At 39.6% G+C, this 72,089-nt stretch overlaps 1 protein-coding gene and 2 long non-coding RNA genes across 4 annotated transcripts; 2 read left to right on the forward strand and 1 right to left on the reverse strand.

The window, feature by feature from the left end:
- The first annotated feature begins 35,318 nt into the window (after nt 1–35,318).
- LOC130469215 (uncharacterized) lies at nt 35,319–37,270 on the forward strand. Its single transcript, XR_008929615.1, has 3 exons — nt 35,319–35,441; nt 36,754–36,884; nt 36,960–37,270. It is a non-coding gene; the product is annotated as an uncharacterized lncRNA (long non-coding RNA).
- A 1,092-nt stretch (nt 37,271–38,362) lies between these two features.
- On the reverse strand, nt 38,363–41,825 carry LOC130469216 (uncharacterized). Of its 2 annotated transcripts, none has more exons than XR_008929617.1 (4): nt 41,674–41,825; nt 41,461–41,510; nt 40,963–41,056; nt 38,363–38,837 (listed from the first exon to the last, which is right to left on the reverse strand). It is a non-coding gene; the product is annotated as an uncharacterized lncRNA (long non-coding RNA). The 2 variants fall into 2 exon arrangements; XR_008929616.1 differs by having other exon boundaries at nt 41,461–41,507; nt 41,674–41,804.
- Nucleotides 41,826–53,511: 11,686 nt separating this feature from the next.
- LOC130469934 (uncharacterized) lies at nt 53,512–54,045 on the forward strand. The gene has a single exon (XM_056839467.1). The coding sequence runs from the start codon at nt 53,512–53,514 to the stop codon at nt 54,043–54,045; it is 534 nt and encodes a 177-aa protein (XP_056695445.1).
- The last annotated feature ends 18,044 nt before the right edge of the window (nt 54,046–72,089 follow it).

Genomic DNA, 72,089 nt, shown 5'->3' on the forward strand with positions numbered 1-72,089 from the left:
ACAATCCAACGGCGTCATAATGCCGGATTTTCTATTTTCAAAACCTCAAATCTCCAAGTCAATTCCAACGGCGTCATAGTGCCGGATTTTCTAGTCCAAATTCCAAGTTTCAAAGTGCAATCCAAATTTTCTAGTCCAAAATCTCAATTTTCAAGTCCAAATCCCACGGTGTCATAATGCCGGATTTCCTAGTCCTTAAGCTTCAAGTTCAAATTCAAACTTTCTAGTCCAAAACTTCAATTTTCAAACACAACCCAACGGCTCCATAATGCCGGATCTTCTAGTCCAAATTTAGAGTTTCAAGTTCCAAGTCAAGACCTAATCCAACGGCGCCTTAATGCCGGATTTTCTAGTCCAAATTTCAAGCTTCAAACTTCAAAGTCAAAAACCACAAATCCAACGGCGTCATGCCGGATTTTCTATTTCAAACATTCAAGTTTTCAAGCATCAAAGTCAAGTTGCCAATTCCAAGTCTCAAAACCTCAAAGTTCAAATGCCAAAGTTCATGACCGGCGTAACGCCAACTTTTCAACTCCAATTTTCAAACCTCAAATTCCATGTCAATCTTTCGAATTTCAAGTCCTATGCTCAAAACTTAAAATTCCAAATACATGCCGTCGTAATACCGATTTTCCATTCCGCATTTCAAACCTCAAGCTCGAAGTTCAAAAATTCCAAACCTTCAAATCTCGAATCCTACACTCCAAGTCCACGGCGGCATAATGCCGGACTTTCAAGTTCCCAAATTCAAATATCTCAAATCCACGGTGACATAATGCCGGATTTTCCAAATACGAAGCTTCATGTTCTACATACAAAATGCGTCTTTTTCCATTTCAAAATTCAAACTTCGAGTCAAACTCAAAATTCAATCGGGTTGAAAATCCCCTGAAATAATACAAGTTCAAATCCACGGGTTGAAAATCCCCTGAAATAATACAAGTTCAAATCCACGGGTTGAAAATCCCCTGAAATAATACAAGTTCAAATGCGATGGGTTGAAACTCCCCAAAAATAATACAAGTTAAAGATTCCATCTACGGGTTGAAAATCCCCTGAAAGAATACAAATTTCAATTGGGTTGAAATTCCCTTCAAATACTCCAATTCCACTGGTTTGAAATTCCCCTAAAATATTGACGGGTTGAAAATCCCCTAAAATAATACAAACCCCATTCCAAACATTTCCAATGGGTTGAAACTCCCCTAAAATATTGACGGGTTGAAATTCCCTTTAAATAATACAAAATCAATCTCTTTCAATCGGGTTGAAATTCCCTTCAAATATTCCAAGTCCAATGGGTTGAAACTCCCCTAAAATATTGACGGGTTGAAATTCCCTTTAATAAATGCAACATCAATCTCTTTCAATCGGGTTGAAATTCCCTTCAAATATTCCAAGTCCAATGGGTCAAAATTCCCTTGAAAATTCAATTTCCTAGTACAAGTCCAATTTCCAAATCCTAGAGCGGGTTGAAATCCCCTTCAAATGAGTCCAATTCCAAGAGCCGACTTTCACAAAAGAATGAAGCCTCCTCTCAAACATTTCCAACGGGTTGCAAATCCCGAATACAAGTACAAAATCCCAAATCTTCGGAGTGACACTTAGAGTCAAGTCTATGTCTCATTCATTGCATGCATATCATATCATGTGTAGGGAAGTCCAAGTTCTAAAATCGTCTGGTATGTTCTAACGAGGATTCCAAGGATCCTGTGGGTTCGCCGAAGAGGAGAGAGGTTGAAAAGAACTCCATCAGCCCTAGCCTCACTCATAGCCGGCATCGAACGAGCAGTCAACTCACCTTCTACAAATCAAGCTTTAAATCCCTTTCAAGAATCAATTCAAATGGCAAAATGTTCAAGATTACTGTGGGCGAAGGATCTATGATGAGCGAGTCCGACTCGGAGGATGAGTTTGGATCTGAGTCTAGCAATGAGTCTAAGTGTCTAGAACTAGAGTCTTGCATCAATCAAGAGCCTCTAAAGGCCGAGCTACAAGTCAAAACAGTCGATGTAATGATTGCTGATTTCAATAACACTTCAATTTCCACTTACTCTTTGAGTCCTAATTCAAAATCAAATCCTAATCCACACAACTTTGCTTCACAAGAAACTGACTTTGAATTTCTAAAAGCTATCGAAAATCATGAAAACAGGACGCCCATAAGTGAGGAAACAGAAAAAATCAACCTTTCTAACAGCAGTGATTCAAAACTAGTTCATATTGGTTTAACTCTTTCCCCATCAGAGCGGGACGACCTTATCAAGCTACTTTCAGAGTATGTAGACATCTTCGCATGATCCTATCATGATATGCCAGGGGTTGATCCAAGCATCGGTCAGCATACAATTCCCCCTATTCCAGGTTCAAAGCCCATCAAGCAGAAACTCCGTCGCATGAAACTGGATGTTTCCCTCAAAATTCAAGAAGAAGTCTCTAAGCAGCTAGAGGCCGGGTTTATTCAAGAGTCCAAGTATCCAGACCTTTCAAGGTATTGGGTTCCAAGCAAGTGTCCCAATTCATTAAAGAAAACATTATATGCATATATGGTGTTCCTCACAAGTCTATCAGTACGTGATCAAGGAACCCATTTCCAAGGAGAATGTGAAGACCCATTCGACAAGTACAAAATTCAAAATTCAAGTTCTATAATCTCTAACCGAGCAAGGTTGTGCCAAGCAAGGCATCTACAATTCCAAGATTTAAAATTCAAGTTCTATAATCTCTAACCGAGCAAGGTTGTTCCAAGCAAGGCAGCTACAATTCCAAGATTCAAAATTCAAGTTCTATAATCTCTGACCGAGCAAGGTTGTGCCAAGCAAGGCATCTACAATTCCAAGATTCAAAATTCAAGTTCTATAGTCTCTAACCGAGCAAGGTTGTTCCAAGCAAGGCAGCTACAATTTCAAAGTACAAAATTCAAGTGACAAACTTCAAAGGTTCAAGTTCTAAAAACATCTTCAAGCTTCAACAGTACAATCTTCAATACAACAATCCCAACGGACCCATGCTCCGGGAAATTCAACATCATCATTCTTCGCCTTATCGCCCACAAACCAATGGGGCAGTCGAAGCAGCCAACAAGAATGTCAAGACCATCATCATGAAAATGACTACCAATTACAAGGACTGGCCCCAAAAGTTGCATTTCGCATTGTGGGGATATCGAACTTAAATTCGCACAACAACTGGTGCAACTTCGTTCTCATTGGTCTATGGAATGGAAGCAGTACAACCTATCGAAATGGAGATACCTTCTCTAAGGATAGTCCTCGAAAGAAAAATCCCAGAAGTTGCATGGGTACAAGCAAGATATGATGAGCTAGTCATGCTCGATGAGCGTCGGCTTAAAGCTGCTCACCATGTACAAGTCTATCAGCGCCGAGTGGCCAGACATTTCAACAAAAGGGTCAGAACCCGAAACAACAAGGAAGGCGAGCTTGTCCTGAAAGCCCTTCGCAAAGGCACCATGGACCCAAGGGGAAAATTCAAACCCAACTGGGCAGGCCCATACATCGTCAAGAAGATCCTCTCCGGGGGAGCAGTTGAACTAACAGACATCGACGGAACAGAATTCAGATCTCTTACCAACCTCGATCAACTCAAGAAGTTCTATGTCTAAGTTCTATGTTCAAGTTCAAGAATCCAAATTTAGGTCTTGTAAGGTAGTCAGAATTACGTCCGGCCTGATTCCCTAACGGGACACGTAGGCAACCTCATTTCGAGGCCCGGCTACTTTAATACAAAAAAATTCAAAATTTCCTCAATTAAGGGCATCCTAAAAATCAAATCAAATCAAATTTCAAAACTCAAATTGTTGTTGTTGTTATTCCAAATGTGCCAATTCAAAGCAAAGCATGTTCAAGCGGAATTTAACACAATATCTCTTTATTTGGCCCTAAAGCCTTCAAAGCTAATTCAAATACAAAGTCAGGATCAAGTGAAGCAAAGTTCAAAATCCTTTTCACTTCCTAAACACATTTTCCAAAAATATTCTAAACACAATTCCTTCAAAGACAATTTCAAACACATTTAGCCTACAAAGATCTAGGGTCGGGCGACTATGCTCTTGAGTCTTGGCACCTTGAGTACTATCCCCTGGCTCCCCCCGCAATCAATCATCAATCTTCCCCTTGCCCAAGCGGAGGGAGAAGGAACTTGCAAGCCTTCCAAGACGGGAGGACGACGAACCTCCTTTGGATTCTGAACGGTCAAGCACCGGATGGGTCACACTCCCGTCACCTTCCTCATAGTCAGTTGATGCCGGACGTCTAGCTCTAGAACCTCGGACTCTAGCTGGTCCGGAGAGAGAAATGTCCCTCTGGCTTTGGCCTCTCATCCATACAATATACCCCGCAGACAGAGCAACTGGCTCAGGTGGGAAATGGATACTCAAGAATGGTTTGGCGATCCAATACCGCCTCCAAACTTTAAGTCGATTTGCATTCAGCGCAACAGGTTTCGGGTTCTCTTCAGTACAGTCTGGGATCTCCTGTTTCAAGCCATATTGTCTCATCACTCGAGCAGGCGAGTAGAAGACTAGCATTGTGAGGCTTGGCACCCTCAAAGTAGTAGAACCAGGGGCATGTTTCATAGCAGCAATTCCCCACCAAGGAACTACCCACCCTATACAAGATTCGATCCCAGAGAGTGCGCATCTCCACTCATCCAATGAAAGCCGGTCATACACCATGGGCCGCACAGTGAATCCTTTTCTATTATAGCTCGCCATGTTCTCCGGTGGTGCCACCAACATGAGCCTCTCCATAAGCCAAACCTTGGGGAGTATACAAGAAGCACATTTTAAAATTCAACATTCAAAATTCAAATACAAGTACTAGTTCAACAATACAAAGAAGGCTCCAGATCCTTACCTGGAGTAATACCGGACTTCCCGACGGCAATGAAGAGGGGTCCGACTTCAACATGTCAAGGCCCATCAATGTTTCGCCAATGACGAGCGGCAATGGGTCCCGACCATTAGCAAACTGCTCTATAATCTCAATTAGGGAGGCATCACCATTGCCAAACCCCTGCTTCGAAAAGAGAAAGCGAGCAAATATATAAAAACTCAAGGCTCTCAAGCGGAAAACTTTGGGAACATCAAGCCCAGCAAAGTAGGTGACAAAGAGGGACAAATCCACCCCTCTGCCATATACAACAACACTCAAAAGTGGGGGCTTCAGGCCCAAATACCTTTCAAAGTTCAAGAAAAAGTGTTCTTCAACACTAGGCATGCATGGCTCCAGCATCAAGGGCCATCCCAATGTGGCACTAAATTCCTCAGGGAGGGGACATACCTCATTATTTCCAAAGCGGAAGACGTGATGATTCGGTTCCCAAGCCTCCAGAGCAGCAAGAATGAAGTGCAAATCCAATTTTACAAACCGGAAAGAGACGGGCACGCCAAAATGCATGCCATCGAGCTCCCTTTTCTCCAACTTGCCTAGCGAACCAAGCCACGAGTTCAAGGCACTTTCAAAAGACAGCCATATTTTCTTTTCTTTTCGAGAGGAAGCAGTATACAATGATAGCAGCGAAGGATTGATGCAAGAAATGATTCAACAAGCTCCCTATTTATACAAAAGTCGGCTTGCACGACAGCTCACAGGCGCCAGGCGCCAAGCCTGCGCCAGGCGCAGGGGCCTGCATCTAAGGACGAGGCCACCGTCCCCTCTTATGACTCCGAGTACACACTCTATAGTGTTTCGGACAGCAGAGTACAACCTCCATTATTCAAGATTCTAAAGCCGCAAGCCGCGCAATTTCAAGCAGTCGGGATCAACACTTCGGGTAGATTTCGGATCAATTTTTTCTTTTTTTCAAAATTCAAGCATTCTAGTCCTAGATCGGCGTCCTAAGTCGAGTGTGCATATGCATAAGCAAGAGTTGAATATACTTTGACTTGCGCTTTTCCTAATCAAAAAACCTCAGTCAAAGTGGGGGCTTATAGTGGGTACATACACCCGAAAAAATGGGCAAATTTTTTCAAAATTTTTCGCAAAATTGTCATGCATGCATATAGCTACAAAATTTCAAGGCACACACTACGCATACAATTTCAAGCATTCAAATATGCAAATCCCAACCTTCAAAAATTTACAAACCAATTCAAGTTCAAAACCATAGAAATTCAAGTTTCGAGCCATACAAACACAATACAACTAGCCTATACAAAATCAACCCAGGCAAGCTAGAACTCGCTACCATGTAGGGTCAGTCTGAGTCATCATCAGCAGTGATATCAACCACAGGCCCATTGTCCCTGTTACGCCTCCTAAAGCGCTCTAGCTCCTGATCCAGCTCCGTCCCAGTGGTACTAGGATCCTGCTCCGAGATACGAAGTGTTCCAGTGGAGATAAACTCCCTGTTGAGGGGAGGAATACTGATACGGCGGCAACATCGGCATATACGGATACGACCCATACATCTGAGCATGGCGCATCCTATCCATCTCCGCGTAGCAAGCCCATGGACCTGCACCCCAAGGCTGAGGACCACTTCCTCCGAAGTAATAGCCGGAAGGAGGAACAAAGGGCCGTGAACCGCTAGCACCTCCGAATGAATGCCTGGTGGGGTCAACATGTACAAAAGGGGAAGCTACCCACTCAGCATCAGAATGCCTCTGATGAGCACCAGCACCGGACCCCTTTCCCAGCTCAAAGCTTGGCCTCTCCTGTCTCGAGGACGTCTCCGCCTGAGGCGCCCTATCAACAGAGTCCCTACGGTCCCGACGGCGCTCCTATACAAGATACAATTTCAAGAATCAATTTCCATTTGGAATATCCGGTATACAAGTTTCAAAATCAAGTGAGGTACCTCTCTGTTCCGGCCAGAAAGCTTCCGGGTCAGCTTGGCGCACTGCCTCTTCCAAGAATCAAGCAAGAGCATCCAGCGACGCACTCTCACCCGAGGCGCCTGCATACAATATTCAAGATCAATTTCCAAATACAAGTTACAAATAGTTTCAAAAATGAAACAGTACTTACAGGGGCGTAATGCTCGGGTACAGCATCATATGATTTCCGGTGCGGAGGAGAACCCCAAGGAATGGTTTCCACCACCTCTTCCCCGTCCGAGTTCTCATAGCGGAGGATCCTATCAGCATGAGGAATGTCCTCAGGATCAACCTCCTCCTCCTACATACAATCATACAATCACTCAATCAATATAAGAATACAAGAATACAAGAATACAAGGTTCAAAAGCTCACCGGAAGTACGAAGCGTATTGGTGGAGCCAGCCTCCTCAAGAAGTCGTCATAGCTGCCCTTCCTGTGTACAAACTCCCTCCAAGAGTGGCAAACAGCCTCGCCCCTAGCCTCCGCATATAGCCGGGCCAACTCTTCATCCAACGCCAGCATAGACTCCGGCGGATCCTTGGGGACAAGTCTATCCCCCGAACTGTGCTGAAGGGACACTCGCTCCCCCAGATACCACATATGGCGGTACAGCCCTGGAAGCAAAACCCGCCGCCCAGACAGGAATTGGGCACGAGCAGCTGAGGCAGGTACAACCGCGTTGGCAAAAGGACGCCATACCACCTACAAAGCAGACAACTCAGGCAACAGTAAAAATACAAATACAAGAAAGCAAAACAGTACAAAAGATTACCCTATCAGCAGGCAAAACTCTCCAAGCTCTGCGAGAAGCCGCCAGGGACGCACCGACGCGCACCGCTCCTATCCAAGAGGCAGCATGCGGGTAAGCCGCATCTCTAGTACGCTCCAGCGCCAAAGTCGAAAAGTGCTCGTAGATCCAAATCTTTCAAAGAACAAACAAAACATTAGTCAAGTTCAAGATACAAGCATACAAATACAAAGTACAAAATACAAGGAGTCTCGAATACCTCCAGCACGCTCCACAGAGCAGCCATGCTCGGGTCACTCCCCAATGCAGTCCGGGAGGCCCGCCCCATTTCATACAAGAGGTGGCTATAGGCCAAACCACCCCAGTTATAACTCGGAACAGCTCTCAAGTCCCTCAGAGTGGACAAGAAGCTAATATGCACCCGACGTACTGTTCCTACTCGGGGCAATCACTCAGCTAACCAAGACAAGGAGGAAGAGCCTAACCCTCTGCTCCGCGGATACACCCTCACCGCAGATAGCATCCACAAGCACCGTCACAGAAGCGTGAGAGTCGTCCTCTAACAAATCGACAACAGGGCCGAGCAAGTCCCTAGCAGCGGCTGAGCGCCACGTCAGCTTAGAGTCAAAGGTCACATTCCTCTCAGAAAAAGGAAGACCTGTAATCATAGCAAACTCAAAAGGGGTAACAGTGATCTCCCCCCATGCCATGTGGAAAGTGTTGGTGGTATCCCACCACAGCTCTAACAAAGCTCACAAACGGTTCTTAATCCCCGTTCTCCTCGAGGAACCTCCCATGGTGCGCCAGAAATCAGCCAGGCCCATTTGCGACCAAATCCCCATAGCCTCTTCATCAGCATGGAGAGCTTTAAAGGCACTTTGAACTTCCACCAAGTACCAGTAAGTACGGAACGACTTCCCGTCGGCCTACAGGTGAACGAGTTAGCTCAAGACCTATACAAGTACAAAGTACAAATTCGAAACACAGTACAAGACTCACCATGCCAGCGCGAGGCCGCTGAGACAAGTGCCAATCCGGCCGAAACACCAGGTCGGAAGGGGTCCAACCAGCACCAGGGAAAGCGGGCGCATCCTGGGGAACCATACCCCCACCTGGTCCGGAGAGAGAAATGTCCCTCTGGCTTTGGCCTCTCATCCATACAATATACCCCGCAGACAGAGCAACTGGCTCAGGTGGGAAATGGATACTCAAGAATGGTTTGGCGATCCAATACCGCCTCCAAACTTTAAGTCGATTTGCATTCAGCGCAACAGGTTTCGGGTTCTCTTCACTACAGTCTGGGATCTCCTGTTTCAAGCCATATTGTCTCATCACTCGAGCAGGCGAGTAGAAGACTAGCATTGTGAGGCTTGGCACCCTCAAAGTAGTAGAACCAGGGGCATGTTTCATAGCAGCAATTCCCCACCAAGGAACTACCCACCCTATACAAGATTCGATCCCAGAGAGTGCGCATCTCCACTCATCCAATGAAAGCCGGTCATACACCATGGGCCGCACAGTGAATCCTTTTCTATTATAGCTCGCCATGTTCTCCGGTGGTGCCACCAACATGAGCCTCTCCATAAGCCAAACCTTGGGGAGTATACAAGAAGCACATTTTAAAATTCAACATTCAAAATTCAAATACAAGTACTAGTTCAACAATACAAAGAAGGCTCCAGATCCTTACCTGGAGTAATACCGGACTTCCCGACGGCAATGAAGAGGGGTCCGACTTCAACATGTCAAGGCCCATCAATGTTTCGCCAATGACGAGCGGCAATGGGTCCCGACCATTAGCAAACTGCTCTATAATCTCAATTAGGGAGGCATCACCATTGCCAAACCCCTGCTTCGAAAAGAGAAAGCGAGCAAATATATAAAAACTCAAGGCTCTCAAGCGGAAAACTTTGGGAACATCAAGCCCAGCAAAGTAGGTGACAAAGAGGGACAAATCCACCCCTCTGCCATATACAACAACACTCAAAAGTGGGGGCTTCAGGCCCAAATACCTTTCAAAGTTCAAGAAAAAGTGTTCTTCAACACTAGGCATGCATGGCTCCAGCATCAAGGGCCATCCCAATGTGGCACTAAATTCCTCAGGGAGGGGACATACCTCATTATTTCCAAAGCGGAAGACGTGATGATTCGGGTCCCAAGCCTCCAGAGCAGCAAGAATGAAGTGCAAATCCAATTTTACAAACCGGAAAGAGACGGGCACGCCAAAATGCATGCCATCGAGCTCCCTTTTCTCCAACTTGCCTAGCGAACCAAGCCACGAGTTCAAGGCACTTTCAAAAGACAGCCATATTTTCTTTTCTTTTCGAGAGGAAGCAGTATACAATGATAGCAGCGAAGGATTGATGCAAGAAATGATTCAACAAGCTCCCTATTTATACAAAAGTCGGCTTGCACGACAGCTCACAGGCGCCAGGCGCCAAGCCTGCGCCAGGCGCAGGGGCCTGCATCTAAGGACGAGGCCACCGTCCCCTCTTATGACTCCGAGTACACACTCTATAGTGTTTCGGACAGCAGAGTACAACCTCCATTATTCAAGATTCTAAAGCCGCAAGCCGCGCAATTTCAAGCAGTCGGGATCAACACTTCGGGTAGATTTCGGATCAATTTTTTCTTTTTTTCAAAATTCAAGCATTCTAGTCCTAGATCGGCGTCCTAAGTCGAGTGTGCATATGCATAAGCAAGAGTTGAATATACTTTGACTTGCGCTTTTCCTAATCAAAAAACCTCAGTCAAAGTGGGGGCTTATAGTGGGTACATACACCCGAAAAAATGGGCAAATTTTTTCAAAATTTTTCGCAAAATTGTCATGCATGCATATAGCTACAAAATTTCAAGGCACACACTACGCATACAATTTCAAGCATTCAAATATGCAAATCCCAACCTTCAAAAATTTACAAACCAATTCAAGTTCAAAACCATAGAAATTCAAGTTTCGAGCCATACAAACACAATACAACTAGCCTATACAAAATCAACCCAGGCAAGCTAGAACTCGCTACCATGTAGGGTCAGTCTGAGTCATCTTCAGCAGTGATATCAACCACAGGCCCATTGTCCCTGTTACGCCTCCTAAAGCGCTCTAGCTCCTGATCCAGCTCCGTCCCAGTGGTACTAGGATCCTGCTCCGAGATACGAAGTGTTCCAGTGGAGATAAACTCCCTGTTGAGGGGAGGAATACTGATACGGCGGCAGCATCGGCATATACGGATACGACCCATACATCTGAGCATGGCGCATCCTATCCATCTCCGCGTAGCAAGCCCATGGACCTGCACCCCAAGGCTGAGGACCACTTCCTCCGAAGTAATAGCCGGAAGGAGGAACAAAGGGCCGTGAACCGCTAGCACCTCCGAATGAATGCCTGGTGGGGTCAACATGTACAAAAGGGGAAGCTACCCACTCAGCATCAGAATGCCTCTGAAGAGCACCAGCACCGGACCCCTGTCCCAGCTCAAAGCTTGGCCTCTCCTGTCTCGAGGACGTCTCCGCCTGAGGCTCCCTATCAACAGAGTCCCTACGGTCCCGACGGCGCTCCTATACAAGATACAATTTCAAGAATCAATTTCCATTTGGAATATCCAGTATACAAGTTTCAAAATCAAGTGAGGTACCTCTCTGTTCCGGCCAGAAAGCTTCCGGGTCAGCTTGGCGCACTGCCTCTTCCAAGAATCAAGCAAGAGCATCCAGCGACGCACTCTCACCCGAGGCGTCTGCATACAAAATTCAAGATCAATTTCCAAATACAAGTTACAAATAGTTTCAAAAATGAAACAGTACTTACAGGGGCGTAATGCTCGGGTACAGCATCATATGATTTCCGGTGCGGAGGAGAACCCCAAGGAATGGTTTCCACCACCTCTTCCCCGTCCGAGTTCTCATAGCGGAGGATCCTATCAGCATGAGGAATGTCCTCAGGATCAACCTCCTCCTCCTACATACAATCATACAATCATACAATCACTCAATCAATATAAGAATACAAGAATACAAGAATACAAGGTTCAAAAGCTCACCGGAAGTACGAAGCGTATTGGTGGAGCCAGCCTCCTCAAGAAGTCGTCATAGCTGCCCTTCCTGTGTACAAACTCCCTCCAAGAGTGGCAAACAGCCTCGCCCCTAGCCTCCGCATATAGCCGGGCCAACTCTTCATCCAACGCCAGCATAGACTCCGGCGGATCCTTGGGGACAAGTCTATCCCCCGAACTGTGCTGAAGGGACACTCGCTCCCCCAGATACCACATATGGCGGTACAGCCCTGGAAGCAAAACCCGCCGCCCAGACAGGAATTGGGCACGAGCAGCTGAGGCAGGTACAACCGCGTTGGCAAAAGGACGCCATACCACCTACAAAGCAGACAACTCAGGCAACAGTAAAAATACAAATACAAGAAAGCAAAACAGTACAAAAGATTACCCTATCAGCAGGCAAAACTCTCCAAGCTCTGCGAGAAGCCGCCAGGGACGCACCGACGCGCACCGCTCCTATCCAAGAGGCAGCATGCGGGTAAGCCGCATCTCTAGTACGCTCCAGCGCCAAAGTCGAAAAGTGCTCGTAGATCCAAATCTTTCAAAGAACAAACAAAACATTAGTCAAGTTCAAGATACAAGCATACAAATACAAAGTACAAAATACAAGGAGTCTCGAATACCTCCAGCACGCTCCACAGAGCAGCCATGCTCGGGTCACTCCCCAGTGCAGTCTGGGAGGCCCGCCCCATTTCATACAAGAGGTGGCTATAGGCCAAACCACCCCAGTTATAACTCGGAACAGCTCTCAAGTCCCTCAGAGTGGACAAGAAGCTAATATGCACCCGACTGTTCCTACTCGGGGCAATCACTCAGCTAACCAAGACAAGGAGGAAGAGCCTAACCCTCTGCTCCGCGGATACACCCTCACCGCAGATAGCATCCACAAGCACCGTCACAGAAGCGTGAGAGTCGTCCTCTAACAAATCGACAACAGGGCCGAGCAAGTCCCTAGCAGTGGCTGAGCGCCACGTCAGCTTAGAGTCAAAGGTCACATTCCTCTCAGAAAAAGGAAGACCTGTAATCATAGCAAACTCAAAAGGGGTAACAGTGATCTCCCCCCATGCCGTGTGGAAAGTGTTGGTGGTATCCCACCACAGCTCTAACAAAGCTCACAAACGGTTCTTAATCCCCGTTCTCCTCGAGGAACCTCCCATGGTGCGCCAGAAATCAGCCAGGCCCATTTGCGACCAAATCCCCATAGCCTCTTCATCAGCACGGAGATCTTTAAAGGCACTTTGAACTTCCACCAAGGACCAGTAAGTACGGAACGACTTCCCGTCGGCCTACAGGTGAACGAGTTAGCTCAAGACCTATACAAGTACAAAGTACAAATTCGAAACACAGTACAAGACTCACCATGCCAGCGCGAGGCCGCTGAGACAAGTGCCAATCCGGCCGAAACACCAGGTCGGAAGGGGTTCAACCAGCACCAGGGAAAGCGGGCGCATCCTGGGGAACCATACCCCCACCTGGTCCGGAGAGAGAAATGTCCCTCTGGCTTTGGCCTCTCATCCATACAATATACCCCGCAGACAGAGCAACTGGCTCAGGTGGGAAATGGATAATCAAGAATGGTTTGGCGATCCAATACCGCCTCCAAACTTTAATTCGATTTGCATTCAGCGCAACAGGTTTCGGGTTCTCTTCAGTACAGTCTGGGATCTCCTGTTTCAAGCCATATTGTCTCATCACTCGAGCAGGCGAGTAGAAGACTAGCATTGTGAGGCTTGGCACCCTCAAAGTAGTAGAACCAGGGGCATGTTTCATAGCAGCAATTCCCCACCAAGGAACTACCCACCCTATACAAGATTCGATCCCAGAGAGTGCGCATCTCCACTCATCCAATGAAAGCCGGTCATACACCATGGGCCGCACAGTGAATCCTTTTCTATTATAGCTCGCCATGTTCTCCGGTGGTGCCACCAACATGAGCCTCTCCATAAGCCAACCCTTGGGGAGTATACAAGAAGCACATTTTAAAATTCAACATTCAAAATTCAAATACAAGTACTAGTTCAACAATACAAAGAAGGCTCCAGATCCTTACCTGGAGTAATACCGGACTTCCCGACGGCAATGAAGAGGGGTCCGACTTCAGCATGTCAAGGCCCATCAATGTTTCGCCAATGACGAGCGGCAATGGGTCCCGACCATTAGCAAACTGCTCTATAATCTCAATTAGGGAGGCATCACCATTGCCAAACCCCTGCTTCGAAAAGAGAAAGCGAGCAAATATATAAAAACTCAAGGCTCTCAAGCGGAAAACTTTGGGAACATCAAGCCCAGCAAAGTAGGTGACAAAGAGGGACAAATCCACCCCTCTGCCATATACAACAACACTCAAAAGTGGGGGCTTCAGGCCCAAATACCTTTCAAAGTTCAAGAAAAAGTGTTCTTCAACACTAGGCATGCATGGCTCCAGCATCAAGGGCCATCCCAATGTGGCACTAAATTCCTCAGGGAGGGGACATACCTCATTATTTCCAAAGCGGAAGACGTGATGATTCGGGTCCCAAGCCTCCAGAGCAGCAAGAATGAAGTGCAAATCCAATTTTACAAACCGGAAAGAGACGGGCACGCCAAGATGCATGCCATCGAGCTCCCTTTTCTCCAACTTGCCTAGCGAACCAAGCCACGAGTTCAAGGCACTTTCAAAAGACACAGCCATATTTTCTTTTCTTTTCGAGAGGAAGCAGTATACAATGATAGCAGCGAAGGATTGATGCAAGAAATGATTCAACAAGCTCCCTATTTATACAAAAGTCGGCTTGCACGACAGCTCACAGGCGCCAGGCGCCAAGCCTGCGCCAGGCGCAGGGGCCTGCATCTAAGGACGAGGCCACCGTCCCCTCTTATGACTCCGAGTACACACTCTTTAGTGTTTCGGACAGCAGAGTACAACCTCCATTATTCAAGATTCTAAAGCCGCAAGCCGCGCAATTTCAAGCAGTCCGGATCAACACTTCGGGTAGATTTCGGATCAATTTTTTCTTTTTTTCAAAATTCAAGCATTCTAGTCCTAGATCGGCGTCCTAAGTCGAGTGTGCATATGCATAAGCAAGAGTTGAATATACTTTGACTTGCGCTTTTCCTAATCAAAAAACCTCAGTCAAAGTGGGGGCTTATAGTGGGTACATACACCCGAAAAAATGGGCAAATTTTTTCAAAATTTTTCGCAAAATTGTCATGCATGCATATAGCTACAAAATTTCAAGGCACACACTACGCATACAATTTCAAGCATTCAAATATGCAAATCCCAACCTTCAAAAATTTACAAACCAATTCAAGTTCAAAACCATAGAAATTCAAGTTTCGAGCCATACAAACACAATACAACTAGCCTATACAAAATCAACCCAGGCAAGCTAGAACTCGCTACCATGTAGGGTCAGTCTGAGTCATCATCAGCAGTGATATCAACCACAGGCCCATTGTCCCTGTTACGCCTCCTAAAGCGCTCTAGCTCCTGATCTAGCTCCGTCCCAGTGGTACTAGGATCCTGCTCCTAGATACGAAGTGTTCCAGTGGAGATAAACTCCCTGTTGAGGGGAGGAATACTGATACGGCGGCAGCATCGGCATATACGGATACGGCCCATACATCTGAGCATGGCGCATCCTATCCATCTCCGCGTAGCAAGCCCATGGACCTGCACCCCAAGGCTGAGGACCACTTCCTCCGAAGTAATAGCCGGAAGGAGGAACAAAGGGCCGTGAACCGCTAGCACCTCCGAATGAATGCCTGGTGGGGTCAACATGTACAAAAGGGGAAGCTACCCACTCAGCATCAGAATGCCTCTGATGAGCACCAGCACCGGACCCCTGTCCCAGCTCAAAGCTTGGCCTCTCCTGTCTCGAGGACGTCTCCGCCTGAGGCTCCCTATCAACAGAGTCCCTACGGTCCCGACGGCGCTCCTATACAAGATACAATTTCAAGAATCAATTTCCATTTGGAATATCCAGTATACAAGTTTCAAAATCAAGTGAGGTACCTCTTTGTTCCGGCCAGAAAGCTTCCGGGTCAGCTTGGCGCACTGCCTCTTCCAAGAATCAAGCAAGAGCATCTAGCGACGCACTCTCACCCGAGGCGCCTGCATACAAAATTCAAGATCAATTTCCAAATACAAGTTACAAATAGTTTCAAAAATGAAACAGTACTTACAGGGGCGTAATGCTCGGGTACAGCATCATATGATTTCCGGTGCGGAGGAGAACCCCAAGGAATGGTTTCCACCACCTCTTCCCCGTCCGAGTTCTCATAGCGAAGGATCCTATCAGCATGAGGAATGTCCTCAGGATCAACCTCCTCCTCCTACATACAATCATACAATCATACAATCACTCAATCAATATAAGAATACAAGAATACAAGGTTCAAAAGCTCACCGGAAGTACGAAGCGTATTGGTGGAGCCAGCCTCCTCAAGAAGTCGTCATAGCTGCCCTTCCTGTGTACAAACTCCCTCCAAGAGTGGCAAACAGCCTCGCCCCTAGCCTCCGCATATAGCCGGGCCAACTCTTCATCCAACGCCAGCATAGACTCCGGCGGATCCTTGGGGACAAGTCTATCCCCCGAACTGTGCTGAAGGGACACTCGCTCCCCCAGATACCACATATGGCGGTACAGCCCTGGAAGCAAAACCCGCCGCCCAGACAGGAATTGGGCACGAGCAGCTGAGGCAGGTACAACCGCGTTGGCAAAAGGACGCCATACCACCTACAAAGCAGACAACTCAGGCAACAGTAAAAATACAAATACAAGAAAGCAAAACAGTACAAAAGATTACCCTATCAGCAGGCAAAACTCTCCAAGCTCTGCGAGAAGCCGCCAGGGACGCACCGACGCGCACCGCTCCTATCCAAGAGGCAGCATGCGGGTAAGCCGCATCTCTAGTACGCTCCAGCGCCAAAGTCGAAAAGTGCTCGTAGATCCAAATCTTTCAAAGAACAAACAAAACATCAGTCAAGTTCAAGATACAAGCATACAAATACAAAGTACAAAATACAAGGAGTCTCGAATACCTCCAGCACGCTCCATAGAGCAGCCATGCTCGGGTCACTCCCCAGTGCAGTCCGGGAGGCCCGCCCCATTTCATACAAGAGGTGGCTATAGGCCAAACCACCCCAGTTATAACTCGGAACAGCTCTCAAGTCCCTCAGAGTGGACAAGAAGCTAATATGCACCCGACGTACTGTTCCTACTCGGGGCAATCACTCAGCTAACCAAGACAAGGAGGAAGAGCCTAACCCTCTGCTCCGCGGATACACCCTCACCGCAGATAGCATCCACAAGCACCGTCACAGAAGCGTGAGAGTCGTCCTCTAACAAATCGACAACAGGGCCGAGCAAGTCCCTAGCAGCGGCTGAGCGCCACGTCAGCTTAGAGTCAAAGGTCACATTCCTCTCAGAAAAAGGAAGACCTGTAATCATAGCAAACTCAAAAGGGGTAACAGTGATCTCCCCCCATGCCATGTGGAAAGTGTTGGTGGTATCCCACCACAGCTCTAACAAAGCTCACAAACGGTTCTTAATCCCCGTTCTCCTCGAGGAACCTCCCATGGTGCGCCAGAAATCAGCCAGGCCCATTTGCGACCAAATCCCCATAGCCTCTTCATCAGCATGGAGAGCTTTAAAGGCACTTTGAACTTCCACCAAGGACCAGTAAGTACGGAACGACTTCCCGTCGGCCTACAGGTGAACGAGTTAGCTCAAGACCTATACAAGTACAAAGTACAAATTCGAAACACAGTACAAGACTCACCATGCCAGCGCGAGGCCGCTGAGACAAGTGCCAATCCGACCGAAACACCAGGTCGGAAGGGGTCCAACCAGCACCAGGGAAAGCGGGCGCATCCTGGGGAACCATACCCCCACCTGGTGCATTTATTGCAGCCGCTTCATCATCCGAAGCGTCTTCCTCAGCAGCTCGAACCGCGGATGATTCAGCGAGCTTTCTTCGAGTGTGACGAGGCATACTAAATCAAGCAGCATACAAAGTGTCAAAATTCTAAACTGGAGGCTATCCTACACTAGCCTAGGCTACCAGTGGACCCTAAACAAAGTCGAAAAAAATTGCAAAACAAAATCCTCAGTGGACCTCTAGTTCAAGATACAAGTTCTACACCAACGCCTAGGCTACCCACGCCGAAGCAGGTATTCAAATTCTACACCAACGCCTAGGCTCCCCACGCCGAAGCAGGTATACAATTCCTACACCAACGCCTAGGCTATTCACGCCGAAGCAGGTATTCAAGTTTTACATCAATGCCTAGGCTATCCATGCCGAAGCAGATACGACTTCGAAAATTCAAAAGTACAAGTTCCAACAGTTCAAGTTCAAGTGGCTATCAAACAGTTTTCTACAAGATTCAAGAAGCCTAAGCATACAAGCATCATTTCAAGGTACAAGAAAATCAAAACTACATGCAATCCTAGAGTTATTTCATAAGCAAAAATATGAAAAACTTACATGGACAAGGCAAGAACAAGACCAAAGGGAGAAGCTAATCGACCTTTGAGAGAAAAAAAGCAAGAATTTCAAGTGAATGTGCCTCAAAATGGCACGGCAAGGAGCACTTATATAGTGCTGCCCAGCGCCAGGCACCGCCCCAGCGCAGTGCGCTGACCTGCTGCATGCGCAGGTCTGCAGCGCGCGCGGTCTCCCGTGCTGATTGCACGTCCTTTGCTGCTACGGTCTTCCGCACCAAGCATCAAACGTCGCATCGAACCATCCATAGAAAATACGGGTATACACCTGTATCTCCAAGTACAAATAGATGATATTTCAAGAATACAAAGTCCAAAAAATACAACGACTCAGGCGCCCAACTCCCAACGGACCCAAGCTCCGGGAAAGTCAGTCAAAATTCAAAAATTTTAAGGGCCAGTAAAAATCTCTTATCCCCAGCAAAGCACATCCCAACGGATTAACTCCGGGTGTCAAAATTCAAGATTCAAAAATTCAAATTTTCAATGCCAAGCTCCGTCCGGAACTGAAGGCGGAAAAGTACGAGTACAAATCGAAGTCATCACCAATCGCACCGAGGTAGACTCTATCCTTTTTCTAACGCCTGTTTTGTGCAGGTACCGGCGTACGAAGAGTGGTCTCGATTGCAGAACATCTTGACCATTCTCCGTCCCTTTCGAAATACTTTGACTTGCGCTTTCCTAACCGAACGCTCAGTCAAAGTTGGGGCTTCTATAGACACCTAATTTGTGTCTCCCTTTTGGGATGATGACGATACCATTATCCATGTTAGGCGATTGGAGTAACTCCAGGCGGAAATCCCAATTGCTAAGAATACCTCCGAAATCCAAAGTCCAAAATCCAATCCCCGAGGCCGTTACCCTCCCGGAACTCGGTACCAAATACAACTTCCAAAATCCAATTTCAAAATCCAAGTTCAATCTAAACTAGTGGACCATCCCATTGGTCTTACTAGGCCTTTTCCACTCAAAATCATATAAGGCAAGTCAAATTCGGGCGCCGACCCACAAAACCGAGCATGCCCCGCCCCGCCCCGTAAAACTGGAATTCAAAATCCCGAGAAAGGTTTATTTTTAGACGCAAATTCAAGCCTTAACCTCCAAGCAAACACTACGTGCCAAAAATCGTACTATTCGTACGAAGGTACACCCATACAAGACAAATAAGGACGGCATCTTTTCGTCCTTTTTGGCGGCATTCAGCCCACGTTAGCAGCGCCCAACGCTGGTCTGGCGTCAGGCGCTGGCGTTTTCTGGCGTTTTACACCATTTCCCTCCTATAAATACCCCTCATTTCCTTCGAAAAAAGGGGGAGCACAACACATACAACGTCGTAATTTCGACATTACTCCTCACAATACAAACTTCAAAACTCTTCAAAACACATACAAAAATTCCAAAATTCAAGAGCAATTGGGAGCTCGAGCCTAAGCTTAACTAGGTAAATCCGAATCCCATTTCAATCAATCATGCTATTTTGATTTCAAATGATTAGCAAGTTGGTGTTTTTTGTCATAAAAAAAACACCACTTGCAACAATCATACATGCTTTTTAAAAAATACAAACTTTTTCAAAATACAAAATACAAATTTTCAAGATTCAAGGATGTTCAAAGTTGTTTGCATTCATCTCTTTGGACTAGAATCACCTTCAAGTGTGGAGTAATCAAAGATGACACCTTTTAGCATTTAATGGTTTAATCTTTTGAGATTCAAAACTCCATTTTTCAATATACAAGTTCAAGTCTTCAAATTTCAATATACAAGTTCAAGTTTTTGAATTTCCATGATTTCAAGTTCAAGATTCAATATTTTCAAGTTCAAACCTTTCAATATTCAAGCTTTGAATTTCAAGTTCAATATGCAAAATCTAGGACATTTGGGTTGAGCAACCTCTCCCAAGTTGAGATTTTTGGCTTTGAATTCGTGTCGGGCGCACTTATTTATAAGGAGCCGCTTGGCGTTCGAATCTCATGTGCCCAAGTACAAATTTCAATATCACAATTTCAATATCGCACTTTCAATATCACACTTTCAATATCGCACTTTCAATACCGCAATTTCAATACCGTAATTTCAATATCGCAATTTCAATTTCGCACTTTCAATTCCGCACCTTTACTTGCCTAGTCCATTTCTAGGCAATGTGGACCTACTCCCTAGTCCTTTTCTAGGGGGGTCTTGTATTTACTAATTCCGCACTTTATTTAGTATTGTGATATTGCTTTATGTGCTTTGTTGCTTTCATCACCAACATGCTAAATACAACAAAATACAAAGGTTATATCACGCTTAACGAAGATATTTTTTGGACAAACCGGCCTTAGGTTCCTTAAATCAATCTTTAAAGCAAAGTGACCACCGTACAATTAGAAATTCTATTTTGTTCTAATTTTCAAACCCACATAGTCTAATCTTAGGGTTTATTTTCGAAACAATGTTGTGCCAACGTACTTGAATATTTCTAAAGCACGCCGAATAAGCACTTTCGTTCCCGAGCCCGGATCTCACCCATCCGTTTCAAGGATTCAAGGCCTTATCCAAAAATAGAGTCATTGTGCGGACTTCCCAAACGAGACCTAAGATAAGTTTGGTGGCGACTCCTTCGAGGTGAAAAAACAATTCAACGGTTCTCTAAACGAACCGCCGCGTGCCAAACCCCCCATTGTAGGAAACGAGAAAAAGATCAAAAAAAAACCCCCTACAGTTGTCCCCTCCATTAAAGGACCAATAGCTCTATATTGTGATAATAATGGAGCTATTGCACATGCAAAGGAGCCTAGACACCACCAGAGAGTCAAGCATGTACTTCGTAGATTTCACCTTATACGAGAGTTCGTTGAAAGAAAAGAAGTCGAGATAAGCAAGATTGGAACTGATGACAACATCTCAGATCCATTAACTAAACCTCTGCCGCAAGCAAAGCACAACTTGCACACTGCAGCTATGGGAATCAAGCATGTTAGAGAATGGCTTTGATGTCCGTATTTAATGTTTAAAATTTTAGAGTTTAATACTTTGTAAAACATTATTGGTTAACCATTCATACAAATGAATAGAATTCATTTTTCCATTTAATTTGTGGTTTATTAAATGATGAGTCCCATCAATTTGACGATATATTCAAGATAGACTGTCAAGACCAGTCCTGTGACTAAGAAATGTCTATCAAGTGAACTTGAATAAAAAAAGTTGAAAAATGGTCCCTGGTCGGAGTTTTCTATAAAGATGGACGCATAGAAAACGCTAGACGACTAGAATGCAAGATGACTAGTAATTCTGTTTCTTGAACTATGTGGCATGGAAATGTCGCAATCATTTGCATAGATACTTACTATGGGAAGACTAGTATCGGACAGACCTATGAAACTTTACTGTAAGAGATGAAAATCTATCATAAGTAAATTTCATTAAAATTATTAGACACTAATCCTCAATACCTGAGTGATTTGAGATTACTTGTTTGAGAACTGGTTACTTTGACGTTGTCAACCGTCGCACTGTAAAAGGAGGCTATAAAGGCAACGCTTGAGTAATCACCTATCAAACGAAGTCTAATCTCAAGATCGCAAGATTGGGATTGTTCTCCCATAAATCAGGATGAGATGCTGAAAGTTGTACAAGGCCACTCGGAGAGCTAGAAACTGTAAAAATGCATGGCCGTGCTCAGATGAATCATAGGCTATGATTATCTATTTATTTGATCAGTTGAACTCTGAAACCGAGTAACACATCTGGAAATAATAAGGATGATAACTCTTACCTTATGTTCATGAGCAAGCATCAAGCGACAAAGGAATTAGGAAATGCACAATTGTCCCTAAGGAGAAGTGGGAGACTGAAGGAAATAATTCCCTTGGTCCAAGTATGCATTCAATGCTAATTCTAATAAATGCGATTCAGTATTAATTAATTATACAAGTTAATAATTCAGTGAGATCAAGTGAACTGTATGCCTAGCTAGAGGCCGCTGCAATTCAAGTGGAATTAATAATATTAATCCACAACTTACTCTTGACTGAACCCGTAGGGTCACACAAATAGTACGTACGTGAACGGATCAAGTATTTAAGCGAATTAAATACTCCATTTATGGATATTCGGAATCGACGGATCTTGGTTCCAGTGGGAGCTGAGATCGTCACAAGCAAGAAATGAATACTCCGGAAACGATGATATTGCCGGAAACGAAAATATGGATCGTATCGGAAATATAAATATTATCCAAGTCGTAGATGTTGCCGGAAACGGAAACATGGTACGTATCGGAAAATATTATCGGAAATGGAAATATTGCCGGAAACGGAAATATTGTCGAAACCGGAAATATTATCGGAATCGGAAAATAATTCCGGAATCGAAAATATTAAATATTTGTTCGAAACGGAAATTAATTCCGGAATCGGAAAAATTAAATATTGTTCGAATCGGAAATGAATTCCGAAATCGGAAAATTAATCGGAAGCGCGTCGTACGAAATAAACATCGGACGAGCCTGCTAGACGCAAGGATCCAGCACGAAGCCAGGCCTGCGCCTAGCAAGCCCATGCGCGCAAGGCAACACAGCAAGCCAAGGCACGCAGGCCCAGCCAAGCAGCACGCAAGGCAACTGGCGCGCCCAAAGCAGTGGGCTGCGCGCAGCGCTGTGGGCCGAAGCTCCGTGCGCGCGCGCGTCCAGCACCCCTCGTGGGTTGTGCGTGCGTGTGTGTGTTGAGTTCGTGCATTCATCGAATCCTTAAGCGATTAGGATTAGATAAAGATTAATTTATCTAAAGTTACTAGAGTTAGTTGTTTAATTAAACAATAACTTATTAGTTTTAATTAATGTCTAATTCTAATAGGATTAGATTAATTGAAACCTAGTAGACTTATAATTCCATTATTCCAACCCTAAAAATAGGTGATGGCATTCACAATTTATATTAACTCCAATTCAACTATTCACATAGTTTTAAGGATTAAAACTAAAGTTAATTTGCCACAATTATATTCGAATAACTTAAAACCTTAGGTGCAATTCTAGTAAATTAAATCTAAGGCGGATTCGAACGTGCTGTGGAATATCTACGGAGGGACGACACTTGGAGTCCCTAACTTGTTCTTGTTCGGTTCGGGAGCAGCTAGGGAGGGCACGCTACAAATGTATGCATCCTAAATTATGCTAATTGTTATGTGGCAATTAATTTGGATTCCTGGCTTTATGGTTTTTCCGCATGAAATATATATGCTTTATATGTATCATAACCTAACAAAAAGAAGTTTAAATTTTTCTTCAATCTCAAAAACATTTTTACTTGAATTATCCGGAGTGGATTGTACTCTATTTCAAACTAGAGCTTCCCCATTATCATATAATAGGCTAAAGAGAAATGTTTTTCTTCCTCAAAGTGTAGAACAACAAATGTAGGTAAGAATCCAAAGGTTCTGTAAGAATAAATGAACAGCTCTAAAGTAGTCGTGGTATTTCTGCTTTCCCTCCAAAGAAAATCCACCATGAAAAAACAACCATATCCACTGGTGTATCCAATGCTTTAATAAAGAATGAGTTGTTAGCTTGCTTCATCACCACTTCTATAGAATCTTTGGGAGCACAGAAAAATATCTCTTAGTAGGTGGCTCTTCCACACTCCTAGCTTCACGAACTACAACCATTCTTGATTGACGTAAACATTCTGATCAGTTCACCCAAAAGAGCACCCAAACTGCCAATCTCTGGCTCACCCATTACTAAACAAACCAGTGTGAAACTAAATTCCGGAAGCCTCTCCAAATCCCAGAGCTAAACTTATTGTCAAGGTGCCCAAGTAACAAAATTTAAAGCATCATTCACACCTTCCATAGTGCAAAACATAATCATTTTTTACAAGAAAGTCCTGATCATATTACTTCTGATTATTTCTGTTCAGATCAGATCAGTTCTGATCATTTATGTTCAGACCAGTTCTGATTAGTTCTGTTCTGGCCAGTTTCGTTCTGATCAGTTCTGTTCTAACCAGGTTTTTTTCTAACCAGTTCTGTTCTAACCAGTTCTATTCTAGCCAGTTCTTATCATTTCTGTTCAGATCAATTATATCCAGATCAGTTTTTCTCTGATTAGTTCTGACTAGGTTCAAATTTTTTCCAGTTTTTCTTCTGTTTGTCTCTGATACCCATCATTTGCAATGCTGGAATTATTGTTTTGTTTTGCTCTTTCTATGCTTCTTTTGACAGGATCATTAGGTAGTTGTGAGGAAATTCCATTGCTTTTCGAGTTGATTGTAGTTATGCCCTTTTGTTCACATGCTTCAATTTGAGTGTGCTCTTCAGGTTCATCTTTACTGTCATATTATAGCTATTTTTATTACCAATGCCCTCCTCTTTTAAAACATTACTACACGAACCTTGAACTGTCGAAAAATAGACTCAATTTAAGAACAAGTGCGAAGGTTTTGGAATATAAGTTCTTGGATTACATGTCTATTGTCTTAAGCATCAGCATCATATTTCTTTAAAATCAGTCCAGAGGACACTATGCTTATTAGATCACTGATAGAGTGTAATACCTCGTATTTTTCTATAATTATAACTATATTTTATTATATTTATAAAGCATTTCGTTGTATTTATAAAGTATTTTTATAAATTAATTCCATTTAATGGGAACTAAATGAATTTTATTTTTAATTAATTTAATTATTTATTAATTACGAAAACCGTATTTTATTAAATAGATTCAACGAATTTATTTAATCGGGATTTGTTGGGTCGTATTTCGAAAACGAATTTAATTTAATTAAAGCCCAGTCGTTTTGCCATGATCAAACCCAACAAAGCTTGCAAGGAATAAACTTAAATGAGCCCGGTAATAAGCCCAACTCAAACTACCATAATCTAGCCCACAAAGGAGAGAAAAACTATAAATAGACCCTCTCATTAAACCCGCACAAGAAAATTCAGCACTCCCTCTCTCTCCTCTCTTTCTCTCTCCTTGCGGCGCCCCACACTCTCCTTCGCCCGTCTTTGCTTGCAGCCCAAGGCACGCTGTCGTGCGTGTGTTGCTCACCCAGCCTCGCGCCAGCCCCTGTGCGCGCCCAGCCTCGCAGCCGCAGCGTAGCACACAAGGTGCCTGTGTGTCTGCGCCCTTGATGCCCATCTCCTTGCCTCGTCCCGCATCGCAGCGCAACACAGTCTCGTTGTGTGTCGCGTGTGTGTCTTGCTCACCCCGCAGCACTCGCCCTCTCGTCGCCCCTAGCGCGTGCTGCTGTCTTGCGATGCGTGTTGTGCTGCGTTGCTAGTGGTTGTTGTTGCGTTGTTTTGATCGGCGCACACACACACAACACAATTAATTGTTGTGTGTGTGTGTTGTTGAATTGGGTTAATCAAATTATATTTTCAAAAACATTAATTTTTAGTTTTAAATTGTTTTAATTGTTGTGATTATTTTAAATATTTGGGTTATTTAAAGTGATTAGAAAGGTTATGAACACCGCATTGGTTTAGTGTTGTATTTTAATTAAAGAGATTAGTTTTGATGATTGAATTTTTTTTTTTTCAGATTTAATGAGTTTATAAAGTGTTGATTTTTGAAGTCAAAACATGTTTTTATGATAAACTATTATTAGGGTTTTAATTCTAATTGATTAAGCGATTGATTCACATAATTTAATGACAATTTAAATTATGGGAATCAACTTAAATTTTCAGATTGTTTATAAACTTAAAAAGTTGGTTTTTAATGGTTTTAAAGCTAAAAAGTCAATGTTTTTATGTTAGGACTTGAGTTGACTATTTGAGACTATTAAATTAACGATTAATGAATGATTTCTAATTAAACTAAGGGTTTTAGAATCTAAAATAGTTACAGGAAATTTAGTAAACATGGATAATAATTTAGTTTCTCCTTTTGTGTTTATAGGAGTTGATTTCTAGTGAGTCGTGATTCGCATAGTGGCCCCCGTACTTAGGTATTCCAGGTACGTGCAAGACTAGGGTGACCACCCATCCCTTGAGGACTTTATGAAGTGTATTGAATGCGAATCATGTGAACTTATATGTTGTTGTGAATTCATGATTGATGATTGGGAATGAATATGTTATTATGAATTCATGTTTGATATTGAGAACGAGCATGTTATTATTATTATTGAATCTATGTGAACGAGCATGTTATGAATTGAATTATGCTTTATAGATTCTATTGAACTATCATGTTATGGACTTTTATAATCATTGAATTATGTCAAGCATGCTGTTCAAGTTGGTTTGCATGTATGAGTATTGCGCATGCAAGTTGTTATTATTATTATGCTATAGTATAGGATGTCTAGCATAAATATTGAGCCAGTCGAATATTACCAGTGAGCAATATATATTCTACCAAGGGGTAGAATATGTTAGAGAGTCTATGTGAATTGAATTAAGGACAATTCGTGCTTAGGGCACACCCCGCTTGTTAATAGACAATGTCGGGTTATCTCAAACAGTGTTTTTGAGAAGGAACAATGGGAGTAATTTCACTTGAATCTATGTTTGATCACAAGTCCTAAAGATTAAAATAATGAAGAGTCATTGTTGAATTGTTTAATTGTTCAATTGTTTATACGTTGTGTCTTGAGTAGAGTCTTGAGCAGGCCCGGCCCTGGGCATAGGCCAGGGGTGCGACGCCCTAGGGCCCAAGGCCAAAAGGGGCCCTAAATAGATCACCGCACAGTTATTTAGTACTAATAAGAAACGTCTTAATTGAAATAAACAGAAAAGCGGCAGTGGTTAAGTGCATGAAGGCCCATAACATGGGATCGACTATTCTTAGTAACAATTTCGTACTTCCTCCTTTTTTATTTCTTTCTGTGTGAACTCTCTTTTTCTTTTCTTTTTTTTAAAAAAATTCTTCGTACAGGACATATGGGTTGTTTAAATACCTTTCACTAATAATAGGTGATATTTCCTTTTATTTTTTACTTTTTAGTCTTATATGTTTAAGTCTTTTCCTCTACAATTTTATGTAATGCGATATTTTGAGTTGGTTGTCATCTATAATTCAACAAAATCAGTTTGTAAAAATAAAAAAAAACCCAAAAAATTATTTTTATAAAATAAATATCTATAAAATTTACTTGTGTTAAAAATCTTGTTACCTATAGAATAGTAAAAAGTAACTTATTTAAATTGAAATGTAAAATCTTATTTATTACGAGTATGTACGGGGGCCCATATCTCATTTTTTGCCTAGGGCCCATTAAATGTCCGGACCGGCCCTGGTCTTGAGTCGCCTTGAACATAATATACTAATTAACGTAAAGTGTAACCCAAAAGAGTTTCAAAACTCTTGGAACGTATATACCTTGAGTATGAACAATGGAGGGAGTCTTGCCAGAAAACTTGTACTCCTAGAACGATACAAGACGTTGTTTCATTCTTCTTTTATGCCGTTGTGCATTGGAATTCCTGTCGGTATGGCCCGACTGTCGGTAGTAGCCCGACTTATTTTGGTGTATGGTTGGCTCCCATCTCCCTTTTCTTTCCTTTTGAGGATAGTTTACTTTGCCCGTTCGAAGCTACTTTTTATTAATCTGTGAGTCAAGAGTCGGGTCAAGTGTCGAGTCTTGTCTCCATGTTTGTTTGTTTATTACATGGCTTTTGCATGTGGATTATTTAATTGTCGAGTGAAGCATGTTAGGATAGAATGTTATTCTAGCTTGTTCGTACTCAGATTTTGCTGACTTCGTGCTTCATGTCTTCTGGTCATGGCCTTTTCCTTAATGACCCTATGATGATCTATCAATTGCATTTGCGTTGTTGGGGAGTAGATTTTTAATAAAGCAGGTTTGTAGAGATAACTTGCGGGAGAAGTTGATAGTTATTTCCTGTGATTTTATTGGTTTGATTTGTTCTATCCATTAGCAATTTTCGTATTGTTCTTGATCTGAAAAACTTGCTCATTAATTCCAAATAATTAAATAAATAATTACTCATCTGAAAATGAGCAAATTTAAGTTTATTATTTTGATTTCATTTTGCTCATTTCTTAATCTAACTACTATGATTGGCTGATTACCAGCGATACTTAACTTGTATTGACAGTTTTGATAATTACATGGAAATGGCTGCCAACTTGCTCATTTATGTGGTCTGAAAAACGTGCTCATTTGTGAAAATGAGAAATTTTAATATTGTTCTGAAAAATTTGCTCATTTATTTGGTCTGAAAAACTGCCTTCTGCTTGCATTTTAAGTTCTTAAAAACAGTTGTTCTTACTTGTAACATGAAATATTAACTAGTGTTTAACCTGAGTGACTCAAAGTGTTTTAAACATAAGACAACATTATCGAAATCCACGAGTTTAAGTTATGTGGTTGGTTAAATATGGTCTGTGAGGAGGACTGTTTCATGGAAAATTATCAAAAGCCAAGGTTATTGAAATCCATGAGGTACCTGAAATGATTTGTGTTCATCGGGCAGAGAGTAGATGACAACTTCACAAGGAAAACAACATTTTTCCTTATGTTTGTATTGGCCTTTAAAGATTTGCATTGGCCTACTAATCTTATCCTTATGTGTTTATATAGTTTGGACCACATAAAAGTTGCCGTTAAACTGTCTTTTATTGTTCATCTGTGGAAAATTTTCTGGTGCAAATGGTCTTTTTCTGTCCCGTCACTAATTCAACTGTTAGCATATTGGTTAGCTATTATCGCTTGTTCAATAGCCATTCTTGGGGTTATAAAGACTTCAGAGCACCATAGATAGTGGATTTGGTACGCTGTCAATACTACTTGTGGTCTTCTGGTGAACTTGCCTCACTGACTGCATCTGATCATAAAAAATAACCACTGCATCTGATCATAAAAAATAACTACTTGCGTAAATGAGTAAATTTATTTTGCTCATTTGCGTAAATGAGTAAATTTAGTTTGCTCATTTGCGTAAATGAGTAAATTTATTTTGCTCATTTTCTTAAATGAGTAAATTTAGTTTGCTCATTTGCGTAAATGAGTAAATTTAGTTTGCTCATTTGCATAAATGAGTAAATTTAGTTTCTTAAGAATAGTCCATGTCTGACAAACAAATGCAGAGCCAAAGTTGGATGAAAAAAGAGGAAGGTTGTATGTTGTACATAAACAAAGAATCTGAACCAAGGCTTCCTGATGGAACATAGTGCATTATGATAGAAAAGTAAGCAGCATATAAAATCCCTCAGTTGCAGCATTAAGCGCATGAATTGGTCACCTTAAAAACCATACCAAGTTCTCGGTAACTAACTAGAGAGAAGGAACAACTACCATATCCGACAAATATGAACCTGGTAAGGTTTTCTGGTGGCCTATTCTTAAGAAATTAAAAATGATTAGGTTAAAGACAACTTTCTGATAAGTATATAGTTTTCTGAGCAGTAAAACATGGAGTTTGATTGTGTTTACATAAACTACCCGCACAGAATGAACGAGGTGAACTACTGTGGATTAAAACACATTTCACTCTTGGAATATTTTCCCATTGATCAAGAAAGATTTTGTACTTGAATTGCATATCTGCAACAAATTAAATACACACGAAGGTGGTAAATTAAAGACCTATTGACGAGAGTCACGAGAGGGTAACCATCAGATGGGAAGCTTCTTGTTTTCTGTTTTCAGGCTCTTTTGGTTCTGTCATAGTTTCTAAGTGACTGCTAAATAAAGGTTTGCCTGCTTAAGTCTTAACTATACCCACTTAAAAAACACTGTTTATAATGTTATCATGTCCTAGATATTATCATTCGTACTTGTTATATATGATTATAGAGGAATTGAAGAAATTAGATATCCCCGAGTTGGATAAATTTAAGAATTGATTTGAGTTGATTTCATTGAATCCGTGATTTGTGTTAGACTGTGTGTCTGTGCCTGACCCTCCTTGCCATGTCTTAATTTTATCCCAAAGTTTTTTAGTTTGCTCATCCAAATGATTCTAACTTCTTTAATACGACTAAAGATCGTGGCCTTACGATAAAAAAAAATACAAGATCATAGCCTTGTGATCAACAATATTGCTTATGCACTTATGTTATATGTAGAACAGGATGGCAAAGAGGAAGGGACAACATTCAGGCGGTCGCAAAGACTCCTTCAACAATTGCCGAGATGAATTCATATATCTTTAACATTCTAGATATACTCCAGATGACACTAAGGACAGTGCCATAAGGACTGAAACGTATTCCCACATATGTAACAAATTTTTGAAGGGCAAGTGTAGAAGAGGCGATTCATGCAGGTATGTACATGATGATTCTGCTGTTGATGTATTTGAGAAAGGAGCTGTTGAAGATGTTTACAGGAACCAGGATCATGACCTCCTAAGTAGAGATATTTGTCCTGATCATAAGCATAGAAGTAGGGATACCTATCGTGATCTTAACCACAGATGGAGGGATACCTATACTGAACGGAATCTTGAATTTGTGCCCCCTAAGAGAGGTGAGACTCCATGCAATTTTTTTGCTGCTGGAAATTGTCGGAATGGAAATCGTTGCAAATTTTCTCATCAGGTTCAGGAAAGTTTTAGTCCGGATAGGAGGTCTCGAGGCCAGATCATAAACCTGAGGTTGTCCATGTTTGGGATGGTCCAAAATGGAGTGATGCAACTACTGTTTCAGCAGTGCAAGGTTGGGTAGAGGACAAGAAAGAAAAAAATAAGTCAATACAATGAGAAATCAAGGTTAATATTGCCTCCAAAAGAGTTGTTTCTTAGATCAAGCACCTGAAGCATGGAGCATTTAGACAGGCTTAGAGTTCTGACTGACTTCCTCTCTTATCTGTCAGGAGAAATTATTAGCAGAGATTGAGAGCTGCTCTAATGAAGCTATGGTATTGATAAAGCTCGGAAGATCACCGTACAATAAATAGTAATCAGCATGAAACTGCTCCAGAGATGTGCAGTTCTCTAAGCTGTCAATAGTTCTCTAAGCTGTCAAGCACACCAGTGAAATAATTAAGAGAGCTTGTTCTGACTAATATCGAGAAAAACTCGATAGGCAATTCACCTTCTAGGTAGTTACCACAAAAGATCAAGAACCTCCAACTTGTCCAACTTACTTACCAATGGACTGCAATATTGATTTACTTTTTTTTGGTTTTTGCTTTACTTTTGTTGATTTTATTTAAAAACACTAGCCTACTAGCTCAATAGGTAGAGCATTGTGCAAATGCACAAAAGATGTGGGTTCGAATCCCACGTAGGTTAATCTTTACTTTTTGTATTGTTTTATTTAGTTTTGGGTTAATGTTATTTACTTTATACGTTCTTTTTGAGCTATTATGTTCCTTTTTTTATGGTAAATTAGAAAACTTTATTGCCAAAACGTAGAAAATAGCAGAATCCAAGCAAAGAAACAACAAACAACAGAAAAGGGTGCACAATCCGCAACCCTAACAAAACAACACAATTAGCAGATGCGAGAGAGAATAGTATTCATACATCGTCTTTGGCAATTTCTACTTTGCAATGGCCTCATACTCGTTCACATTCGTGATCTCTATCTTCTGCTAAAATATTTAAACCCCCTTACAAATACTTTAAAGTTGGGATTTGTAAATATTGAAACTTTTGCTCATCGTTTCTAAATTAGCAAATAAATTTGCTCATTTTTTATAGTTTACACAAATGAACAAATACTTTTGCTCACTTTTAAAATTTTAAAGTTCGGATTTGCAAATATTGAAAACTTTTGCTCATCGTGTCTAAATGAGCAAATACATTTTGCTCATTTTTTACAGTTTACCCAAATGAGCAAATATTTTTGCTCATTTTTAAAATTTTAAAGTCCGTGTTTGTTAATGTTCAAAACTTTTGCTCATTTTGTGTAAATGAGCAAATATTTTAAAATCTTAGATTACTTAACATTCAAAAAATTTGCTCATTTTTTTTAATTTACACAAATGATCAAATATTTTTGCTTATTTTTTATAGTTTACACAAATGAGCAAAAATATTTGCTCATTTTTTAAATTTTAAAGTTCGGGTTTGTTAATATTAGAAAATTCGTGCTCATTTTGTTTAAATGAGCAAATATTTTAAAAGCTCAGATTACTTAACATTCAAAAAAATTGCTCATTTTTTATAGTTTATACAAATGAGCAATTATTTTTGCTCATTTTATATAGTTTACACAAATGAACAAATATTTTTGCTCATTTTTTAAAATTTAAATTTCGGGTTTGTTAATTTTCAAAACTTTTGCTCATTGTGTCTAAATGAGCAAATATTTTTGCTAATTTTAAAATTTTAAACTTCGGGTTTGTTGATATTCAAAACTTTTGCTCATTCTGTCTAAATGAGCAAATATTTTAAAATCTCAGATTACTTAACATTCAAAAAAATTGCTCATTTTTTATAATTTACACAAATGAGCTCATTTTTAAAAATTTAAAGTTCGTGTTTGTTAATGTTCAAAACTTTTGCTCATTCTGCTAAATGAGCAAATATTTTAAAATCTCAGATTACTTAACATTCAAAAAACTTGCTCAATTTTCTTTTTAATTTACACAAATGAGCAAATATTTTTGCTTATTTTTTATAGTTTAAACAAATCAGCAAATATTTTGCTCATTTTTTAAAATTTAAAGTTCGGGTTTGTTAATATTGAAAACTTTTGCTCATTTTGTCTAAATGAGCAAATATTTTAAAAGCTCGAATTACTTAACATTCAAACAAATTTCTCATTTTTTTATAGTTTATAGAAATGAGCAAATATTTTTTCTCATTTTATATAGTTTACACAAATGAGAAAATTATTTTGCTCATTTTTAAAATTTTAAATTTCGGGTTTGTTAATTTTCAAAACTTTTGCTCATTGTGTCTAAATGAGCAAATGTTTTTGCTCATTTTAAAATTTTAAAATTCGGGTTTGTTAATATTTAAAATTTTTGCTCATTGTTTCTAAATGAGCAAATATTTTAAAATCTTAGATTACTTAACATTCAAAAAATTTGCTCATTTTTTATAATTTACACAAATGAGCAAATATTTATGCTCATTTTTATAGATTACACAAATGAGCAAATATTTTTGCTCATTTTTAAAATTTTAAATTCGGGTTTGCTAATATTAAAAACTTTTTTTCATCGTGTCTAAATGAGCAAATATTTTAAAATTTTAAATTACTTAATATTCAAAAGCTTTGCTCATTTTTTGTAGTTTACACAAATGAGCAATTTTTTTAATATGCATCCGCTATTTTCATACAACTTGGCTGGAATCTTGACTCTTGATCAAATCTCCTTATAGTTGTTATTCCAGAGTTGCCTATGTAGGATTCGAACCTACATCATTGTGCAATTGCACAAAGCTCTACCAATTGAGCTAATAGGCATTACTAATACTTGAAAAACACCAAAAAAGACAACTCGTAATCAGCATGTCCAAGACTAGAAGAATTTCAGAGAAAAAGGGCACTATACAACATCAATCCAGGAAACACATAGTGTTTTTACCGAGAGTATACAATCCCTAGCTGGATGTTGGAGAGGTTGTTTTGTGGACACGAAGACGCTGAGAGTGTCATCAGTTTCATGTTCATGATCCTCACCATGGAAAATCGCGGTAAAGGCCATGGTGTGACTCTTACCATCAAGGGAGCTGGCATGGTAGAAGCCTTGGCCTCTCCCCATGACGCCAGACCCGAGCTCGTGGCCTTCAACAACAACAAATAGAGAAATGCCACCAAGAAAATCTCGGCCCGCGACGTAAGTCACTGCTTCTGCCACTGCCAGAAGCACAAACAGAACTGCTGCACCATTGAGTGCACAAGCAACAAAAAGTTCTCACTAAGTTATCACATCAGAAAGAGGGTTGTTAAACAATGATGTATCTGTAACATAAAATGGTGTTGGATCCCAATCATTAGCTCCAATCATTAGCTAAAATGGTGTTCATTGTCAGACTGGTGGAAAAGCCCAAACTGTGAAGTAAGCACTACTTGAGGGTCAATAATTTCACATTACAGTGTTGATTAATACATATACCCCAATCTTGACTGAAAGCAAGAAAACTAGTCATTTTACCCAGGAAAAATGACTTAGAGTTCCCAAAATCCAAGCAAAATTTAACTACTATTGAAAACTTAAAAATCAGGCATCATATACTTAAAAATAATAACTACAATAGAAGAAGGGGTTTATAATAGCACAGGACAAAAAGTGCACACTATAAATCTTCTACATTACTGCATCTTCAATTAGAACATCTAAAATTATCAGCAGAATCCAATTGATTTTTAAAGGACAGTTAGACAAAGTAACAGGTCTTAGAAAAACTTACTTCGGGTTTCTTTCAAGTTCCTCGAGGATGGGCATGATTTATGCACATGTTAAAATCTAATAAATGAACCTAATACCAAATACTAATAATTCGAAAACCTAATTCGTAAATATTAGTCGAAAATTTACTCAATTTTCATTCAAAATAACTAATCAATTCAATTTCACTATCAATTAGTAATTGGTTCAACAACAAGGGCTTAAACCCCACACAATAAACACAAGCAAAACAAAATTTATGCAATTTTCATTCAATATTTACGTAATTTTCATTCAAAATTACTAATCTATTCAATTTCACTATCAATTTGTAACTGGTTCAATAATTTCGAAATTCTATTTTAAAAATTTAGAAGTAATTGATTACAAGAAACAAGAACAAAATACCTACATACTGGGGAATCGTTGACATATATTCAGAAATTACGTTTGACGAAAATCAGAATCAAGAGAAACAATGGATTAATTACAGTTGAGACTTTTTTCCGCCATGGAAGAATAGTACAGGCAGAATCGCAGAAGGGAGAGAGGATCGGGTTTTAGTTTTTTTTAAATGCTTGGGTTCTGTTTTTGGGTTCCGCGGTTGCGTACGTGATTTTCACGCGCGCGATCTAGGCCGTCCGATTTAGTTTGTTTTGACGATTTAGATCGCTTCTCATTATTCTCATTTTAGTGATCTTCTCATTGGAGGGGACCCTATATATATATATATACTTCGTATATATAGAATCGGGATCTGGTGAGAACCACCCCTTAAGATGAGAATTGAGAACTAATCTCAACCCTTGATCAATTCAATCCAACGGACCACAATCCACCCGACCAAGTCAAAAATAGTAAGGGCAAATAGGTAATTTCGAGAATTTGAATGACATCTCCATTTTTTTTCCTGATTCGCAGTTTTTCTCTCTCTCTCTTCTTTTCGTTTTCTCTCTCCTCCTGCAAATTCTCTCGACTTCATCTTCTTCCATGCTTCGATTTTCGCTGTTCCTGCAATTCCTCACCTTCTCGCGATTTCTTCTTTCTCAGTTCGCGCAGGTATATATTGAACTTTAGAATTTTTTTCCGTTTTTTTTTTCTTTTGTAGGGATTGAATTTTGTTCCAGTTTTTGGATTTAGGTTTTACATGTTTCTTTTAGCGAAATTTGGTCGATTGTTTTGGATGTGAGTTTTATTTTGGTCGAATTGATTGAACACGAAATTAATTTGGGCTTTTAAATTTCTGAATTTGTTGCATTGTTTGTGATTTTGATTGTTCATATTAGGTAGGTGTTTTGCGATTCGGAATGGTGAAACTTAAGTGTTCTAGTTCCTACTGATGCTCTGCCTAATATCAGAAATACATACCTGGTTTTCTGGATGAAACTTCCTGACTGAAACAGTTAACCTCAAGTGTTTAGAGATTAGTGGCTTAGTTTTGGTTATTATTAGTTCATTTTAAGCACTTGATTTAGGACGTTTCTTTGGTGATTTGTTGTTTCTATTACTGACAGAGTTAGGGTGGGTCTAGAGTTAGGTTTGGTCTGGAGTTAGGTGAGTTGTGTGTGTATGGTGTGTGCGCATTGATATACAAATATCAACGTTTCTTTGAGCGTATTGTTTCTCAAACTAAGGTAAGTAGTTTAGACATTCAGAATGTTATACTTGTTTCAGTACTTGTGATTCTAGCTAAGGAGGTACTTGTTTTGTTTTTGAAGTTCCTTTGACTCTCTGGCTTGTTGGCCAAAGTTGACTTTTGTTGCATCTGTTAGTTTCTTGCCGAGCTTTTGTTCTTCTCTCGATTTTTAGAGATAGGGCTGGGAATGGTTGTTAGAGATGGAATTGGTGATGTTCTTATATTTGTAGGCCAGGCTACTGATGCTAGTTGGCCAGTCATCCAAGCAGAAGCCACTGCATTACTCTTTCTAATTTAATATCTTTACTTTAAATCAAATTGCAAATGCTGACTAAGGGGTCAATTATACACAGACCTGATCACCTTTACTTTTTTTTCATTATTTTATTTTATTTATCCACTCTCCGGTGTGGGAGAGGGGGTTATTCTTTCTCTCGTCAGGGGATGCTAATAGAGCAGCATAATTTTCTTTTCTGGTAGGGGAGTGAGCAACAGAAGGAAGACACAGTTGACTTGTTTTCTTCTGTTACTTCATCTGATGATCAGTTTATGATTTTTGCCTTTCTCTATGTTCTATTGTCAAGTGTTGAATTTTCCCTTTCTCTGTAATGTTAGTGTTGCTAATGCAGTGCTACTACATGCGATGTTGTTTGCTTGGGTCATGGTTGGAGTGATAAACCACTATCTGTTATTGTTGGTGATTTTTTCTGTTTAACTGTGTCTTACTTCTGCTAGTGACATGACGAGGGGAAGTATGTACTTGGCTGCATCAACTCCTCCTAATGAATATGGTAATCATTCGTATCATAGTACCCCCTATCCTACGGTCACGTTGCAGCTTTTGGAAGGAGAACAAGGTTCCACAGGTAAGTTGTTATGAGTAATTCACTATATTAGAACTTGAATGTCACATAGGTTTACTGATGGAATGAATTTGTTAGATTTTCCCTCAATTTTCTATAGTGAACCGAAGCAATCCGCAACTCGGAAAGCCTGCCACAACTCTAGGAAATAAAACTGAACAAAGCAAAAAAGAACCAACAAGTCAACAAAAGTCAACTTTTGGCAAATAATAAGCTGATTTTCTTGGGTCGGGTTCTAATTTTTTGTATGCTAGTTTGTGCTATGTTATTGGTGTTGTAAATGCGCTACTGCTATATGTGATCCTAAAGTTGACATGCGTTGACTTTGTTTATCTAGGTAATAAGAGTAATCGGGCCTTTACTTTTATTTATTCTATTTAAAAATACTAGCCTACTAGCTCAATTGGTAGAGCATTGTGCAAATGCACAAAGATGTGGGTTCAACTCCCTCGTAGGTTTATCTTCACTTTTTTGTATGTTTTATTTACTTTTGTTTGAAAACATTTACTTTGACTAAGAGTTTATATGCATCCAACCATTTGATTGTTCATACACTTGAGATGTTTTCTGATATACTTTTGAGTATTATTAGTTTACTTTTGAGTATTATTAGTTTACTTTTGAGTGTGTCTTATTTACTTTTCGGATATTTCTGATAACTAATGTAACAAAAGTCACACTATTTCTTAATTCTTTGCTATAACATAGTCACGAGGCACTGCTGCAGCAGTAGCCCTATAGCTGAAGCGAAGCTTCTTTTCCTGTTGTAGTACAGAAACCCTTCCGCCTAGTTTTCTATTTGATTTTTTTATTTACTTTCAAGTTATTCTCATTTACTTTTCAGATGTTTTGAATTACTTTATAACTCCTTTCTTTTCTAGTTTAATGTATACTAATTATACACATACTTTAGAAACCTTTGACTTACTATTGAGTTCATAGACTTATGGGACAATTGAAATAGAGCTTACAGATGTAATTTACTTTAAGAGAGATTTAGTTAACTTTAAGAGAAATTAGTTTACTTTATTCAGATTTAAATTGCTCTGCCAAATTAGCACGAGTGTGTTCATTCTGTCAACCATTTACATTATTCAGATTGCAAAGTCCAACATGACAACAGCACAGAACCACACAAAACAACCTAGACACACCACCAGCTTCACGGATTTACTTCTAATCCCAGATGATTTACTTTTACCATGTTTTGATCTACTTTTTTATAAGAGACCAGAATACTTTATGAAAGACTATTTCAAACAGCTTACCTATGTGAACGTATACTTGATGCAAGGCAGTAATATCTGATAACAAATTCGCCTCCAGAAATAAATGTCATCACCATATAGAACATGCTCCCCACAAGGAAATCTAAAAGAAGAGTTGTAGATTCATGTAATTGCAAAAGTATAAACACCAACATTCACAAAATAATTGACACCAACATTCATGTAATAAGGTTCTCACTCACACATAGTACATGTAATAAGATGTCAAATATTCCATTTATGGAAAAATATTATACAAATTCATAATTAGCTTAATGAATTTACTTCTTAGACAAATTCACTTACTTTTATCAAATTTTGATCTACTTTTTCAAATAATAGAAGAATACAATAAGACTTTTATACGTAGTAATCATCAACCTGTGTAGGATTTGAACCTACACCCATGTGCAATGGCACATTGCTCTACCATTTGAGCTAATAGGTTTCGACTTTATATTTAAGAAAAAAATTAAAATAAAAGTTGTAGAACTGATTTCTCCGTGGCTCTCTTCTTGCACATGAAGTCTATATGCCTGTCAAATGTTTTGTGGGACTCGTCGTCAGTGTTTAGGGTTGGAGGTTCGTCATTGGGACTTGCTGGGGTTCTGGTAATGCTGATGCTTATCTTGTCCTGGCAAGACTCTGTTTAACATTTTCTTTGGAAATGAGAGAAATAACCTGAACCCTGCAGTCAAACCCAGCAATACATCAGCTGAAATGCAGCAGCAATGCATACAACAACATCATTTGAGCCTATAGTTATTGTTTTTTTCTAATCGAAACACGGATGATGTTCTAATGTGCATTATCTGAAAGGTAGCCCCAGGAGACACTAGAATCTGTTCTTGTCATAGCAGATGGATTGCTGCATTATACTAGCCGAGTCCTGGTTGACCGACTCAAACAGGTGACAGATTGCTTGGGATTGTGTCATTCCTAGAAATATTGGCTGCACCATGTCATGGTGGTGGATTGAGATCAAAGGTGTGCCTGGATGTGCTGCTAGCATCCCCAATAGGTCTCCGTACCCATCATACTGCATTTAGCAATTAGCATCACAACTTATAGTTTTGTTGTCTGTTGACTCAGTGGTATTGTCATACATATGTGCATATATTTGCCTCGTTGCATTATTTCTAGTTCAACTCCATTATTTCTCGAACATATGCCTCATAGATTAAGTTTACTTTTGTACAGTTGTCATTTACTTAAAGTCTACAATGTAACACCCCCTAACCGATTCAGTTTTCTTTTAAAGAGAATTAGTTTACTTTAAGAAAGATTACGTTTACTTTTGTGCAAGTTTCATTTACTTCAAATCTATAATCTAGCAACCCTTAACTGACTTAGTTTTCGTTTAAAGAGAGTTAGTTTACTTTAAGATATATTAAGTTTACTTTTGTATAACTTTCGTTTACTTCAAGTCTGTAATATAGCAACCCCTAACTGACTAACAACCTGCAACAACAACAGCCCAATCGCAATACCCTAAGACATACTGCAAGCTTAGAACTTGAACCCTGCAGTCAGACCAAGCCAAAACTAGTTGCTTAAATGCAGCAACATATTGTAAACAACAGCAGCATCTGAGCCTGCATAACTCTCAAATGACTACACAAGAAGGAGCTAGAACAAGCCTCTGTAACAGTTAGTTTACTTTATGAGATATTAGGGTTACTTTTGTTCAATTTTTATTTACTTTAACTCATTTTTAGTCTATCTAAATGATCACTTCTAATAAGTTTCAATCTAATTTTAAAAACAGTAGAGCTACAGGGGAGAAAAATATGCAATTGTGTTTGCTTGTCATCCATCCCAAATTGAGCATGAAAATATTATACCTAACAGTCAAAGCATAGAAAAACTATGCTGCAAAACATACCCTAGCATACCAAATTTTACACCAGCAAGCACGACTTTAACCCATCAGTCATGCTGGTCAACCCAGGCAGAACAAGAAGAAGCTGTTGCTCTAACCCAATTGAAAGAACAAACTGCCTACACACCAAACCACATTCAGCACACTTGAGTCGTTGTGCCTAAAAATTGAATTCAAAATTCATTTGCAACATCTCTTAAGTATCACAAATCCACCTTTAAGTTATAGCTAGCAAACTGATAAAAATTACAGAAATTAGAGCATCAATCCTCACAATTTACTTAAAAAAATCACTTAATTCAGAATTATAGGTTGCTAATTTGCAGCGAATTGAACAATAAATTTTTGGATGATATTACTGTCAAACTTAAGCATATTCCAATATTTCCTGCTTTGAGCTCGACTTAGAAAATCCGAGAGACGAATTTACTGTCATCGCAGAAGAAATTTGGAGTAAATTAACCAAATTAAGAAACGTATCCATGCTTAATTTGGACTGAATTTACAACTTCAAGTCGAAAAATGATTCAATCAATATGCACAGATCAAAGAAAATTTATCAATGAAAATTAGAGAATAATCTTATTTAATACTGGCAACAAGTCTGCATCACGAGCCCTTCAGAACCACCCAGTTTTCTTATAATCTTATTTACTTGTGAGTTTTTTAATTTACTTTCAGAAGAAAAGAACAAAGAGAAGTTCAAACTGAAACTTCAACTCAAAACATCAAGATCAGCATTGTCAGGGTAAGCAGCAACAGGACCTTGCTAAGTGATCTAACTTATGTAAATTGACTGCAACCATAATAGACTACCATAACAGACTGCACAAATAACAATAGAAAAGAAGCAAACACAATTGCAATAGAATAGGCCCACTAAAACTAACTAGGACACAGTCAACCTGAGTCAACTAATGCAAAACTGCACCTTAAGAGCAACCCTCATCCCCCTGCAGCAACAACGTACACACAACACGGCTGACACCTTAAGAGCAACGATGCAGAGCAGTTCAGCTAACCACCTGTCAACGCAAAACAAGTCTGCATCACTAGCCCTTCAAAACCACCCAACTGGCTTCTTGACTTCAAAAAAATAGCCACCAAACAAGCAGTTCAGGAACGTTTATTCTCTTGACCATATCTAAAATTATTCGAATCATTTTACTTTTTAATCAGTTTTGTTTACTTTATGAATTCTTTATCAACTTTTAATTTGAACAAAAAAAAACTATGTAAAGCTATGATCAAAAGTAAAAACAAGATCGAGTAAAAGTAAACACAATATCAGGTAAAAGTAAAGAAATTATCAACAAAAGTAAACATAATATCGAGTAAAAGTAAACACAATATCATCAAAAGTAAACACAACATCTTAACGAAATTTGATAACCTAGAAATCTAATTAAACTTAAATGGAAACATTTACCTTCAATTTTTGAGCTCGATGATTGCAGATTCAAGTTAATTGAAATACTGCTGCAGAAGAAATTAGAAGTAATTAATCAAATCAAACAATAATATTCGCAACTTTCGCATGATGAACTTAAAAATCGAAGTTTAAAATCACTGTAGAACATTAGGAATTTTGATATCACGAATAATTAGAGTGTGATTGCAAATTTAGATCGACAAATTATACCTAATCTTGGGACGAATTGCTGGAATTTGAAGAACGAAGGATGTCGAAGAAAAATCGCGCCAGTTTTCAAAGAGCAAGAGAGAGAAACTGTGACATATTTTGGGGAGGAGAGAAGAAAGTGTATCTTGAGGGAAATATCAGATTTTCGGATATTAAATCTCATCCGTCCATTCCTTCTAAATCATACGGTTGCTAAAGGTTCTCATTATAAGGTAGTTCTCATCTTAAGGTAGGTTCTCACCAGAACCTGGTCATATATATATATATATAATTCTCGAATTTTTATACTTGTGGTTTGGAGCATATGATGATAGTAGACCTGGTATTGTTAATTGGGATAAACTTTGTGATCCTAAGGAACAAGGTGGTCTTGGGTTTAGAAACTTGGCTCTTTGGAATCAAGCACCTGTAGGAAAGTTGGCATGGGTAGTTGAGAAAAAGAAAGATAATTTATGGGTGAAATGGATTCATGCTTTGTATATAAAGAACAAAAACTGGTAGCTTTGTTAGGTTATGATACATATGACAATTCATAAATCATGCGGAAAAACCATTTAGCCAGGAATACATATTATTTACACATAATCATATAGCATAGTTTAGATGCATACTCTTTGTTGCGTGCCTTCCCTAGCTGCGCCCGAACCGAACAAGAACAAGTCTTTAGGACTCCAAGTGTCGTCCCTCCGTAGATAGTCCACAGCACGTCCGGATCCGCCTTAAGATTGACCAACTAGAATCGCCCTTAAGGTACTAATAATTTCGGCACTTTTAGGCAAGGTATGTGACTGAATTTTTCTCTCAAAAACTGACTTTGAATACTTGAATAATCTATGTAAATATGTGACCCTAGGCACCTATTTATAGAGTTATGGAAAAGGTTTTGGAATCCTATTAGGATACTAATTTATTTAATTATAATCCTACTAGGACTCTAATTAAATAATCATTATCTAATAGTTTTAGGATTTAATCATATTTCGAATCCCGATTGCTTTAGGATTCCCGCACAAGCATTGCATGAGCACCGTACACCCGCGCAAGCCTTGCGGCCCACGCTAGGCGCACAGCGCTCGGCCCACTGCTGTGCTCTCGCGCGCGCGCCCCAGGCCTTGGCTGGGCCTGGCCTTGCGCTGCGCCTGGTCGAGGCTTGGCATGCGATGGTGCGTGTTGGCTCGCTGGGCGATGGCCTGGCTTCGTGCTGGGCCTTCGTCTAGCGGGCCTCGTCCGATGCTAATTCGTATGATACGCTTCCGATTAAATTCCCGATTCCGGAATTCATTTCCGATACGAACAATATTTAATATTTCCGATTCCGGAATCAATTTCCGTTTCGAACAAATATTTAATATTTCCGTTTCCGGAATTATTTTCCGATTCCGATAATATTTCCGATTCTGACAATATTTCCGTTTCCGGCAATATTTCCGATTCCGGCAATATTTTCATTTCCGATAATATTTTCCGATACGTACCATGTTTCCGTTTCCGGCAACATCTACGACTTGGATAATATTTATATTTCCGATACGATCCATATTTCCGTTTCCGGCAATATCATCGTTTCCGGAGTATTCATTTCTTGCCTGTGACGATCTCAGCTCCCACTGAAACCAAGATCCGTCGATTCCGAATATCCATAGATGGAGTATTTAATGCCATTAAATACTTGATCCGTTTACGTACTATTTGTGTGACCCTACGGGTTCAGTCAAGAGTAAGCTGTGGATTAATATCATTAATTCCACTTGAACTGAAGCGGCCTCTAGCTAGGCATTCAGCTCACTTGATCTCACTGAATTATTAACTTGTTAATTAATACTGAACCGCATATATTAGACTTATCATTGAATGCATACTTGGACCAAGGGCATTATTTCCTTCAGTCTCCCACTTGTCCTTAGGGACAAGTGTGCATTTCCTAATTCCTTTGTCGCTCGATGCTTGCTCTTGAACATAAGGTAAGAGTTGTCATCCTTATTATGTCCAGAGGTGTTTCTCGGTTTCAGAGTTCAACTGATCAAATAAACAGATAATCATAGCCTATGATTCATCCGAGCACGGCCATGCATTTCACAGTTTCTAGCTCTCCGAGTGGCCTTGTACAACTTTTAAGCATCTCATCCCGATTTATGGGAGGACAATCCCAATCTTGCGATCTTGAGATTAGACTTCGTTTGATAGGTGATTACCTGAGCGTTGCCTTTATAGCCTCCTTTTACGGTGCGACGGTTGGTCAACGTCAAAGTAACCAGTTCTCAAACAAGTAATCTCAAATCACTCAGGTATTGAGGATTTAGTGTCTAATAATTTTAATGAAATTTACTTATGACAGATTTTCATCTCTTACAGTAAAGTTTCATAGGTCTTGTCCGATACTAGTCTTCACAAAGTAAGTATCTATGCAAATGATTATGACATTGCCATGTCCACATAGTTCAAGAAACAGAACTACTAGTCATCTTGCATTCTAGTCGTCTAACATTTTCTATGCGTCCAATTTTATAGAAAACTCCGACTAGGGACCATTTTCAACCTTTGACATTCAAGTTCACTTGATAGACATTTCTTAGTCACAGGACTGGTCCTGACAGTCTATCTTGAATATATCGTCAAATTGAAGGGACTCATCATTTAATAAACCACAAATTAAATGGAAAAATGAATTCTCTTCATTTATTGTGAATGATTAACCAATAATGTTTTACAAAGATTTAAACTCTAAAACTTTAAAACATTAAACAGAGACATCAAAGCCATTCTCCAATATGCTTGATTCCCATAGCTGCAGTGTGCGAGTTGTGCTTCGCCTGCGGCAGAGGTTTAGTCAATGGATCTGATATGTTGTCATCAGTTCCAATTTTGCTTATCTCGACTTCTTTTCTTTCAACGAACTCTCGTAGAAGGTGAAATCTACGAAGTACATGCTTGACTCTCTGGTGGTGTCTAGGCTCCTTTGCCTGTGCAATAGCTCCGTTATTATCACAATACAGGGCTATTGGTCCTTTAATGGAGGGGACTACACCAAGTTCACCTATGAACTTCCTTAGCCATATAGCTTCCTTTGCTGCTTCATGTGCAGCAATGTACTCCGCTTCAGTTGTAGAATCCGCAATGGTGCTTTGCTTAGCACTTTTCCAGCTTACTGCTCCTCTGTTGAGGCAGAAGACAAACCCAGAATGTGATCTGAAATCATCTTTGTCGGTTTGGAAACTTGCGTCCGTATAGCCTTTAACAATTAATTCATCATCTCCACCATAGACCAGGAAGTCATCTTTGTGCCTTTTCAGGTACTTCAGAATATTCTTGGCAGCAGTCCAATGCGCCTCTCCTGGGTCTGACTGGTATCTGCTCGTAGCACTGAGTGCGTACGCAGCATCCGGGCGTGTACATATCATAGCATACATTATTGAACCAATCAATGATGCATATGGAATCCCATTCATTCGTCTACGCTCATCAAGTGTTTTTGGGCACTGAGTCTTGCTTAGAGTCATTCCATGAGACATGGGTAGGTAGCCTCGCTTGGAGTCCGCCATCTTGAACCTATCAAGCACCTTATTGATATAAGTGCTTTGACTAAGTCCAATCATCCTTTTAGATCTATCTCTGTAAATCTTGATGCCCAATATGTACTGTGCTTCTCCTAGATCTTTCATCGAAAAACATTTCCCAAGCCAAATCTTGACAGAGTTCAACATAGGAATGTCATTTCCGATAAGTAATATGTCGTCGACATATAATACTAGGAAAGCAATTTTGCTCCCACTGACTTTCTTGTATACACAAGATTCGTCTGCGTTCTTGATGAAACCAAAGTCACTGACTGCTTCATCAAAACGTATATTCCAGCTCCTGGATGCCTGCTTCAATCCGTAGATTGACTTCTTTAGCTTGCATACCTTTTTAGCATTCTTTGGATCCTCAAAACCTTCAGGCTGTGTCATAAACACAGTTTCTGTTAAAACGCCGTTTAAGAAAGCAGTTTTGACATCCATCTGCCATATTTCGTAATCGTAATATGCAGCGATTGCTAACATTATCCGAATAGACTTTAGCATTGCAACTGGTGTAAAGGTTTCATCGTAATCCACACCGTGGACTTGCCTGTAACCTTTTGTAACCAATCTAGCTTTGAAAACTTCAAGTTTCCCATCCTTGTCCTTTTTCAGTTTGAAAACCCATTTGCTTCCAATGGCTTGGTAGCCATCTGGCAAATCGACCAAATCCCATACTTGGTTTTCAGACATGGAGTCTAATTCAGATTGCATGGCTTCTTGCCATTGCTTGGAGCTAGGGCTCGTCATAGCTTGTTTGTAAGTCGCAGGTTCATCACTTTCAAGTAATAGAACGTCATAGCTCTCGTTCGTCAAAATATCTAAGTACCTTTCCGGTTGAGATCTATATCTTTGCGATCTACGCGGGGTAACATTTCTAGATTGACCATGATTCTCACCAGATTCTTCTAAAGATCTCTGAGTTTCATCCTGAATGTCATCTTGAGCATTCTCTAGAGTTTGTTGTTCGACTCGAATTTCTTCGAGGTCTACTTTTCTCCCACTTGTCATTTTGGAAATGTGATCTTTCTCCAAAAAGACACCATCTCGAGCAACAAACACTTTGTTCTCAGATGTATTGTAGAAGTAATACCCCTTTGTTTCCTTTGGATAGCCCACAAGGATACATTTGTCAGATTTTGGATGAAGTTTGTCTGAAATCAATCGTTTGACGTATGCTTCACATCCCCAAATCTTCAGAAAAGACACATTTGGAGGCTTTCCAAACCATAATTCGTATGGAGTCTTTTCGACAGCTTTAGACGGAGCTCTATTTATAGTGAGTGCAGCTGTATTTAGTGCATGTCCCCAAAATTCTAATGGAAGTTTGGCCTGACCCATCATTGACCTGACCATGTCTAGCAAGGTTCTGTTCCTCCGTTCCGACACACCGTTCCATTGTGGTGTTCCAGGAGGAGTCAATTCTGATAGAATTCCACATTCTTTCAGATGGTCATCAAATTCATAGCTCAGATATTCACCGCCTCTATCAGGCCGCAGTGCCTTAATCTTCTTGCCTAATTGATTCTCTACTTCACTCTGAAATTCCTTGAATTTTTCAAATGATTCAGACTTATGCTTCATTAGGTAGACATAACCATATCTACTGAAGTCATCAGTGAAAGTGATAAAGTAGCTGAAACCACCTCTAGCATTTGTACTCATTGGTCCACATACATCTGTATGGATTAAACCCAATAGTTCATTTGCTCTTTCTCCAACTTTAGAGAAAGGTTTCTTTGTCATTTTGCCAAGTAAACATGATTCGCATTTACCATAATCCTCTAAGTCAAATGGTTCTAGAATTCCTTCCTTTTGAAGTCTTTCTAAGCGTTTCAAGTTTATATGGCCTAATCGACAATGCCACAGATAGGTGAGATCTGAATCATCCTTTTTGGCCTTTTTGGTATTTATGTTATATACTTGTTTGTCGTGATCTAATAAATAAAGTCCATTGACTAATCTAGCAGATCCATAAAACATCTCTTTAAAATAAAACGAACAACTATTGTCTTTTATTAAAAAGGAAAATCCCTTAGCATCTAAGCAAGAAACTGAAATGATGTTTTTAGTAAGACTTGGAACATGGAAACATTCTTCCAGTTCCAAAACTAGCCCGGAGGGCAACGACAAATAGTAAGTTCCTACAGCTAATGCAGCAATCCGTGCTCCATTTCCCACTCGTAGGTCGACTTCACCCTTGCTTAACTTTCTACTTCTTCTTAGTCCCTGTGGATTGGAACATAAGTGTGAGCCACAACCTGTATCTAATACCCAAGAAGTTGAATTAGCAAGTATACAGTCTATAACGAAAATGCCTGAAGATGGAACGATTGTTCCGTTCTTCTGATCTTCCTTTAGCTTTGGACATTCTCTTTTGTAATGGCCTATTCCATCACAATAAAGACAGCTTGATGTGGACTTGTCCTGCTTTGATTTAGCATTGCCCTTGGACTTTTCACCTTTCTTGAACGGTCTCCTTCTAGCCTTGAGTAAATCTTTGGCTTCACAGTCCAGTATTATTTCAGCCTTTCTGACAAGGTGAACAAATTCTGCAACTGTTTCTTCTCTTGGTTCACTTAGGTATAGTTGCTTGAAGCGACCAAACCCACTGTGTAGTGAATTGAGCAAGATAGAGACTGCCATCCTTTCGCTTATTGGTGTTCCTAGTAGACTTAGGCGATCAAAGTATGAACGCATAAGATCCACATGGAACCTCAGTGGGACGCCTACCCTCTGTTTAGTGCGAAGGAGCTGAACATGTGTTTCTTGGACCTCCATCCTATAACACCTGTTGGGAGAACTAACCTTTAGACCAGACATTGATTCAATCAACTCATGGACGTTCAGGTCCCTGTCCTCCGTGCTTCCACGACAGATATCCCTCAGATTCTTGATGAGCGTAAAAGGTTCATAGGCTACAAACCTTCTAGCCCAATCATCAGGGATATTGTTCAGCATGAGACTCATAACTAGGGATGGCAATGGGTCGGATCTGGACCGGGTCCGACAAGATCCAGACCCAGACCCGCTTTTTAAGAGGTGGATCCAGATCCGACCCAGATCCGCTGGGTCCAAAAAAATCAGATCCAGACCCAGATCCACTGGGTCTAATGGGTCTAGGGTCGGATCTGGATCCTAAATGGGTCTAAGCGTATTTCTTTTCAAAAAAAAATTGTCCCTCATTTTTCTTATATTACGTAATTTTTTCTCCTATTTTTTGTATGTAAACTTAACGTTGCTTTAATAAAACCACTAAATATGGAATATTCGTTAATTTTGTTTATGAAAAAAAATCATATTAGCCCTGTAATACAATAAGTATTTAAAGTTTCTAATATTATTATGTATATGTCACGTCAAACAATTTTTAAATAGTTTAGTATCATAAGAACTTAATAAAGTTTAGCACGTAAAGATTGAATTATATTTAAATTTTAAATTTTATTAAAAAAATTTATATATATGGGTCTGTGGGTCGGATCTGGACCGGATCTGGATCTTTAATTCTTGGACCCGGACCCAGACCCGCCCCATTGAACAAAGACCCAGATCCGCCCCAGATCCACAGGGTCTAATTTTTTTGGACCCAGACCCTTAAAAATGGACCGGATCCAACTGGATCTGGATCGGGTCTTGGACCCATTGCCATCCCTACTCATAACCTTTTTGGGATCCGCATCCCAGGCGTAAAATCTCTCAGGGGTCAAGTCTCTGGCATAGTAGCTTGGCATGGGATGTGACAGTACATACTCAAGTCCATTGAGTTTGACTATTTCAACTAGCTTAGCTTCCCATTCAAGAAAATTTGCCAGGTTCAGCTTGACCATAAGCTCATAACCTATGATGATGTTTTGATTGTTGTTTGCCATATTTAAAACTACAATTGAAAAGAATAAACAAATAAATAACCATTCACAGTTTCTCTTAATAAACTTAAATTCTAGCATACATGCATAATTCAATGTTTATTAAGCATTTTATTCAAGTTATGTGTTCCGGCAGGTGTGAATAAAATGATTCCAAGATCCTAAAATCATTGAAGAACTAAGCACAGTTTGTCGACTTAATCCTAAAACATCTTAGGTAAGCAAAAGCCTTTTGCTAATAGTCTAGAAACTATTCTTGGTTGATAGGTACGTCTAAGAACTTATTAGGTAAACCTATCGATTTTGCCACGACATAAAAGGACTCCTTACTTATATCGTTGAGTTTCACCAAAACTAACATGTACTCACAATTATTTGTGTACCTTGCCCCTTTAGGACCAATAAGTAACACCTCGCTGAGCGAAAACTATTACTAGATTGATGTAAAGGATATCCAAGCAAGTGTATATTTTGGCATGGCACCTTTTAACTCAATTTTTAAGTTTGGAACTTAAGGCTCTTACTATGTTGGTTAGATTTTAAGTGAACTAAAATCCTTAATCATGCAACATAATCAAGCTTTTGATCTCATGCATTTTAAGACATATTTAAAAGCAATAAATAACTTAAAACATGCATAAGATAAATGTGATCTAGTATGGCCCGTCTTCATCTTGAAGCTTTAACTTCAAAGTCCGTCTTGAAAATCTCCGTGGGAGGCACCATTTTCTTCAAATAGGATAAGCTATAATTAAAACTAATTACAACTATTTGATGGTACGTAGACCATATTTGAATTGAAAAACAACTTTGGTACTTTAGACCAATTACATTCAAATTAATGGTACGCAGACCATATTTTCTATCCTATTTGGGCCATACTAGTCACTTCATAACCTGCAAAACAGTACATATACAATATATACCATTCACCCATTCATTATCATGAATGGCCCACATAGCTGGTTAGTATAACACATTATGCATCACGTAAACATTTGCAGCAATTAATCAAGGGCACCAATAATCTACCAATTATTCAGTCCTTATTAATTCTAATCAAGTTGTTTTAACCTTAAGGATTTGTAGACCTAATCAAGAGTTTATGACTAAAAGGGCTCACACTTAAACCAATAAATTCATATGCTTTACTAATTTTAAACATAAAAATGTATTTCTAGTCTAACCGGAAACATACAAATTTAATTAAAATTTAAAGCTCATATAAATTTATAATTGAATCCAAAAAGTTTAATTTAATTTCAGTCGTATTTAAATTAATTCATGATTTTAATTTTAGTAAAATAATTAGAATAAATAAAATTTATTATAATTACAATATTCAAAATTAAAATCCAAGAAAATAATTTAAATTATTAATTTTAAAATTAATTAAAATTACGTAAACTGAAAATTTCAAATTAAAATTTCAAAACGATCTAATCGCAACGCAAACACCTCACGCATCACACGCCCATGGGCCACACGCACACAGCCATCGCTGGCCATGTGCGCGCAGCCCATGCGCTGCGTCGCATAGCTGCTGCTTCTACCCTTCGCAAGCCATCGCGCGAGCTGGTGCTCGCTGCGCGCGCGCCAGCTCTCGATGCACGCGAGCATGTGCTCGCTGCGCGCACGCCAGCGCTCGATGCACGCGAGCATGTGCTCGCTGCGCGCACGCCAGCGCTCGATGCACGCGAGCCATCGCTCGCTGCGTTCGCTCGCTAGCGCTCGCTGCACGCGGGCCAGCGCTCGCTTCGTGCACTCGCCAGCGCATGCTGTGCGCGCTCGCTAGCGCTCGCTTGGTGCGAGCCAGCGCTCGCTGCGCGCGGCATCGACGATGGGCGCAGCACTCGTGGCACGCGAGCTTGCGCTCGCTGCGCGCGAGGCTACGCGCGCTTGCGCGAGGCAGTGCGCGTTGTGGCGCAGCTCGCTTGCTGTCCACACGCGACTGCCGTGCCTTGCCTTCGCCCATGCCCATTCGTCCATTGCTCATAGCCCACGACACAAGGCAGGGCTGCTGCCTTGTGCTCGTGCACCATGCCCTTGCTCATTGCATTCGTGCCGCATGGGCGACGAGCTCCCTTGCTCGTCGTCACATGCCCGCACTATACAACACCCCTTTAAGGGTAACACGTAGCGTCCATTGCTTTGTGCGTGCAAGTTATATGAACGAATCGCATAAAATTTTAAAAATTTATATTTAAAATTAAATGACAAATTAATAAATTAATATTAATTTCATAATTTTAGGGCGAAAAATCGAAAATTTATTATTCAATTGATTTCCGATTAACATGGATTCAAGTTTAGGTCATAAAAATTTAAAATTTATCATAAATTTACAATTTTTATGGTGGTTTTTAATCATAGGTATCTAATTAAATTATAATTAATTATGAAAATCAAATTAATTCTAAATTATTCTAATTTTCAACAAATTAATCATAATTACAAATTAGATTGCATAATTAACAAGGCTAAGCATTCAAACTTGTTAAACATATACAGTAGGTCAATCAAAAATTCAAGATTTATCAACAAGAATCGCAAATATTTAATTTAACATCTTAAATTTACGAAATTTTGCATTCGAAAAACTAAAACCTTCGAAAAGTCACAGTTAGGCTTCGAATTTGAGAATTCTGGATTCGGCAGAAAAATATTGTTTTTGTCAAAATTTTAGAATGCCTTTTACATGCGGAATTGACACAAAAATTACTCGATTTGGATGAGTAACGAAGAAACTGCCGAAAAACTGCGTACGTATAATTAAATAAACGCAATTTGCAATTAATTAACAATTACGAAAATTAATCACCCCTTTTAATTCTTGCAAATTTGTAATATTTAACCATGTTCATGCAATTTAGATTATGAAAATAATAAGAGGCTCGTGATACCACTGTTAGGTTATGATACATATGACAATTCATAAATCATGCGGAAAAACCATTTAGCCAGGAATACATATTATTTACACATAATCATATAGCATAGTTTAGATGCATACTCTTTGTTGCGTGCCTTCCCTAGCTGCGCCCGAACCGAATAAGAACAAGTCTTTAGGACTCCAAGTGTCGTCCCTCCGTAGATAGTCCACAGCACGTCCGGATCCGCCTTAAGATTGACCAACTAGAATCGCCCTTAAGGTACTAATAATTTCGGCACTTTTAGGCAAGGTATGTGACTGAATTTTTCTCTCAAAAACTGAATTTGAATACTTGAATAATCTATGTAAATATGTGACCCTAGGCACCTATTTATAGAGTTATGGAAAAGGTTTTGGAATCCTATTAGGATACTAATTTATTTAATTATAATCCTACTAGGACTCTAATTAAATAATCATTATCTAATAGTTTTAGGATTTAATCATATTTCGAATCCCGATTGCTTTAGGATTCCCGCACAAGCATTGCATGAGCACCGTACACCCGCGCAAGCCTTGCGGCCCACGCTAGGCGCACAACGCTCGGCCCACTGCTGTGCTCTCGCGCGCGCGCCCCAGGCCTTGGCTGGGCCTGGCCTTGCGCTGGGCCTGGTCGAGGCTTGGCATGCGATGGTGCGTGTTGGCTCGCTGGGCGATGGCCTGGCTTCGTGCTGGGCCTTCGTCTAGCGGGCCTCGTCCGATGCTAATTCGTACGATACGCTTCCCATTAAATTCCCGATTCCGGAATTCATTTCCGATACGAACAATATTTAATATTTCCGATTCCGGAATCAATTTCCGTTTCGAACAAATATTTAATATTTCCGTTTCCGGAATTATTTTCCGATTCCGATAATATTTCCGATTCTGACAATATTTCCGTTTCCGGCAATATTTCCGATTCCGGCAATATTTCCATTTCCGATAATATTTTCCGATACGTACCATGTTTGCGTTTTCGGCAACATCTACGACTTGGATAATATTTATATTTCCGATACGATCCATATTTCCGTTTCCGGCAATATCATCGTTTCCGGAGTATTCATTTCTTGCCTGTGACGATCTCAGCTCCCACTGAAACCAAGATCCGTCGATTCCGAATATCCATAGATGGAGTATTTAATGCCATTAAATACTTGATCCGTTTACGTACTATTTGTGTGACCCTACGGGTTCAGTCAAGAGTAAGCTGTGGATTAATATCATTAATTCCACTTGAACTGAAGCGGCCTCTAGCTAGGCATTCAGCTCACTTGATCTCACTGAATTATTAACTTGTTAATTAATACTGAACCGCATATATTAGACTTATCATTGAATGCATACTTGGACCAAGGGCATTATTTCCTTCAAGCTTTTCTCACCATCATTAGCTGCCAGTTGGCCTTTGAAGCACATTTGCAAGGTCAAAAGGTTGTGTACTGAAAGGCTTAGTGAACCTAGCTGGCTCACTGACTCTAAATACTCTATCAAGGGTATGTACATCAAGCTCTGCACCCCTTCTGAAATTACTCAGTGGGCTAGGTATATTTGGAACAGATTGTCTGTTCCTAAGCATAGATTCTCCCTGTGGCTAGCCTTGTTGGATAGGCACAAAACCAAGTATAGGCTTCATCAATATGGCATCAGCACTGATAATCTATGTGCCATTTGTGGTTCTGCCCCTGAGACCAGTGCTCATCTCTTTTTTGAGTGCTCCTACAGTTTGGATTGTTTGGCTGCAGTTACAGATTGGCTAGGTCTGTCTTGCACTAGGAAGAATTTTCTTCAGATTCTGAACTGGACTAGAAGGTACTGCAAGAGTGCTTTCAAGAGAAAGATCATTTTTGCTGCTGTTGCAGGCTTGGTTTATGCAATTTGGAGACCTAGGAATACTTTAGTTTGGGAGGGAGCAGTGCCAGCTGTTGCTACTGTCATCCAAACTTTGAAGTATAGTGTTAAACAAAGAGCTATTCAGTTGTGTCAAGATAGAATTAATGAGTTAGATAAGAGCTGGTTGTTTGCTTTATAGTTAGCTCTAGGGCTGTTCAGTCTCAGTGTGTTGAGACTTGCTGTTTGTGGCTGTGTTTCCTTGGCTCTTTGCTTGGTTTCATTGTCTAGGTTGTAACCAGTTTTCAGGTTATAATATATTTTCCCTCTTGCTTGTAAAAAAAAAAAAATTCTCGGATTTTCCGAATTTCAAAAAAAAATAAAAATTCTGAAATAATTATTTATTTATTTATTTATCTATTTTTTATTTTTAAAAAAAAATAATCGAATTAATTAATTAAATTATTCGATTACTTAGTTTAAATTTTCGATTTTAATTTTAACAATTTCGTGTATATTTGAAGTTATTTATTTAAACTAATTTCGAAAATTTTTATTTACTCTAAGTGAGGAAAGGGTAGATTAAGAAGGGCATATTTAGACTAAGTATGCATTTAAGTTAAATATGCATTTTTAATCAAGTGTTTATGCAATTATGTCTTGACTATGTGATCTTTTACTTAATGTTGATCATGTCTTGTTTTGCTTTATGTGATTAATTGCATCACGATTCATGATTAAGCATGTACTTGGGCATTAAAATTGTATGGCTCAAAGAACTTACTTTGTTTTTGGAACACTTTAGTAAGACTTTGTAGTTGCTAATTTTCAGGATTTAAGCTGTTGCTTTCAAAGTACGCAAACCTAGGAAACCTAGAGAAGCTAGACTGTGAAACCCCACACATTTATGTGAAGAAGATCGAGTTTGCTTGCAATTATTTTGCTACAGTGCAGAACCTGCCCGAACTAAGGAAGAAAGATGTTATGGCAAAAATGGTTATTCATTGCTTACCTTCTAGGAACCCATACATAGAGCTTAAGAATCGATTTCGTGATATGCATTTGGACAATGGTATTCTCAACTATTACAAGTATGGTACTCCAGACGGTAGATGGAGATATGATTTGGAGATTATGACCACAGTTATAGAGCTTGCGGAGGAATGTTTTGTGGATGGTATGATAGTGTCAAGTGTTCACAATGTAGGATTAGATCATGAGGCAGAAACTCAGATGGATAAGGATAGTGATGATGATGTTGTTGAGATTGAGAACCCTAATCCTATCATTCCTGAGCCTACTATTGAGATCTCCAGTGACACAGTAATTGAGCCTGAGACTAACAATGATGAAGTAAACAGTGAGCTACAACAGAATAATGAGGATATGGAGTATGAGTCTGATCCAGAGGAAGACTTTGATGACTTTGAAGGCCATGAGCACTCTTCACCAGTTTGTAGAGGAGGTTGGATAGTAGAGTAGCATTCTTAAAGACTTTTCTAATGTAATAGCTAGTTCTTAAATTTTAGTGAAGTAATAAAGTAGTAAACTACTATTTATGGTTTTAGTAGTTCAGTTTTGTAGTTCTTCGAATAAAGTACGTTCCAAAGGATGTATTGTTTTCTCATTGAAGTAATAAAGTTTAGAATTCTTTCTTTTACCTCTAATTCTAAGTTTATGTTCTCTTTGAGCGGTTATTGCAAAATAATTTCATGTATTTCTTCAATGAAATTGTACTTGCAAGGTGGTCCAATTTACACCACTTAAAATTTATGATGCGGACTAAGAGGGAAAGCGGCCCATAACAGGCGCCTATATTGCGTAGGGTCCGAAATTTTCGTGCATGTGTACTAATTGTATGGCTCGTTAGTGCAATATTTTAGTAAGGCAGTGTCCAAACTCAGTTGTTAAAGTTAGTCTTTTGTTTTATTCAGGAGAAGGGAAATGACTACCCAAGGGATTGCCAATGTGGTTAGGAAACTAGATGAAGTAGTGCAGAACTTAGCACAGAATAGGAATAACCAGGGAGTTGATCCAGCTTGTGAGATGTTTAAGAAGGTGGACCAGAGTAAGCCTCATTTGTATCAAGGGGAAATAGACCCAACTGTAATTGAGAACTGGCTAAGGGAGTTCGATAAGCTTATCCTAGCTGTCAATTACCCAGAAAACCTTGGGGTTAATAGTGTTGTGTATTACCTTAGGGGAGAAGCTGACTTGTGGTGGCAGAGGTGTGAGGATGCTTTGAGAGCTACACCTAATCATTCAAGGTAGCCTTGAGAAACAAGTTTTACCCACCATATCTGAAGAAGCAGAAAGCCCAAGAATTCATCGAGTTGAAAATGGAAGGGGTGTCTGTAACTGAGTACTATTCCAAGTTCATAGAGCTGTCTAGATTTGCACCTGAAGTGGTGGCAACGGAGGAGCTTAGAGCTTAGAGATTTGAGAGTGGATTGACTATGGATTTGCAATTGATGCTTGTTGGAGAGACTTTTACATCTCTTGACACCCTGTATGGAAAAGCTGCCCATTTGTATGGCCTGCAGCAAAGGAAGAATGGAATTGGTGAGAAGAGGAAGGATTTTGGTAACCAAAACCAAGGTGGTGGCCAACAGAATCAGGGGAACCTTAAGAAAAACAAGGGAAACAACCATTTCCAGTTCAGGGGAAACCAGGGCGGAAACAGGAACAATTTCCACAATAACAATGAAGATAAGAATCAGTCTGCCGGGAATGGAACGAGAGTCTACGAGTGTAGCCGTTGCCATACTAATCACCCAGGTCGAGACTGTAATGGAAACCAAGTTGTCTATAGGTTTTGTGAGAAACTAGTGAAGGAAATATGTCCTTCACCCAAGGTGCATTAAGTCTAATACCAAGGTTCAGATTAATTGCGAACAATTATTCAGTGAGATCAAGTGATCGGAACAGCTAGCTGGAGCAATGCTTCCGATCAGTGAGTTCTAATGGATATTGAACTCACAACTTACTGTTGACTGAACCTACAAGGTCACACCAATGACACGTAACAGATCACCGGATTAAATGAATCGGAAATTCATTTAATAGCTTTTCGGGATTTAAGTTGGAAACGTATTATACGATACGACCTTGCATCGGAATCGTATATCGTATCGCGAATATTCGTAAGCTAGGCGAGACGAATAAATCGTATCGTACGACGGTGATTCGTCGTATACGAAACGATAAATAAATATATCGGAAATATATTTAATCGCGAATACGAGGAGCGGCCCACGAGCCGAGTGCACGAAGCACTCGAGGCCCATGGGCGCGCGCATAGGCGAGCAAGCAAAGCGCGGCAGCAGCGAGGCCCAAGAGGCGAGGGCTGTGCGCGTGCGAGCGGGCCGAGACCACGATACAAGCAGCAGCACGGCCCACGGCCCTTCGCTGTGCGTGTCCGTGTGACTTGGCGTGCAAGCTTGCTAGCCGGCCTTGCCTCTTGGCTTGGTCGGTTAGTAAGGTTATGTAAATAACCTTACAACCTAATTTCCAACTTAGCATAATTCATATTACTCAAACCCTAGAGACATAGAGAACCGTAATTCTCTATGTGCCTCCAAAGTGAGTTCTTCCCAAAAGCAAAGTATCTTGATCAATTGTCTAAGCTACGATAATCAAGACGGATCTGAAAGTGTCAGTGAACCAAGTAGAGGAACGACAAGTGGAGTTCTTTGTTCGTGTTCGTTGACATATTATTGTGGAAAACACGCTTCGAATGTAAGTTTGCTTAATCTGTGCTTTATACATGTTTCCTGGCTTTGGGGATTGTTCCGCACATGTTATTATGTTTAACTGTATTATGATTATTATTGTTTTTGCATCTGTCGAAAAATTTGGAATTTTTCGGAATTTTTACGAATTATTGGATGAATTGCGTAATAATCAGGTCCGAAATCAAAAGTCTTCGCTTTTTCGATTTTTAAAACCCTAATCTGATGGAAAACAATTTTCTAAGATCAACTCAAGGGAATAGAATTGCGAAAACAGGCCTCGAATTATCTTTTTTTGGGCGTTTTTGTTAATTTTTCATTAAAAATTAAAAGTGTCGGACAGTAATTCAATTACAAGGGCAACCTAAACTACTCGGAATTGCTTGAAATTTTGATACCATGTTTCTGGGTACATGCTTGAACTATGGTAAAAATTTCATATTTTTCCGATAAGTATAAACCCTAATTTTACTTTTCCCCAATTCGTAAAATTTGAAACCCTAATTGAATTTTAATTAATTTTGGTTTAATAATTCCGTTAATTGGGAAAGGGGATATTATTTCATGGGTCAGTGGTTAATTTCAAAAATTATTGGATTAAAATTTTGAATGGTTTCGTTAATTTTAATCGCACTTAAACCAAATTATTAAAAATCTGAAATTTAATTGTTTATGAACGATTTAAAGCTTCGGATTTTATTAATTAAAAGTTCAAACTTTAAATGTTGATTCGTTCGTTCTTAAAAGTTTGAATATTGTTAGCCCTTGATTTAATAATTTTACGAAATTGGATTGTCGTTAAAGTTTATTAAATCGTTAAAAATCGTTGTTTTTCGAAAATAAAAATCGTAACTTTTGAAAAATAAAATTAATGCAAGTTCGTGAATTAAATTTAATTTTAGTTAAGTTGGTCCGTATTACGAACCAAAGGCACGAACATGACCATGGTGGATGTATGGCTCGTCGAGCCATACGAGGCCATTGTGCTTGGACCGAGCCGCATGCGACACAGGCAGCAGCAGCTACGCTGCGTGCCTCGTGCGCGCTGGGCGAGGAAGGGCAAGCGGGCATTGCTTGCGGGGCTGCGAAGAAGCGAGGCGCAAGCCTTGCGACGTCCAGCACACACACGACGCACAACACGCACGCAGGGGCAGCTACGCTGCGGGGACGCGGTGCGCGCGCGCGATGGGGCCTGGGTGTGCGAGCCTTGCTCGTGCGCTCTTGGGCCTCACGCAAGGCATGGGGCTGGGCGCAAGCCTAGCCCGACTAAGTAATTGGACTTTTTGTTAAAAATCGTTTAATCCGTTGGGCTTCGTATATTTGCATTAATTTGGGCTAACGGGATATTTAATTTAATATTTTATTTGCTTGGGCCGGGCCGCGAGTTTTAATTTAATATTTCGTAATTAATTATCCGGAATAATTATTGGTTTGAGTGGGAGCCACTAAATGAAATTAAAATGAAATAATTATTTTAATTATTTTCGTAGGTCGCATTATTTTAATTAAATTCAATTTTAATTAGAATAAAGTCTAAGGATTAATAATTTGGAAATTGATTAATCTTTTAGGACGCGTTTATGTGAACGTGAATTTTAATTAATTCAGGTAAATACTTGCATATTAATATGGGCCATTCGTTTTAGCACACGAATGGGTGAATGCATAGAATATATATTTTATGTAATGCAGGTACTCCAAGTGACTAGTATGGCCAAATTTAGGATAGTTAAATACGGTCTGTGTACCGTTCTATCTTTGAATGTAAAGTTTTAAATATGGTCTGCGTACCATGGAAATTTTGATGTAATTTATTAATTTCAAGTATTTCTAAGTTTAGAACTTTAAGTTAGCATTTGAACGAAGATTCAAGACGATGCCAAGCTAGCAAGGAGGTGATGAAGATTGGATGCTTCAAGACAAGATGTTTTGGGCCATACTAGATCACCATTTATTTATGCACTTCTATATATATATTATGCGTGAATGTATGAATGTATGTATGCTTTGCATGAACAGGTTGTTTCCTATGAATCGATTAGTTTTAAGTTCACTAAATAATCGAACCAACATAGAAACAACTAGGTCCAAGTAATATTGAGTTTAAAAATTGCCTTCCAAATCAACACTTACAAAAATCTAGGGATCTAAGATAGTAGGTTTACGCTAAAGCGAGGTGCTATTTTAGTTGACTTAGGTGGTAAGGCGTCCTAAAGGAGCACGTTGATTGTGGTTACAACTCAAACAATAATGGCATTAAGTTGTGGCAATGGGATAAATTATGGCATTAATTTATTAACCAAGAGTAATTTGGAGATTACTAGCAATAGGTTTTGCTTACCTAAAATCTTAAACTACTTAAGACATGCTAAAGATGCTTAAGGATTTAGGACTTTTGGGGTCTTGGAATCGTTTCATTCATTTTGGACCATGTTTTTGCTTTTTGCATGAATGAAATGTTTAATAGCTTTGATGATTGCGTGAATGCTTTTATTTCAAGTTATTAAAGTATGATAAATGTTTTTCTTTGCTAGTTCATTTTGTAGAATCGTAAATCTTCAACTTTATTGCGTTCGGACGATAGAACTGCGATATTTCCTCGGTCGATTGGTAACTATTTTGAGAGCGATTCTCAAAGAAAAGGAGAGTGAGAGCGTATCTTGAATGCTATTTTCTTATAGTGATCTTCATGGTTGTTTTCAAACTAAAAATTTGAATGGTAGACCAATTGGACCTCATATATTCAAAATACTGGGTAGTTTTGAAATAATGAAGTATTGAGTTAAAGACTCATGTATAACCAATGGTTAACAACCAATCTTCTTTTGATTCGATAATGAACTAGACTCATTGGATGTGGTCATTCAAAGTGAATAAAAGAAAGGGACTTTGTACGCATAACAAAGTAAGAAGATCAAGCAAAGAGTAAAATCTTTAGGACTGTAAGAAAACGTGCTAGAAAGGATAGGAAAGGGGAACAAAAGAAATGAATTCAATATTCAATTTCTACCTAAAAGTTTGTGTTAAAGAGAAACGACTTAGAAAATAAACTCCTATGGTATTAGATTACCGCTTGAGGTTCTAAACTCTTGTTAAGAACTCAAATTCAGGGAGCTAAGTCTGGTTATTGACCTACAAGTGGGAAATGAAGCAAAGTTGTGCTACATTAATTGTAAGGTCATCATGTTTGTTTTAAAGTCCTTCTAAAGGCTGGAACTTAATGGTATTATGTTCCATTAATCATCATAATCAATTTCTGTTTGGACAACGGAAAGACTCACATTCAAAGTAAACAAAAACATTCATTGAGTGTTTATTTGAATGAAATGGTCACTTAAGGGTTGAGTCATATGATTGATTAATAAACAAACGAATCTCTTCACACTCAAACTTCAGAAGGTTCGAATCAAACATTTGATTTGTGTTCCACGTATCTTTGGCAATGTCATACGACCATATCAACAAGTCAACATTCTAAGATTCCATGGCATGGATTTCTGAAAGTTGGTTAATTTAAGACACGTGGGTCTTGCTTGTTGAACATGACATAAGAATGGACTATTGTTAGAAGTTTATAGACAATGAAGTTCATGGGCCAAAGATGGATTTTATGACTTACCTATTTCACAAGAATTTGAGATAATATGGCTATATTTACTCAACGTGAAATATGTGAAATGCTTCAATGTGATTCACAAAAGAGTATAAAATCAACTTGGCAAGAATTTTGGAACATCTAGGCTGGGTCAAGGTGATGTTTGCATGAGCCAAGAAAGATTATCTACATTGTTTATATGGCAATATAACAATTGAAGCTCCATAAGAATATGGTATGTCTAAATGGAGAAATCGGAATCTATTTCGATTAACGATAATCACGACTATTTTCCTATATAGTTTCTAATTACACTCTCAAGTGACTTTCACACTAAACAAAGTTGTCAAAGCTAAGGATAAGATGTCATAAGGATTGAACTTCGGTTCAGTACATCTTTTCAGTATATATATATCTAGGGTTGTCAAACCCAGTGGGAGTTAGTGTTTACATCAAACAAACTCAAGGATAGATATATGTTTCTTTATGAGCGACTCATAGAAACAAAAGGTATTGATTCTACCACAAATATGAGAACATATGGTTGTTTCTTAAGATAATGTCTTTTAGGAAACCATCATATTTCCAAAAAGGCAAGTGGGAGAAAAATGACCTCGAATGGAATTCGAGTCAAGCAACAAACAAATGTAGGATACTTAGGAGCCTTTGGAAAAGCTCCGTATTTAGAAGCCTTTGGAAGAGCTTCATGAAGACTTTAGAAGTGCTTCAAGAGAATCCTAATACTCAAAGGACTTGAGTAATGTCTTTATAGACACTAACATTTGATGTTCAATACCTAGGTAAATCGTATAAGGAATAGAATTCAACCAAGATAGATACATAGATATCTTGAGGAATGTAAACTATGAAGACTTTGGAAAGTGCTTCAAAAACATACGACTTACAGGTTAGCTACGACGAATTAAAATTCCCAAGTATGGTTCAAGGCCATACAAAATGGTTTGAGGCCATTTCATCCAAAGTACATTCATCTATGATTTGGTTGATTTGCATTAAGGGTTCACTCCCATTAGTTGCAAACATGTTTTCTAAACATAGAACGTTGATTTGCATAAAGGGTTCACTCCCATTGGTTGCAAACATGTTTTCTAAACATACAACGTTGATTTGCATAAAGGGTTTACTCCCATTGGTTGCAAACATGTTTTCAAAACATACAAAGATGATATTGTATACACATACAAAAGAGAAGCTAGATTGGTGGTTAAAGATTGTAAACAACTTCACGGCGTTGATAATGTTGAAATATTTTTCACCAAGTCGGAATGCTTGAACTATTTTGGATAAATCTAGCAATCATTGCATATGGCAATATGGCAATTGGAAAACGAAACACCTTACTCAATTGGACTTCTAGAAAGGAATTGTGTACATCACACAATGTAAAAGTTTTGGGTGCTAGATAAAAGAGCAAGCTTAAGAAATCTATTCGTAGATTAAAGCATGCAAGTGGGAATTGGACCATATTTGTCTAAAAGGCTATTGAGAAATCATAGCTTTATTGAAATATGGATCATCTTATAGATGAGGAGTTTAGTGGGAGCTAAGTCAAGATTATTGGTTCTATATATGAGATACATATCTCTGTATTGAAAATGATATTCAAATTCTAAATGGTTAGATTTGAAAGTATTGTCAATATTAGAACCATAGCGAAACTTAGAACATACTGGGTTAAAGATCTATTGGATAGGATCTAAAGCGTTGTTTGGATTCTGTAAAAGTAATTACTAAATCAAACACAATGGAGAGACTCAAAAGAGACTCTCAACCCATATGAGTAAGTCTAAGTTATGAATGCTTTAACTAAGTATAAAGCTAGGCTGTTATCACTAGAGTTAAGCATGAAGGACCTTGAAGAGGTACCTTCACCTTATATCACAAGGCAATGCCAAGATTTTAGCAAGATTCAGTATCTCTTGAAACAGAATAAATCTAAAGGTCACATGGATGGATTTTAAAATGCGAATGGTTTTTGCATTACAATCAATCATGTATAATATGATATATAGATCGCCAAGATAACTCGTGAACATTGGATAGTGACGAAATTATACCAATCTCTATTGATCTGGATCAAAGATCGTTGGAATAGTATCAAGAACATCCAATACATTTGGAGATGTAGGATAAGCACTTGATAAGAGGAAGTGAAGATAACTAAAGTTTTGATGCTACATGTATTTGCCTAAGCAAAAGTTGAATCGTGTTGTTAGGCAAACCACAAACAAACACGGGCAATTAGGCGTCGTGATTAAAAGGTGGTTACGTAGGTTCTAAACCATATGTGATGCATGGGAAACTGAATCAATGATTAGTTTCCAAGTTCTCAGTTGAAAGATGTATCTCCCACATCTATGTGAACTGGTTGGAGCATTCCAAAAGGGAAGCATCATTTAAAACTCTACATAATTCAAATGAATTCATTGTTTCCTAAGAAGCAATAAAAGGGAATTGTTTTTAGTGGGAGTTCTTCAATGAACTTAGGTTGATCACAAGTCTGCTACCTGGATGATTTTTTATTTCAGATATGATTATCATTCTAAACAGCAACGAAAGACTAGATCATTCTAGAAACATATTCAAAGATCTTTTCATCTTACATCGAAAGGCTTTCGATAGAAAAGATGCTAAGGATAGCAAAGTATGATAAACTAAACCTCTGCATTGAATGATACACAACATTCATATGCAGATATGGAATCAAGTTTGAGTTCCATGAATGTTTTAAGTATTGGGTGAAAGGCCTATATCTGTAAAACATTAAATGCTTGATTTTGGGTTAGAGGCCCACAAATTGGTAAGCATTTGGTTTAAACATTTATCATTTATGAAATTATATTTCATAGTTCATTTAATCTTGGTTTAGTATTAAATGATAAGTCCATGTGATTCAAATCATTCAAATGGGATGTCAAGATGGATTCTTCGACAAAGAAACACCCATAAGTGAACTTGAATATTGAAGTCACAAAGGATCCCTAATCCAGGTCATTGAAAGGTGGACGACCAATGACTAATGAAGATTAGATTGCAAGTTGATTTATAGTTCTGTTTCTTGAACTAGATGTACTGGATGTCAGAAATCATTTGCATAGATACTTATTGGATCTTGTATCGGATTGACTATGAGAACGCTTTAAGAGATTAAAGTCATGTCATAGGTAGTTCTCATTAATGGTGATTAGAGACCGTTCCTCAGAACATGAGCGATTATGTCTGCTCGTTTGAGAATTAGTTCGCTTTGATACTAGCTAAACGTCGCACCGTAAAAGGAGGCTATAAAAGCAGTTATTGGGCGTACTATGAATCAAAGTGAGTGTTCATAGATTGCAAGAATGGATTGTCCTCCTATCATTGATAGGATATGGTGTTGTTGTGTAACAAGGCCTCTCGGAGAGTTAGATACTGTAAAATACATGGCCGTGCTCAGAATGGTTAGGCTTAACCTTCTGCAAAAGTTTGACAGTTGAACTTTGTAATCCGAGAAACACTTCTGGACCTAATAAGGATGGCTTGGATCTTACCTTATGTTCAGTAAGTAACACTAAGTGACAAAGGAATGTGGATGCACACTTGTCTGAATGACAAGTGGGAGATTGAATGAAATATGTCCTTCACCCAAGGTGCATTAAGTCTAATACCAAGGTTCAGATTAATTGCGAACAATTAATTCAGTGAGATCAAGTGATCGGAACAGCTAGCTGGAGCAATGCTTCCGATCAGTGAGTTCTAATGGATATTGAACTCACAACTTACTCTTGACTGAACCTACAAGGTCACACCAATGACACGTAACAGATCACCGGATTAAATGAATCGGAAATTCATTTAATAGCTTTTTGGGATTTAAGTTGGAAACGTATTATACGATACGACCTTGCATCGGAATCGTATATCGTATCGCGAGTATTCGTAAGCTAGGCGAGACGAATAAATCGTATCGTACGACGGTGATTCGTCGTATACGAAACGATAAATAAATATATCGAAAATATATTTAATCGCGAATACGAGGAGCGGCCCACGAGCCGAGTGCACGAAGCACTCGAGGCCGATGGGCGCGCGCATAGGCGAGCAAGCAAAGCGCGGCAGCAGCCAGGACCAAGAGGCGAGGGTTGTGCGCGTGCGAGCGGGCCGAGACCACGACACAAGCAGCAGCGCGGCCCACGGCCCTTCGTTGTGCATGTCCGTGTGACTTGGCGTGCAAGCTTGCTAGCCGGCCTTGCCTCTTGGCTTGGTCGGTTAGTAAGGTTATGTAAGTAACCTTACAACCTAATTTCCAACTTAGCACAATTCATATTACTCAAACCCTAGAGACACAGAGAACCCTAATTCTCTTTGTGCCTCCAAAGTGAGTTCTTCCCAAAAGCAAAGTATCTTGATCAATTGTCTAAGCTACGATAATCAAGACGGATATGAGCGTGTCGGTGAACCAAGTAGAGGAACGACAAGTGGAGTTCTTTGTTCGTGTTCGTTGACATATTATTGTGGAAAACACGCTTCGAACGTAAGTTTGCTTAATCTGGGCTTTATACATGTTTCCTGGCTTTGGGGATTGTTCCGCACATTTTATTATGTTTAATTGTATTCCCCTACAACTAGGCCATAAAGAATTTGAGTGTTGGGCCAAGAATAGGAAACCCAACCAAGGCAACAAAGGCAACCGCTAGAACAACAATAGGAATAACCAAAACCGGAATGTAGGGAACAATGGTGGAAACCAAAAGGGTTACCAGAATGGTAACAATAGAAATAATGGTCAGGGTAATGGAAAGCCCGGAGGAAACTATCAGCAGAATGGGAACCGAAATGCCAATGGAGGTGGCTATAACAAGGGAGTTACCCAAGGAAAGCTGAATGTGATCACTAGGCAAGAAGCCGAAAACTCGTCTGACGTCATAGCTGGTACTTTTTCTATTAACTCCATTTTAGTTAAAGTACTATTTGATTCTGGTGCGACTTATTCATTTATATCAAAGGGTATCTTAGAGAAGTTAGGATTGGAAGAACCTGAAGAGATTAAAGTACCTATAGTGATACCAACCGGTGAGATTGTGAAATGCACTAATATCCATAGAAATATACCTTTAACCATAGCCAAGACCATATTCTTGTCTAGCCTAATTGAGTTTGAGTTAGGAGATTTATATGTGATTTTGGGAATGGACTGCTTGGCAATGTTCAAAGCTAAGATTGACTGTGAGAAGAAGAAGATTCACTTGAAGTCTAGTCTAGGAAAGGTTGTATCGTATCATCGTTTTGGGAAACCTAGAAGTGTAGGAATCATCACGGCAATGGAGCTCGTGAAGCTAGTACACAAAGGGAACCCTGTTTTCTTTTGCAACATAAGAGACCTAGACCATGTGATGAAAGAGCAACCAGGGGATATTGCGGTGGTGAATGAATTCTTGGACGTGTTTCCGGAAGAGATCCCGGGAATGCCGCCTAATCGACCAATTGATTTTACCATAGACCTAACACCCGGAACTGCACCTATCTCGAAAGCCCCATACCGGATGGCTCCAGTAGAAATGAGTGAGTTGAAAGGTCAACTTGAGGAATTACTAGGGAAAGGTTATATCAGACCAAGTGCATCGCCTTGGGGGGAGCTAGTCTTGTTTGTGAAGAAGAAGGGCGGAAGTATGAGACTCTGTATAGACTACAGGGAGCTCAATAAGGTCACAATCAAGAATAAGTATCCCTTTCCTAGGATAGATGATATGTTTGATCAGTTGAAAGGAGCGGGAATATTTTCAAAGATTGACTTGAGGTCAGGTTATCATCAGTTGAGAATCGCAGAGCACGATATACCAAAAACTGCATTTAGGACTAGATACGGTCATTATGAGTTCACAGTTATGCCTTTCGGATTAACCAATGCACCTGCAATCTTTATGGACTTAATGAATCGAGTATTCCATGCATTCTTGGACAAGTTTGTAGTGGTTTTCATAGATGATATTCTGGTATACTCTAAGAGGGAAGAGGATCATGCGGAACACTTAAGGTCAGTGTTGAGTACCCTGAGAGACAACCAGTTGTATGCCAAATTCTCGAAGTGTGAATTCTGGCTGGAGGAAGTTGCGTTCTTAGGACATTTTGTATCCAAGGAAGGAGTTGCAGTGGATCCTGCAAAGATAAAAGCAGTTAGTGAGTGGCCTACACCTAAGAGTGTAACCAATATTCGGAGTTTTCTTGGTTTAACGGGTTATTATAGACGCTTTGTCCAAGACTTTTCTAGAATATCCAAACCAATGACAACCTTAATGAAGAAGGAAGCGAAGTTTGAGTGGAATGACCAGTGTGAGGAGGCGTCCTAAGCCTTAAAGACGTGATTGACAACCGCGCCAGTGTTAACTTTTCCAGATGAGAGTGGTACCTATGATGTATATAGTGATGCCTCTAAGAATTGTTTAGGGTGTGTATTGATGCAGAACAGAAAGGTGATTGCGTATGCATCAAGGCAGTTGAAGCCATATGAATCTAATTACCCTACCCATGATTTAGAGCTAGCTGCCATCAAGGTTGTCAGGATCGGGATCCTACTTTGGATCAATGAAGGGGGGTAGGATCGGATCGGATCGGATCGGTAAAATCGGATCGTAGGATCGTAATATCCTACTAAATAGTAAAAATAATGGTTACATTATCAAAATAAAATGTACAAATATGTATTCATGTAATCTTAATACTTAATATCATGTTTTTCTTACATAAGATTAATACTTGTGTAGATTAAAGAGCAATTAATAAGATATGCGCAAGGTTGTTGAAATTATATGAATTTCTGTACTTTTAAGTGAATAAGATTTTTTTTTATAACTAATTTATTAATAGAAAAGTATGATATTTCTAATGATATGTGATTATGAACTATTTAGTAATAAAAAAAAATTGTTTTCCTTGAATATTGTATGTTGGATCGGATCGTTGGATCGAATCGTAGAATCGTAGGATCGTATTAAGATCCCACCACTCAAAAACTTTATCGAGATAGTAAGATCCTACACACCTTAAGATCCTACCTAAGATCCGGATCGGTGGCGTGTTTTTGGATCGTAGAATTGTAGGATCGTAAGATCCAAATCGGGAGTTTAACAACCATGGGTGCCATAGTGTTTGCATTGAAGATATGGAGACACTATCTGTATGGTGTGAAATGTAGGATATTCACGGATCATAAGAGTTTGAAGTACATTTTCACACAAAAGGATTTAAATATGCGCCAACGAAGGTGGTTGGAGTTAATCAAGGACTATGATCTGGACATTCAATACCATGAGGGAAAAGCCAATGTAGTCGCCGATGCCTTGAGTAGGAAATTAAGTCATAGTGTGAATGCGTTAGTAGTTGCTAACGAGCTGTGTAAGGACATGCAGCGATTGAATTTAGAGATAGTAAGTGGAGAATGCCTTGAGGGTATGATGAATGCCTTAACCATCCAGCCGTCGGTATTTGATGAAATCAGAGAGAATCAGGCTGGTGATGTTAAGTTAGAGCGGATCAAGGAAAAGATTCCGCAAGGAAAGGAGATTGATTTTAAGATCCACGAGGATGGATGCTTCAGGTATAAAGGACGGTGGAGTGTGCCTCAAAAGTGTGGTGAACTAAAGGAAAAGTTGATGAGAGAAGGTCACAATACGCCATATTCTGTTCACCTGGGAAGTGACAAACTATATAAGGATCTGAAGAAGGTCTATTGGTGGCCAAGGATGAAGAATGAGGTGGCCGAATTCGTGGCAAGATGTTTGACTTGTCCGAAAGTTAAGATTGAGCATAGGAGACCTCAAGGAAAGGTCCAACCTTTAGAGATTCCGAGTTGGAAGTGGGACTGTATCTCAATGGACTTTGTCACTTGCTTACCCAAGTCGAAAAGTGGAAATGACACCATTTGGGTAGTGGTGGATAGGTTGACTAAGTCGGCAGTGTTCATACCAATGAAAGAAACCTGGAAAATGGAACAACTTGCCAAAGCTTACATCAAGCATATAGTGAGATTACATGGAGTTCCTAAGGATATCGTATCAGATAGAGATTCTAGGTTCCTTTCGAATTTCTGGAAAAGTGTGCAGAAGAACTTTGGTACAACATTGAAGATGAGTACAGCGTTCCACCTAGCCACAGATGGACAAACCGAAAGAACTATTCAAACCCTAGAGGATATGCTAAGAGCTTGTGTGATTGATTTCCAAGGTGGATGGGAAGATAGCCTAGATCAAATTGAGTTTTCATACAACAATAGCTATCATGCCAGTATTGGGATGGCACCATTCGAAGCTTTGTATGTGCGAAAATGCAGAAGTCCACTATGTTGGAGAGACATTAGTGAAACCGTCGTACTAGGTTCCCAAATGATAGAGGACACTATAAATCAGGTTAGGACTATTCAATCCAAAATCCAAGCCGCGCAAGATCGCCAAAAGAGCTACGCAGACTTAAAGCGTAGGGATGAAGAGTTCCAAATAGGTGACAAAGTGTTGCTTAAGGTTTCACCAATGAAAGGTGTGATGAGATTTGGGAAGAAAGGAAAGCTTATCCCAAAGTATATAGGCCCATATGAGATCCTAGAACGGATAGGGAAGGTAGCATATAGATTAGCCTTGCCTATTGACTTGCGTAGAGTGCATAATGTGTTTCATGTATCTCAGTTGAGAAAGTATGTCCCGGACAAGTCTCATGTACTGCAACCGAAGACCATAGAGTTAGACCAAAGTTTAACATTTGAGGAAAGACCTATCAAAATCCTTGATAGTAAAGTGTGTAGTCCACGGACTAAGGATGTTAAGATTGTTAAAGTGTCGTGGTCTAACCAAGAATCTGAGGAAGCTACTTGGGAAGCTGAGGAAGAAATGAGAAAGAAATATCCCGAGCTTTTTCCCAAGGTTAGTTGAGTTACGGGGCCATAACTCGTTTTCTTTAAGGGGGGTAGAGTGCGGTAGAATTTCCCGCTTTTTACCTTATTTACCTAATTTTTCCATTAAAGATATGCCTGAATCGTTGTTTCCAGTGAAGTTTCACTGTTTATTGTCATGTTGAATTACTTAAAGAGTACATCAACTAAAAAATTTTGCAAAGAAAACGCACTAAAGTCTCACAATAGTCTCAAGTCTAGTTTTAAAGTTGTGATTTCCGTGCCCAAGTTTCGGGACGAAACTTCTTTTAAGGAGGGTACACTGTAATACTTCGTATTTTTCTATAATTATAAATATATTTTATTATATTTGTAAAGCATTTCGTTGTATTTATAAAGTATTTTTATAAATTAATTCCATTTAATGGGAATTAAAAGCATTTTATTTTTAATTAATTAAAATTATTAATTACTTACGAAAACCGTATTTTATTAAATAGATTCAACGAATTTATTTAACCGGGATTTGTTGGGTCGTATTTCGAAAACGAATTTAATTTAATTAAAGCCCAGTCGTTTTGCCATGATCAAACCCAACAAATCTTGCAAGGAGTAAACTTAAATGAGCCCGGTAATAAGCCCAACTCAAACTACCATAACCTAGCCCACAAGGGAGAGAAAAACTATAAATAGACCCTCTCATTAAACCCCCACTAGAAAATTCATCATTCCCTCTCTCTCCTCTCTTTCTCTCTCCTTGCGGCGCCCCACACTCTCCTTCGCCCGTCTTTGCTTGCAGCCCAAGGCAAGCTGTCGTGCGTGTGTTGCTCGCCCAGCCTCGCGCCAGCCCCCGTGCGCGCCCAGCCTCGCAGCCGTAGCGTAGCACACAAGGTGCCTGCGTGCCTGCGCCCTTGCTGCCCTTGTCCTTGCCTCGTCCCGCATCGCAGCGCAACACAGCCTCGCTGTATGTCGCATGTGTGTCTCGCCCGCCCCGCAGCACTCGCCCTCTCGTCACCCCTAGCGCGCGCGCACTGCTGTCTTGCGGTGCGTGCTGTGCTGTGTTGCTTGTTGTTGTTGTTGCGTTGTTTTGATCGGCGCACACACACACACCAAAATTAATTGTTGTGTGTGTGTTTGTTGTTGAATTGGGTCAATCAAATTATATTTTCAAAAACATTAATTTTCAGTTTAAATTGTTTTAATTGTTGTGATTATTTTAAACAGTTGGGTTATTTAAAGTGATTAGAACGGTTATGAACACCGCATTGGTTTAGTGTTGTATTTTAATTAAAGAGATTAGTTTTGATAATTGAAATTATTATTTTCATATTTAATGAGTTCATAAAGTGTTGATTTTTGAAGTCAAAACATGTTTTTATGATAAACTATTATTAGGGTTTTAATTCTGATTGATTCACATAATTTAATGACAATTTAAATTACACTACAAAAAAACACGACTCATAGTGACGCTTTGTTGGTCGAAACGTGGCGCTAAAAAGTGTCATTATATTTTGGGCCACTATATAATGACGCTTTTAGTAGCCACAAAGCTCAAATTTTGTGAAGCTCTTTTTAGCCACTTCTTCAATATAAGGACGCTTTTAATGGTTGATTTTTGTCGAGCTACATTTGAGCCAAATCGATTGTGATGCAACAAAGCGTCACAATTTACCTCCCCATATTTCCTACCAAAACAATTATGATGCAAAAAAGCGTCACAATTTGCCTCCCCATTATTTCCCACCAAAACACCTTTGATGCGAAAAAGCGTCACAATTTACCTACCAATCATGTTCTTTTATATTTTTTCTAAATAGGGAAACTTTATTACCAAAATGAAGTATTACAAGAAAAGTTAAAACGAAGAAACAAAAACCACATCAATGGGTGTACAAACCGCAACACCAGAAGCGATAGCAACAATACTATAAAACCTGCAAAGAGCACAGCAACCAACCACAACAGAAACAACTGACTGCAACAACAGAACAAACATCCGCAAACACTCATCATGTGCATATTTGCATTGTCCAATAATCAAA

Source organism: Spinacia oleracea, chromosome 3 (assembly GCF_020520425.1).
Source record: "Spinacia oleracea cultivar Varoflay chromosome 3, BTI_SOV_V1, whole genome shotgun sequence".
NCBI classification, from domain to species: domain Eukaryota; kingdom Viridiplantae; phylum Streptophyta; class Magnoliopsida; order Caryophyllales; family Amaranthaceae; genus Spinacia; species Spinacia oleracea.

Coding starts and splice junctions, on each gene's coding strand:
- LOC130469934 (XM_056839467.1), top strand. CDS start 53,512: ATGTACATCAAGCTCTGCACCCCTTCTGAAATTACTCAGTGGGCTAGG.